General features: G+C 36.7%; 4 protein-coding genes and 2 long non-coding RNA genes across 6 annotated transcripts; 4 read left to right on the top strand and 2 right to left on the bottom strand.

The window, feature by feature from the left end:
- Positions 1-25,336: 25,336 nt before the first annotated feature.
- LOC114401422 (zinc-finger homeodomain protein 2-like) lies at positions 25,337-26,511 on the bottom strand. Its single transcript, XM_028363938.1, has one exon. The coding sequence runs from the start codon at positions 26,344-26,346 to the stop codon at positions 25,594-25,596; it is 753 nt and encodes a 250-aa protein (XP_028219739.1). The 5' UTR covers positions 26,347-26,511; the 3' UTR covers positions 25,337-25,593.
- A 2,252-nt stretch (positions 26,512-28,763) lies between these two features.
- LOC114401653 lies at positions 28,764-30,216 on the top strand. The gene is made up of 2 exons (XM_028364229.1): positions 28,764-29,837; positions 29,931-30,216. The coding sequence occupies exons 1-2, from the start codon at positions 29,634-29,636 to the stop codon at positions 30,102-30,104; spliced, it is 378 nt and encodes a 125-aa protein (XP_028220030.1). The 5' UTR covers positions 28,764-29,633; the 3' UTR covers positions 30,105-30,216.
- Positions 30,217-46,956: 16,740 nt separating this feature from the next.
- Positions 46,957-47,715, bottom strand: LOC114401969 (zinc-finger homeodomain protein 2-like; the record flags this gene model as incomplete). Its single annotated transcript, XM_028364535.1, has 1 exon — positions 46,957-47,715. A coding segment is annotated over one exon (591 nt), but the record flags the coding sequence as incomplete, so codon positions are not given.
- Positions 47,716-53,011: 5,296 nt separating this feature from the next.
- Positions 53,012-56,008, top strand: LOC114401968 (sucrose synthase 5-like). Its single transcript, XM_028364534.1, has 4 exons — positions 53,012-53,161; positions 53,255-53,298; positions 55,453-55,669; positions 55,883-56,008. Exons 1-4 carry the CDS (start codon positions 53,012-53,014, stop codon positions 56,006-56,008), a joined length of 537 nt encoding a protein of 178 aa, XP_028220335.1.
- Positions 56,009-58,035: 2,027 nt separating this feature from the next.
- LOC114401369 lies at positions 58,036-60,984 on the top strand. The gene is made up of 3 exons (XR_003664260.1): positions 58,036-58,289; positions 59,039-59,125; positions 60,955-60,984. It is a non-coding gene; the product is annotated as an uncharacterized LOC114401369 (long non-coding RNA).
- Positions 60,985-67,612: 6,628 nt separating this feature from the next.
- LOC114401444 lies at positions 67,613-68,009 on the top strand. Its single transcript, XR_003664274.1, has 2 exons — positions 67,613-67,666; positions 67,748-68,009. It is a non-coding gene; the product is annotated as an uncharacterized LOC114401444 (long non-coding RNA).
- Positions 68,010-72,089: the final 4,080 nt, after the last annotated feature.

Genomic DNA, 72,089 nt, shown 5'->3' with positions numbered 1-72,089 from the left:
TATCAAAATCGGGAGCGGCGCTGGTCCCTTCAGCCGTGGCATCCCTCCTAGATCTCTTCGCTGAAAGCTTTTTCAGAGCCATTTCTTGTTGGAGATGAATAATAGCACAAAATAGAATCAAAAACCCAAAAAACGGTGGGTCTTGCTTTTGAATGAGGGGGGAAGTTTTTGGGGTACAGAAAACTCCCCTCCCTCGTTTTTTATATTTGCAGGTGCAGGGGTGCTCGCCCAGGCGAGCTAACCTACACTTTTTTTTTAGGGGAGACGTAAGTATGGCCTTCTACGGGCAGTGTTCGCTTACTCGAACCCACTTAGGGCAGATATCCAATATTTACTTTAAAGACACAACAGTAATTACTGTAAATTTAAAGGATAGTAGGCTGCCTTGCAGCGGCGCTTTCCATTTGTCCAGAGCTAGGCAAGGGACGATGACCCATCGGTCGTGACCCAAGCCTCTACTTGCGTCCGTCCCTAAGTACCTGAAAGTAGGAAACAACATTGCATGGTAAACCGTGGCCGCGTTACCATTTTACCTTGATGGGTTTCGCCCTCCAACTTCATCTTGGCATCTGATCATGGCCAGTTGATTCTGCCCCTGTTATGCAAAATATGCATGTGTATGCGTATACATGAATGTTTTCAAACACAACAAATTTTTAGTGAAAGCTGGTTTAGGTTCAGTTTTAATTAAGCGCTTTGGGGCATCCCGTGGACTGAGCGAAAAAGGCTCAGGTCACCATAAACTGCACATGGTTTTAAAGCATGAAGTGAGGACTGAAACCTCAAACTCATGTTCTCTTCTTTTAAAAGACTATAACGAGAAACATACAGTAGACGGGAATCCCTGGGGGAAACCAAGAAGAATACACAAAAAATAAAAGAACATGCAGCGATATCCTCAATTGCCCTAGATTCTAAGCATAGTATCGCTTGACAACATTAGAATTCACGGGTAAAGGCAGCTCCTCGCCATCCATGTTGGTAAGCACCAGGGCCCCTCCAGAAAAAGCCTTTTTCACAACGAAAGGTCCTTCGTAGTTCGGGGCCCACTTCCCTCAATTATCTTTAACAGCGTGGGACATCTTTTTCAGCACAAGGTCCCCCTTATGGAACTTGCGCAAGCGCACCTTCTTGTCGAACGCATTCTTCATTCTTTGTTGATACAGGCGCCCATGGCTCATGGCCGTCAAGCGCTTACCTTCGATAAGGTTGAGTTGGTCGTAGCGTGTTTGAGTCCACTCCGATTCTTCTAAACCTGATTCTGCTAGTATCCTCTGAGAAGGGATCTCTACTTCAAATGGGAGTACCGCTTCCGTTCCATAAACCAAGGAATACGGTGTTGCCCCAGTAGAAGTTCGTATCGAAGTTTGGTATCCATGCAAGGCAAAAGGCAACATCTCATGCCAATCTTTGTATGATACTGTCATCTTCTGAATAATTTTCTTAATATTCTCGTTGGCTGCTTCCACGGCTCCATTCATCTTTGGTCGGTAGGGAATGGAATTGTGATGCTGGATTTTGAAATCCGCACATATTTCCTGCATCATCTTGTTATTCAGATAGGTACCATTGTCGGTAATGATCTTCCTAGGGAATCCGTACCGACAAATCCGCTCCCTCTTGATGAATCTGACCACTACACTCCTCCTGACATTGGTGTAGGAAGCCGCTTTGACCCATTTGGTGAAATAATCTATTGCCAGGAGAATGAAGCGATGACCATTCGAAGCCTTGGGTTCGATGGCCCCTATGACGTCTATCCCCCACATGGAAAAAGGCCAAGGGGAGGACATGACGTTCAAAGGATGTGGCGGAGCATTGACATTGTCCGCGAACGCTTGACATTTATGGAATTTCCTTACATGGATGCAGCAATCACTTTCCAGGGTGAGCCAGTAATAACCTACTCTCAGGATTTTCCTGGCCATAGCATGCCCGTTGGCGTGCATTCCGAACGAACCCTCGTGGACCTCCTTGATCATGTGGTCTGCCTTTTTGGCATCCACGCATCGCAGGAGAGTCATGTCATGGTTTCTTTTATATAGTATGCTCCCACTCATGAAGAAACTGGTCGCCAATCTCCTTAATGTCCTTTTATCGTTGTCGGAAGCCCCCTGTGGGTATCCTTTGCTTTCAACGAACCGCTTGATATCGAAATACCAAGGCTTACCGTCCCATTCTTCTTCCACCTGACAACAATGCGCAGGTCTGCCACGACACCAGAACTCAATGTATGGTAGGTCCCCGTGCGGTGTTAGCTGGAACATGGATGCCAGAGTAGCAAGCGCATCCGCCATTTGATTTTCCTCTCGGGGAACGTGATGGAAGGAGATCTCATCAAAGGAATCAGCCAACTCCTTGATATAGGCTTTGTAGGGTATCAGCTTGGGGTCTCTAGTTTCCCATTCCCCTTTCAGCTGGTGAATCACCAGTGCTGAGTCCGCGTAGACTTTGAGCATTTTGACATTAGAGTCAATTGCCGCCTGGATGGCCAGGACACACGCTTCATACTCAGCCATATTGTTGGTGCAGTGAAACCCCAGCCTGGCTGTGAAAGGTATACATTGATTGTCTGGAGAGACCAATACTGCTCCAATGCCATGGCCTAGAACGTTTGACACTCCATCAAACCATACAGTCCATTTGTCCCGATCTTCATCTAGTTTTTCCTCAAACAAGATCATGATGTCCTCATCCGGGAACTCGAGATGCATGGGCTAATAGTCGTTGAGAGGCTGCTGAGCCAAATAATCTGCTAAGGCGCTTCCTTTTATCGCCTTTTGGGTGACGTAAACTATATCAAACTCGGATAGCAAGACTTGCCACCGGGCGATCCGTCCTGTGAGAGCTGGCTTTTCAAAGATGTACTTAACCGGGTCCATCTTGGATATCAACCAGGTGGTATGGCTCAGCTTGTATTGTCTTAGACGGTGGGACACCCAGACTAAAGCACAACACGTTCTTTCGAGCAGGGAGTAATTCATTTCACAGGCCGTGAACTTCTTACTCCAGTAGTAGACAGCGCACTCTTTCTTCCCGGACTCGTCATGTTTCCCCGGCATACATCCCAACGACTTGTCCAAAATTGTCATATACAAGATGAGAGGCCTTCCGGGTACCGGTGGCATAAGCATAGGAGGATTCATGAGACACTTTTTGATCCTCCCAAATGCCTCTTGACAATCCTCATTCCAACGGACGGTTTGGTTTTTGCGTAAGAGTTTGAACAATGGCTCACAAATAGCAGTGAGCTGTGATATGAATCTGGCAATATAATTCAAATGTCCCAGGAAACCTCGGGCTTGCCTCTCGATACGGGGTTCCGGCATCTCAAGGATGGCCTTCACCTTTTCGGGGTCCACCTCTATCCCTTTCTGGCTTACGATGAAACTTAGCAATTTCCCTGATTTGACCCCAAAAGTGCACTTAGCGGGGTTCAACCTCAATTGATACTTCCTAAGCCTTTCGAACAACTTCTGCAGGTTGACAAGGTGTTCCTCCTTGGTTTTAGATTTGGCAATTATGTCGTCCACATAGACCTCGATCTCTTGGTGCATCATATCGTGGAACAAAACTACCATAGCCCGTTGATAAGTTGCCCCAGCATTCTTGAGTCCAAAGGACATCACCTTGTAGCAGAACGTCCCCCATAGGGTGACGAAGGTAGTCTTTTCCATATCCTCCGGCGCCATTTTTATCTGATTGTAACCGGAGAATCCGTCCATAAAGGAAAACAAAGCGAAATTGGCCGTATTATCCACAAGGATATCGATCTGCGGCAAAGGAAAATTGTCTTTGGGACTGGCTCGATTCAAATCCCGATAATCCACACACATTCGCACCTTCCCATCCTTCTTAGGGACTGACATAATGTTGGCAACCCATTCTGGGTACCGAGCGACAGCCAAAAAACCAGCGTCAAATTGTTTCTTCACCTCTTCTTTTATTTTCAAGGATGTCTCGGGTTTCATCCTCCTCAGTTTTTGTTTTACCGGGGGACACCCGAAATTTAGAGGTAATCGGTGTTGTACAATGTCAGAATTCAAACCAGGCATATCTTGATACGACCAAGCAAAGATGTCTTGGTAGTCTTTCAGCAGGGCTGTCAATTCTTCACTAGTTTTGTCTCTTCTTGATGAGGCCCCATTTCTTGGTCCTCATGGGCGACTATCTTCTCCAACTCCGGGGGAAGTCTCACATCCTCGTCCTCTTTATCCTCCGTTTGATTTGTTTCTTGCTCGAAATCGATGATCGGGTCCCAGGTATTAGTACCTTCAAGGGACTCGTCGTCGGATCTGGCGTTAAACGTAAAGAAATAAACATGCAAATGGATGAGAATGGGTAGAGACGTAGGAACAGATGAAGAAAGATCTTTTATTTTATAATTCTAGGAACAAAAGACATAAAGCCTTAACAAAAGAAAACTCTAAAGCCTAGGCCCAACTGTAGAGTTTAAAAGCCACAAAGGGTTACATTATGCTTGTTGCGTAAATGTCCGGGCGTTCCTCCACTCGCCAATTTCCTAGTCCGAAACCAGGAGGGCATGGTCGTACCAACTCCGACCCACTTAGCAAATCATCTTCACATATTGCAACGACTTGGCCTTCGTGTCCTAGACCCGCGCTTATAAAGCTCCTACTGATGTGGCAGGGCGGGCCTCCTTTGACTTCTTGTCCCAATCACGAGCCTTGACCTCCGCTCTTCCTTCCTGTAATGCCTTTCTTTATGTTCGCTTGTGTGGGTTTATAGCCTAGCCCAAACTTCCCACGGTTTCCTTTAGCGCTTATCAGGCTGGTTATGCCGTCGTTGTCCTTGCTTAAACCCATTCCGGGCTCGTAACCATTCCCCAACATCACTCGGGCCATCATTACTACCGCATCGGACAGGCAAGGTTGCCCAGAGAAGGAATCAATAGAGGCAATGCTAACCACCTCAAAAGACTGGAAGACCGTTTCTAATGACTCCTCCGCGGCTTCCACATATGGCATAGAGGACGGGCAACTCACCAAGATGTCTTCCTCGCCCGATACGATAACCAAATGCCATTCCACTGTGAACCTCAATTTTTGATGGAATGTAGAGGGAGCGACTCCCACCGAATGGATCCATGGGCGCCCCAAAAGGCAGCTGTAAGCGGGGTTAATGTCCATTATTTGAAAGGTAACCTGACAGGTATGGGGGCCTATTTGTACAGGGAGGTCGATCTCTCCCCTAACCTCTCGGCGGGTGCCGTCAAAGGCACAGACTACCATGAAACTTGGCCTTAGATGGGAAGCATTAAACGGTAATTTCTCCAAAGTGCTTTTAGGCATTACGTTTAAACTGGAACCATTATCGATAAGCACCTTGGCTACGACGTGGTCCATGCACTTGACTAATACATGTAAAGCCCTGTTATGCCCTCTCCCCTCGGCAGGGATTTCTTCTTCGACGAAGGCGAGATAATTGTTGGCGGTGATATTATTGACGAGTCCTCCAAAGCCCTCTACAGAGATATCTTGAGCCACATGAGCTTCGTTCAAGACCTTTACTAGCAAAGCCCAATGAGGCTCAGAACTCATGAGTAATTCCAAAAGAAAGACCCTGGGCGGGGTTTTGTTGAGCTGTTCAATGACCTTGAACTTGCTCTGCTGAATAATGCGGAGAAACTCGCTTGCTTCCTCTAGCGACACTTCCTTCTTGCTTCAGGCATCCCTTTTCTCCGGAAGACCCTTTACTGGAATATCCTCGTTCGGAGTGGGGTTCGTCTTGTCATTTTGTTCCTCTACCATCTTGGCCTTTCCCTTAATGTTTGCAGGTTGTGTTGGCAGGTCGGAAGGTGCAAACACGCGACCACTGCGGGTCACACCGCTCAGCCCCGTGATATTGGTTACCTTGGCCGACAATGAGCTGACGTCGGTGGTTTCTTCTTCCCTTTCACTTAGAGGTGTATACCTCCACGGGACTGCGTGGCTGTTTTGGTATGGGAAAGGAACAGGTTTAGTTGCCGGGGAGTATTGGGGCTTTTGTGGAGCTGCGTCCTTGGTGAAATATATCACCAAAGGTTTAGGCCTTCCAAAACTTCTCTCATCCGCGGACTGCATACATATATGCTGCTCTTCCCTCCCCTCATCATCGACTTCCAATCGGCCTTGATCTATCATTCGCTGCAACAATTCCTCTACTGCCAAACATGTTTCCATGTTATGTAGCTCGCCGGGATGCAACAAACAAGAATCCTCTTTATGCCCACCATGGGGAATCACACCTCCCTTTTGTAGGGCCTCAAAGATAAACCTCTTAGGGTTTGCCACGCCCTTTAAAGGTTTAGACCTGCGCGGCCTATCTGACTCAATGGCATTAACCGCTCCCCCTCCATGATTGGCGAGCGGGTTGGTTTTCACGTTGAGCCGATCCTCTTGAAATGTCAGCCATCTAGCATCTATCAAATGTTGGACCTTGCATTTAAGGGCCAAGCATTTTTTGATGGAATGCCCCGGGGTATTCCCATGGTACGTGCAAGTTGCGTTAGGATCATACCACTTTGGGAAAGGGGGTTGGTAGATCTTCTCGGGAGTTATTATGGCCATTTGGTTGGTGATACGGGATGGCAAGAGGTCTTCGTACATCATTAGGAGTGGGGTGAATTCTGGAATTGGCTTCGGGGGAAAGTTCCTCATTGCGTTGGAATTGCCGTCCGGGCGAGTCATGGTTGGAGCTGGAACTTGGGGGGCCTCCCTCTGGATGGGTGCCTTAGGCTGCATGGGTGCTGAATTGGAGGAGTTCCTGGCGCGAGCTGAAAAGCTCGGATGATGTTGCACATATTGATGTGTTCCATGAGAGGTCTGTGGGGGTTTGAACCATGCGGACGCCGAAGTGACGGTATGGGTATCTCCCTCCTTCCTTTTTGCCCCAGTTGCTCCGACTCTTTTAGCATGGGTACTTGTGGAGGAAACGTAATCGAACTTCCCTCTTTTCAACCCTACTTCAATTCTTTCCCCGGCGAATACCAAGTCCGCGAAGCTGGAAGGCATGTAGCCTACCAACTTCTCATAGTAAAACACTGGCAAGGTGTCTACCATCATGGTGAGCATCTCCCTTTCAACCATGGGAGGGGCCACTTGTGGCGCCAAGTCTCTCCACCACTGTGCGTATTCTTTAAAGGTCTCACTTTCCTTTTTAAACATATTCCATAGCTGAGTGTGATCGGGAGCCATATCGGAATTATACTGATATTGCCTTAGGAAAGCAGTAATCAGAACCTTCCAAGTATGGATGCGGGAAGCTTCCAGATTAGTCTACCAAACAACCGCAGCTCTAGCTAAGCTATCTTGGAAAAAATGTATTAACAACTTCTGATCCCTAGAGTGCGCCCCCATCTTGCGACAATGCATCTTGAGATGGTTTTTAGGACAAGTCGTCCCTTTATACTTGTCGAAATCGGGCACTTTGAATTTTGGGGGGATGACGACATCTGGTACCAAGCAAAGATCCGTCATGTCTGCGAATGGATAGTCACCAAAGCCTTCAACAACTCTCAATCTCTCCTCGAGGAGATCGAGTTTCCTTCTTTCCTCGGTCGCCGGGGGTGGCCCTTCTGTGGATAAGAATATTGGTTGTGCTGTGAGGTTGGGCTGAGGCAAAGTGTTGTGTGTCGGCCCCTCGACGGGGATCAGGGGGTAGAACTCGACATCCCCTTGGGCATACTCTTGATGATCTTCGTGGACCTTGTCGGGCTGTCGAGGAGGCTCCCCTTCGAGGATGGGGGAAGAGACATGACCCGCATCATCTTGCATGACTGGCGGCATGTAATTAGGTGGCAATCCATAAGGGTAAGCCACCCGGTTGTATCCCAAATGGGGGTTGCTGTTGTGCCTCAGTGTGCTCCTTCCTCGTTCTACCATATTTGGGGGAGGATGGTGCGTGGTAGCTAGGAGTGTCGGGTCTGCTTCGGCAACCGAACTAACGGCGGCAGCGGTGGCCACATTTTTCTCCATGAGTTGCCTCATTCCTAACATGGCCTCCATCATGGAAGCCATTTGTTCTTTCAGAGCCGACATGTCAGCTTTCATCTGTTCCTGTGTCTCCTCTTGATCACCCATTGTTCTAGATTTGGATCTGGTGCGATAGGGATGCCTTGGGACGCGTTTAGTTATGGTGTTTTTTCCTAAAAAAAACAAACGTGAGGAGTAGGTAAAATAATGAATGCATGTTAGAGATAAAATGCAGGAGTGATTTGATTCGCACTGACTTTTGGAGTAAAAACAAGGGATAAACTCATTTTATACAAAAAGTTATAACTAGTCAAGATCTGAGTGATAATACAAGTTCCCTAGCGGTTTCTAATTATATGGGCCATTAGATCTATCATATGCTGACAATAGCCGAGAAGTCCGTGGATCTCCTCAGGGGCGGAGTAGGTGTCTACCATTGCCTTGGCCTTGGCTAGTAGTCGGGGAAGCTCTTGACTCCCATTCAAGGTAAGGGCAAATCGGTCCATCCACATCGTTTCCTCTTGATGTAACGAGTCGATCACCCTTCCTCTAGCCTCCTTTTCTGCGTACACTTGGGCATACTCGTCCGCCACTCTATGCTCGTGGGCCACGGCTAGATTTAGTTCTTCTTGGTACTTGGTGATAATAGCTAACATGTTGGTTTCTGTCTCGCATAACCGCTGAGACAAACTTCTTTTGGACCTCGAGCAAGCCTTTAATTCATCTTTCAAGATCAAACTGTCTACTCGTGATTGGTCCCTTTCCTTTCTTCGGAGTTTAAGCTCGCTGTTGCTACCCCACAGAGCCCTCGGAATTTGTTCCGTCCGTGTTCTTCCCTACAAGCCCTCTTGGTTACTCGTTCCAAGGCTTTGGTGGTAGCCACATTTACATCTCTCAGTTCGGTATTCTCCTTTCGGATTTTCAGAGCTGCTGATTTGAACCTTTCTTTAACTGTTTGGGCTTGTTGAAGTTCCGCCCTAAGGGCCTGCACTTCTTCGTCTTCCTCCGATGCCTCAACTTCCTTTCTTTTAGCAGTTCTCAAACTTGGAAGTCAATCCAAACCTTGCACGTGGGCTTTTAACCACTTACGATAGCCACCGATGGGCCCATTGTTACCGCCCCTGAGTTCCTTGTCCTTCTTTTGCAACAACTCCCATGCCTTGCGGACCTTCTGAAGTGTCTCCACGTTGGTCTTATTGAAACCTCATGAAATGATAGGCGTGAGCTCATCCTCTAGTGGCGCCGCTCTCATAGGGTAGCCAAGTTGTCTTATAACAAGAACGGGATTGTAGCTGATGCAACCCCTCGTCCCCATCAAGGGAACATTTGGAAATCCTCCGCATGAAATAAGAACTCCAGTTCTTCCTTCCTTCCATCGAGGGAACCAGCTGACAGATGCTCCTTCTTTGCTTGCTAAGAGTCGGTCCCAATTTGCCCCTCCTTTCTCTGTGCATGAACGGTGGCTTTCTAGCGGGCAAGCATGCCTCACCTCTTGGTGAAAAAGGTGTGAAACTAACCATACATAAAGAGCTGGAGTATAGCAAACAATCCTTGTATTGCTCTTTTCACATCTTCGGTCGAAGGTGTCATATAAGTCGGCAAGCATAGCGACAACCGGGCTTTCCTTGTGGTTATGATAGGCAAGAAAAGCTTCGATCGCTACTAGGTCCACCAACCCATCCACATTCAGAAAGAGGACTCCTCCGAAGATCAACAGTGCGAGAATATCTATGAATAGGGCCCACTCGCCTTTACCTGCCAAGATTCTTGCTTTTGCCTCCAAATATTTTCTCGGTATTCCAACCACCCCATTTTCGACTTGCTTCCTGTGGTCTAATTCCTGTGCCGAGATTTGGACTATCTTGGAAATTCTAGCTAATGAGAGACAGAACCCTGAGAAGAGGTATGGTTTCCTTCCTTCTAGAGGGCATCCTAGGATCTCTTCAAATTCTTCTACCATAGGTGATAGCTGGAAGTCCCCAAAGGTGAAGCACCTCAACGGCTGATCATAATACTGGGCAAGGGAGGCAATGGCCTCTGTGGAGACTTCTACCATGGCTAAGTCCCAGATTTTACCGTAAGCTTTGCGAAAAGCTTGCCGTTGGAGCTGACCCATCAACTTCCCTAACTCCTTTAGACTGGTGGTCCCTAGGCTCTTGACCTTGACTTGATAGAACCTCCTTTTAAGTGAAGGCATTTGACTTGATCCCATGTTTTACTCAAGTGAACAAAAATCTGTGTGAATCAAAACTCCGACATCTATCGTGGGTGGAATGGATGAATGCATGAAGAAATGCATATGACACAGATGCAATTTATGAATACGGGAGCCCGGGAAATTGTCTCCGTATTTAAGAAGGTGGCATGGACCCTTCGTTGGTTTGCCAAAGAAGGGACCAAGACAGGACCCGTGCGTGATGCATATGCGAAGGGCACAACACGGGAATGTACAGTATGACAATATTCACAAAATATAAGCAAAAGGGTAAATGACACTTATGCATGGCAGTGTGAAAAAATGGCACGCAGCGTGTTCGCTTCGTGCCCCTCATCAAGGGACCTATATGGGAGAGAGCTAAAAGGGTTTTTAGTGATAATCCCCCAGGGTGGTCATATCTCTCTTGATGGTCTCTAGAGGTATCATCCTCTTCGAAGAACATATTGCAGCAGTAGGGACTACTAGCAACAATATGTTATCAAAGAGAAAAACTCTAGATGAGGGTTCACTGTAATCAAGCAAGTCGGAGACCTAGCATGATCACCGATTCACCTCCACTCCTTATATTCCCACGAACCCGGGTATAGGGCCCTTTTTCAAATCACCATGTGTGCAAATAGTGTTGGTGTTCGTGTGTATCAAATGAAAATATTTACCTCATGCATACATTTTAAAACACACTAAAAGCATCAAAGAGTTATATACACAAGAACATTAGGAAAATAAAGGGAAACCAACAAATGAGGATGTCATGATAAAACATTGCACAAGATTAAATGGCCTAACTCTCAAAAAATAGTCCCCAGTGGAGTCGCCAGCTGTCGCAACCTACCCTTCTGCGGGAGGGCGATGCGCGACTCGCAGGTGCGTGTTCCAAGAAAGGAATACGCGTGGAGTCGCCACCAACGTTTATTTCAAGAAAACGTCAGAAAAACCGGAAAAGACGTGATCTACGAACTTTAAGTGAAAGGTTCGGGAGTTGTATTTACGCACGGGGAAGGTATTAGCACCCCACGCATCCGTCACAAGAGACGGCAACCTTTAATCAAATGTGCAAATATGACTTCAATTTATATTCTTTTCCCTTTTTACGTTCTTATGTCTTTTTTATGCCTTTTTATGTTTTTATCTTTTTGTGGTCGACAAGGGCGTTTCCCTTTGCTCCTACGTATTCCTCAATTGTGATGAGAAAATCAGACCTACGTAGTTCTTTTGTGAACAAAGCGTTTTGGTTATTTTTTATCTTTTTTTGCTAGATATGTTTTTTTTGAATGAAAGGTTATTTAAGGAGTTGGACCATTAGACAATCTTTCGATTCATTTGAAAAGTGAGAAAAACATTAAGGCATTGGACCATTAATGATTTCTTTATTTTTGAAAGAGGTAACAAAGTTACATATTGATTTTAGGCTTTTTAGAAATCTACACTTAACCAATAAAAGCGGAAAAGACCATTTAAAAGCGTTGGACCTTTGAAAATGGCCTTTTTAGGCAATGACAAAAGTTTGGTTTATGAATTGATTTTAGCCTTAGTTTCACTTTGGTTATTAGTCGATTCGATTAAGAAAGAGAAATCCCAAAGAAAAACATCCGATTGATTTTTTTTATTTATTTTACTAAAAGATAATTTTGATTATTATATTATTATTTTACCTCTTTTTGGTTTCCAACGTGGTTACGGCATGATCGAACGGTCGGATTTCATTTTAACAAAAATTAATGGATGTTACAATTCAAATGATTGGTGGAAATTTATTTTATTTTTTGATTAGGGGAGAAAATGAATTAAGTAAATGACTAAAGCACGTCAACAGGGGGTACGGAAAGTAAATGAAATAAAAATAAAAGCACGTGAAAACAAATGAGGACCACTAAGGGTACATAGAATGAATTAAAAAGTTTGATTTCGGGAACTTACCGGTTGAAGACCGAAAAACGAATGAAGAACGTCGAAGAACGGTTGAAAATCTTCGCGAAATCACCCACGGAAACATTACGGAAGCGCCTCAGCTTGGATTTTCTTCACGGAAACAATTTTTCTCACTAATTTTAAGTGAATCTTAGATACCAGGAGGGTTGAACATTTTTGTTCTTCCCTCCTTCCCCTATTTATAGGAAAAGGAAGGAGATGCTTGCCACCTAGCTCGCCCAGGCGAGCTAGGTTGCTTCCTCCAGAAGCAACCGCCTTCTGGAAGAACATCCTGGAAGGCCCAAATGGGCCAGGTTGCTATTTGAACCCCTATTTTTACTAAATGCACCCCCTACCTTTTTTTGGTGATTCTTTTTTCCGTAAAGTTACGAAAACTTACGAATTTCGTAACGATACTTGTTTTCTTTCCGTAATGTTGCGGAACCTTATGGATTACGTAATCATCCCTTTTTTGCCTTCCGGAACGTTACAGAACTTTACGGATTGCGCACTAACACTTCCTTTTAATTTTCAGCATGTCACGGAACTTCACGAATTGACTCGATCCCATGTTTTACTAAAGTGAAACAAAACCCAGTGCGAATCAAAACTCCGACATCTATCATGGGTGGAATGGATGAATGCATGAAGAAATGCACATGACACAGATGCAATTTGTGAATACGGGAGCCCGGGAAATTGTCCCCTTCTTATATACAACATTTGGGCAGCATGGCACCCGATGTATGTATTTAAGAAGGCGACATAGACCCTCCATCGATTTGACAAAGTGAGGGGATCAAGACGGAATCCGTGCGTGATGCATATGCGAAAGGCACAACAGGGGATGTACATAGTACAACAATATCCACAAACAAATATAAGCAAAGGCGTACATGACATTTAGGACTACATGCATGGCAGTGTTAAAAATGGCATGCAGCGTGTTTGCTCCATGCCCCTATTTTAGGGACCTACACGGAAGGAAACTAAAAGGGCTTTTAGTGATAATTCCCAAGGTGGTCATATCTCTCTTAATGGTCTCTAGAGGTATCATCCCCTTCGAAGAACATATTGCGGCAGTAGGGACTACTAGCAACAATATGTTATCAAAGAGAAAAACTCTAGATGAGGGTTCACTGTTATCAAGCAAGTCGGAGACCTAGCATGACCACAGATTCACCTCCACTCCTTATGTTCCCACGGACCCAGGTATAGGGCCCCTTTTCAACTCACCGTGTGTGCAAAGTGTCGGTGTTTGTGTGCATCAAATGAATAAATATCTACCTCATGCACACATTTTTAAAAAAAAAACACACTAAAAGCATCAAAAGAGCTTATATATACAAGAACATAAGGAAAAAGACAAAGAAAAGAACTAAAGGGAAGTCATGGTAAGCAAAGCACACTGATTGATTGGCCTAACTCTCTAAAAAAAGTCCCCAGTGGAGTCGCCAACTGTCGCAACCTACCCTTCGGCGGGAGGGCGACGCGAGACTCATGGGTGTGTGTTCCAAGAAAGGAAAATGCGCGGAGTCGCCACCAATGTTTATTCAAGGAAAACGTCGGAAAAAAACCGGAAAAGATGTGGTCTACGAACTTTAAGTGTGAAAGGTTCGGGAGTTGTATTTACGCATGGGGAAGGTATTAGCACCCCACGCATCCGTCACAAGGGACGGCAGCCTTTAATCAAGTGTGCGAATATGACTTCAATTTGTTTTATTTTTCCTTTTTTACGTTTTCATGTCTTTTTATGTCTTTTGTATTTTTTATCTTTTTGTGGCCGACAAGGGTGTTTCCCTTGCTCCTACGTATTCCTCAATTGTGGTAAGGAAATCAAACCTACGTAGTTCTTCGAGAACTAAACGTTGGTTAAGTTTTTTTTATCTTTTTTTGCAAGATATATTTGATTTGAACAAAAGGCAATTTAAGGTGTTAGACCATTAAACGATCTTTTGACTTTTGAAAGGAGAGAAAACATTAAGGCATTAGACCATTAATGATCTCTTGGTTTCTTGAAAGAGGTGATAAAGTTATATCTACGTTTGATAAGAGCAAAGAAAACCATTTCAAGGCGTTGGACCTCAAAATGGTTTTTTTTAGGTGCAGACAAAAGCTTGATTTGTGAGTTGATTTTAGCCTTAGTTTCACTTGGGTTATTAGTCAATTCAATTAAGAAAGAAAATCCCAAAGGAAAACATCCGATTAACTTTTTTGATTATTTTATTTAAAGATATTTTTTGATTATTTTATTATTATTTTGCCTCTTTTTGGTTTTAAACGTGGTTACAGCGGGAAAGATCGGTCAGATTTTATTCTAACAGAGATTAAAAGATATTACAACTCAAATGATCAGTAGAAATTTATTTTATTTTTGATTAGGTGAGAAAATGGCTTAAATAAATTATTAAAGCATGTCAAAAGAGGGTACAAAAAGCAAATGATATAAAAACAAAAGTACGCGAAACAAGTGGGGACCACTAAGGGCACATAGAATCAATTGAAAGGTTCGATTTTGGGAACTTACCGGTTGAAGACCGAAGAATGACGAAGAACGAACGAAGAACAATGAAGAACAGTGGAAAATGTTCACGAAATCGCCCACGGAAATGTCTCAGAAGCGTTACGGAAGCGCCTCGGCTTGGATTTTCTTCACGGAAACAATTTTTCTCACTAATTTTAAGTGAATCTCAGATACCAGGAGGCTTGAACAAACTTTCTCTGCCCTCCTTCCCCTATTTATAGGGGAAAAGAAGGAGGTGGTTGCCGCCCAGCTCGCCCAGGTGAGCTGGGTTGCTTCCACCAGAAGGCACCGCCTTTTGTTGGAACATCCTAGAAGGCCCAAGTGGGCCTGATTGCTATTTGCACACCCTTGTTTACTAAATACACCCCCTTTGCCTTTTTTTGCTGGATCTTTTTCCATAACATTACTAAATACTTGTTTTCTTTCCGTAATGTCATGAAACTTTACGGACTACGCAACAATCCCTTCTTTGACTTCTGGAATGTTGTGGAACTTTATGGATTGCGCAACAATGCTTCCTTTCGACTTCCGGCATGTCGCGAAACTCCACGGATTGCCTAACGATGGGTGTTAAGTACCTCGAAGCGGTCAAGTGTGGGTCGCATGCTATCAAACAATGGTCCCCGGACGAAATTAGGGTATGACACTTGGTGACAATTCTGAGTTGTTCAGATATTGTCTAGTCCACAGACCTTTTCTGCATATTTCTTTTGTTTTCTTCCCATCTTTGATCGGGAATTTTCTTTCTTTTTTTGTTTTCTCCCAATCTTTGATTGGGAATTTTCTTCTTTTGCTTTCTTCCAATCCTTGATCGGGAACTTTCTTTTTTTGTTTTGTTTTCTTCTGAGGGCAAGGATGGGCATTCTCACCCTGGGTCAAGGTTTATGGTGAGTTGGGATTTTGGCTCAAGGCTTGTAGAATGGCTAGACATGATATATGTCAGAGTGTTGGTTTGGCCAGCGGTTCAGGGATAAAGGGGATGTCCCACATTATTTCCATGACACACATGCAACAATGATGACTAGGAAATTTTATGCAAAACTAGTCATGCATGCGCCCATGTGGACACTCAAGCATCAAGTTTTTATGGTCATGTGACACTAGCGCTTAGGATTCATTTTCCCTATTTAAGTCAACCCAGTGTTTCCAAAATATGCTCCTTTATCAATTCATGCATTCATCCGAGTCCATTTTGGGTGTTCGGGAACAAATTTTACAGCATTCACCCTTCAGGTGCATACACGTTTTTTTTCAAAAACTGGTTATGATCAGTGAATTTTTTTTTCTTACCCCGGTATGAATAGTAGCTGCGTGATAGCCTCCCTCTCTGGTTGTGCTAGCACAGTTGGTCACCCTACAATATCAGGGGGTGGCCCAAGAACTGATAAAAGGAAACTACTGGCCCCTTAACCGGGAGCGCAAGTCTCGGTTAAGCATTTAAGGGCCGAGGACCTTAAATTCTCTTAAGGTGTGGATATGGAGCCCACTGAAAGTGAGGACGCGTAGCCCTCTAAAGGCAAGGGCATGCAGCCCTCTAAAGTTGAGGACGTGTCACCCTTTGAAGGCAAGGGCGTGCAACCCTCTGAAGCTGAGGACGTGCAGTCCTCTAAAGGTGAGGACATGCAGTCCACTAAAGGTGAGAGCGTGTAGTCCTTTGAAGGTGAGGGCGTGCAACCCTCTGATGGTGAGGACGTGTAGTCCTCTGATGGTGAGGGCGTGCAGCCCTCTGATGGCGATGACGTGTAGTCCTCTAAAGGTGAGGGTGTGCAACCGTCTGATGGCAAGGACGTGTAGTCTTCTGAAGGCGAGGACGTCTAGTCCTTTGAAGGTGAGGGCGTGCAACCCTCTACGAAATTCGTAAGTTTCCGTAACTTTACGGAAAAAGAATCCCCAAAAAAAGGAAGGGGTCTATTTAGTAAAAAGGGGGTGCAAATAGCAACCAGGCCCACATGGGCCTTCCAGGATGTTCCTCCAGAAGGCGGTTGCTTCTGGAGGAAGCAACCTAGCTCGCCTGGGCGAGCTGGGTGGCAAGGTCCTCTCCTATTTTCCTATAAGTAGGGGGAGGAGCGAAGGAGAAAAATGTTCTGCCCTCCTGGTATTTTGAGATCACTTGAAATTAGTGAAAAAAATTGTTTCCGTGAAGAAAATCCAAGCCGAGGCGCTTCCGTAACGTTTCCGTGGGTGATTTTGCGAAGATTTTTGTCATTCTTCGGTCTTCAACCGGTAAGTTCCCGAAATCGAACTTTTCAATTCATTCTATGTACCCTTAGTGGTTCTAATTTGTTTCACGTGCTTTTATTTTCATTTCATTTACTTTCCGTACCCCCTTTTGACCTGCTTTAGTCATTTACTTAAGTCATTTTCTCCCCTAATCAAAAATAAAATAAATTTCCACCGATCATTTGAATTGTAATATCCATTAATTTCTGTTAAAATGAAATTCGACTGTTCGGTCATGCCGTAACCTCGTTGGAAACCAAAAAGAGGTAAAATAATAAGATAATAATCAAAAAAATATCTTTTAGTAAAATAAAACAAAAAAAAAATCAATCGGACGTTTCTCTTTGGGAATTTTCTTCCTTAATTGAATTGACTAATAACCAAAGTGAAACTAAGGCTAAAATCAATTCATAAACCAAACTTTTGTCATCGCCTAAAAAAAGCCATTTTCAAAGGTCCAACGCCTTGAAATGCTCTTTTCCGCTTTTATTGGTTAAGTGTTGATTTCTAAAAAGCCTAAAATCAATATGTAACTTTGTTACCTCTTCCAAAAATAAAGAAATCATTAATGGTCCAATGCCTTAATGTTTTCTCACTTTTCAAAAGAATCGAAAGATTGTCTAATGGTCCAACGCCTTAAATGACCTTTCATTCAATAAAAACATATTTTGCAAAAAAGATAAAAACAATTTAACCAAATACTTTGTTCACAAAAGAACTACGTAGGTTTGATTTTCTCATCACAATTGAGGAATACGTAGGAGCAAAGGGAAACGCCCTTGTCGACCACAAAAAGATAAAAATATAAAAAGGCATAAAAAAGACATAAGAACGTAAAAAGGGAAGAAAACATAAATTGAAGTCATATTTGCACATTTGATTAAAGGCTACCATCTCTTGTGACGGACGTGTGGGGTGCTAATACCTTCCCCGTGCGTAAATACAACTCTCGAACCTTTCACTTAAAGTTCGTAGATCACGTCTTTTCCGGTTTTTCCGATGTTTTCCTCAAATAAACGTTGGTGGCGACTCCGCGCGTATTCCTTTCTTGGAACACGCACCCGCGAGTCACGCGTTGCCCTCTCGCCGAAGGGTAGGTTGCGACACATATGAATATGCTGCAAAGGAAAAGCTTTAGGCAATATACATTGAGCAAAACTATTTGCACATTTTTATATAAAGCTGCTTGTGGCGTCAAAGCCTCAAATGCATTAACACTTGGCAAAGTAAGCACGACTTACCTCAATCAAAATTAGACCCTGTGAGCACGACTGAGCACCCTAAACGGACTGCAAAGTGAAACGTACCTAGATAAGGTCCTTGCAGCAGAAACAAACAAAGAGTCCTTACAGTGAGCACGAGTTCATACCTAGGTATTTAGAAGAAAGACTCATGAAACATACCTAGGTAGGGTGGCAAGTTGTCACGGTCTCGAGCGCGATGAAGAAGAAGAAGCTTAGACAGAGAAGAAGAGAGCTTAGATGGAGATCGAAGAAGAGAGCGTGAGCAAAATCGGGCTCACGCTTGATATATTTTAAAATGTAAGTCCAACATCGGTTTTCAATAAAAAAAAAAAAAAAAACCGATTTAACAAAATGATGTTAGAGTAAACCTCGGTTTTTTGGATGAAACCAATGTTAACTTATCATACGTTAACATCGGTTTTCAGCCCACCTTCTCTATAATTTTCCTCAGTTTCCCAAAATCAACAAAACCCCCCACAACATAAACAACCAAAACAACCACCCATAAACATAAAAAAAAAACCAAACAAAGAAAGAAAAACCATCAGAGGGAGAGGAAAAAAAATAGTACCTATTGGTGGTTTGGTGACCTATGATGATGCTTCACCACTGTTCAAAGGATCACCCAATAACAGGATATTTCATTTCATCAGTGCAGGTCGATGAAGGAGGGGTCGGAGGTGAGGAAGGTGTAGATGGTGTGTTGAAGGAGACGTCGTAGAGGTTGTGCTTGTCGTAGAGGAGGCAGTGGTCCACCACATTGATCGGCGCTACCACAGGGGGGGATGTAAGGTGGTGCAGTTGGGGAGGAACTTAGTGGCACGCTACTTTGGTCTTGCCATAAGGCAGAGTCGACAGCACGAGTATAGGTAGTCGGCAGTGAGGCCATGACGCAAGACCGAGTCTAGGGTTTAAAGATGGGTTTATTTCAAAACCATCTTAAATTAGCTTTCATTTAATTTCAAAAATGTCACTATTTTTTATACATTGGTTTCTATGATGGTCTTGAACGTAACCGCTGTCATAAAGTTCATTCCAAATGCGTATATTTACGATAATTCCACCACCTTATTAACTAAGACAGTTTTCTCGCGACCGTCGTAGAAGGAACATCGTAAAAAAGCTTCTTTTTAGTAGTGAAGTTTCTTTATTTTATCTAGCACTTGACAACAAAATAAAATGTATTTGCATTTAATTAATAAGGATAGATTGTTGTGGACATAAAGGCACTAATTCAATGTTGTTGGATATGTTAAGAGAAACATTTTCCAAAATCATTGCATCTAGTTTCACTATTTTTAAGCATAATGGAGAAATGATTTAAGTTAATAGCAATAGTTGATTCATTGATACGTGATTATCATCTTTGGTAGTGATGGTACTCGAATAGTAAATTGTACTTGCATGATTTTCTTGTTGTTCAGTGCAATCTAGAAATATTGTACGCATCCATTTGTAGAGCATATGCTATATTAAAAAATCATATGCTCTGAATGTGTTAGAGGATAATTTTCTGAGTCATATTGATATAAGAGCATGTGCTCTTAAATAGAATGCTCATCATTGTACCCACTGTCAATTCCTATAATTAAGGGTCAATGATTCTTGGTCATAAATACAAAATATGCAGCTAATCAAATCTCCTAATAATGGGATTTAAATCCTATCTATAACAAGAAATAAAATATATAGTGGGATTCTGACACTCCCCCTCAAGATGTTGAGTGGATGTTATCCATTCCCAACTTGCTAACAATAGATTGAAATGTAGAGCCACTTAATCCTTTTGTTAAAACATTTGCTAGCTGATTTCCTGTGGATACAAATGGTGTATAAATTCTCCCACTATCCAACTTTTCCTTTATGAAGTGTTTGTCTACTTCAACATGCTTGGTCCTATCATGTTGCACTGGATTATGTGTGTGGCGTCCCTAAATAATGACTGGTTTAATAGTAATAAATTAAATAGCAGAAACCATGGGAGATTTTTTTTTCTTTTCTGTCTCTTTTTTTTCGCACTGTTTTCATTTCACGGTAATTAAATTCAGAAGGAAAATTATCACTATAGAGTCCTGAATGGCCAGTTCACAACTCTATTCAGATTCATTTCTTTCTGATCATTCATAACCTCCAAACTATTTTTCTCTTTTAAAAATATATCAGCCATCATTTTAGGTCGTCACATGAAAGATAATAAGATGCGGTCGGTAAACTCTTTTCAAATAAAATCCGTTAACATTTCCTTTTCAAATACAAGATCAAACATAATTGTTTTTATCATCTAAAACTGTCCAAAATATGGGAGTTTGCAAAACAACATAGCGACATCCAGAGCAAAGGTAACAACTGTGGTGGCTTCAGCCACAATATATACAATCATCAAAATTTCTATACAATAGGTCTACCCACCCAAAAATCAAAAGAGTAAACCTAGCAGTATGAACTAGATACACCCACCCACAAAAAGTATGTACGCCTAGTCTAAGGAGACGTCTGCTATGATGAAGAGTCGTCACTATTCGTTGTCCCTCTAGGGCCACTCTCCTCTGTAGAGTCTGCCTCAAATGTTGACATAATATCCTCTAGAGAATCAACATCAGGGAGTGGGTCTTCATCATCCTCAGGTAAGTAAAGGGCGTCCATAGCAGGTTCAGGAGGTAACTCCTCTGGGTCCTCTTCAAGATCCTCTTCAGAGGATGACACCTCTATCACTTGAACCGGCTCAACTAGTCGATATGGAGTAGGTGTAGGTAGTATCCACTCCACAGGCTGCTGAAGTGTGCGTGCGGGTTCCTCCGGATGTACTAATGAAGTAGCAGTGAGTCGAATTGTGCCACGGAATCGACACCTCTCATTGCCTTCGAGGGTCTCCCAAACACCCTCTAGGCACTCCATCATAACGCGATCATAGATCAACTGCGCTGCCATCGCGATCTACAAGAGATGAAAGAAAGAGGGTAGACTCTTTCACAAGAAATCTAACTACACAGGTAACAATACAATGCGTCCCATAACGGCTACGCATAGTCAGAATGTCTTTTTCAAGGGATTTCCTCTCTGGTAATCGATTACCAAAGTATGTAATCGATTACCAGTGCCCAAAAACGAATTACTCAGCCTTTGCACATTGGAATCTACAAACTACACTGTGTAATCGATTACACATAAATGGTAATCGATTACCAGTGGCAGGTAGCATTATGTAATCGATTACACACAATTGGTAATCGATTACCAGAAGCTACTTAACATCCTGTCTCCATTTTTAAACCCGGTAATCGATTACCCACGAACGGTAATCGATTACCCACGAATGGTAATCGTCGACTTTGTTCTTTTATTGGTTGACTGCCAGGAGCTCGTCTGCTTAGGTGCGTCACAGGTTCTCACTGACTGACTATGCCCAGGTTGGGTCGGGATTAGTCAAGCTTGGTTTTGGGCAATAGCACCCCACCTGACGTCCCCAAGGTCTCCTGACCCCCGCGACATATCTCCAGGTACCACTTTGTGGTCAACTAACAAAAGTAGGAAGACTGACTCTTCCACGCTTTCTCACATCGAGCTTATCGGATTATGGGGCACCCGTCATATGTGGTACTAGGTGGCGATCGGGCGATGGCACAAATCAACTATCTCATTTCCACAAGTCAGGCATAAGCACACCATCCCCAGTTGCCCACCTTTAAATTGAGCTCACGCACTCCTACGTAGCCCTTATCCTCGTTCCTCTCAGCACTGGGTCCCCATCAACCCCTCCAAGCTTTCACAATATCCAAACAATTCAATTACATTTGTCATGAAACTACCCTAAACCAAGAAAAACAAAGTGGAGGTAGAGAACTCTGCACAAAACTCATTCAAATTCCACAGTTTTTCCCACTCTCATGCCCCAGTAACATTCTCTTTGTTCCAATTCGTTAACCATTGGATCACCTTGAAAATTTTACTGGAGGTTCCTAATATAGAAATCTAAATTTTTACCGTTGGGATCTGCTAGAAAGTGTCTAGAACACGAGATGTACTACCTCTCCCGTGACTAGCGCTGCAAAACCATTTTCCTGCATATTTGGTAAAATATGCTGCACAACTTGACAGCTTTTGCTGCATAATTTGGCAGATTTTGAATCCTAGCTTTCTTGTATCCAATTTCACTCAAATTGGATCCTACAAGTCCTAAACCATGTCTAAATCATGTTTGAACCAAAAACAAACTTCAAACCAAGGTAAATCAAAATATAGGTATCCAAAACCCACCAATTTAGTAAATTCTCAAGGTTTGAAAGGTGAAAATGAGAATTGGGTAATTTTGGGGTAAACTCTCATCTTCATCAAGTCTATAACATTGATTTAGACTTGCTCAAACTGGTTTTAAGGTGAAAACTCCACCTATTCAAAATTTGACATCTCAACACCCAATTTACCCTAGAAATGGCTCTTTCCTTTCACATTTGTCACTCATTTTTCTCATTTGCTCTGCCCAAACTTTCCTACAAATTCTAATTGACATTCTAAACTAGAATCAACTCACCTTAGACTCCAATTTCACTTAACCCCAAATTTGACTTTTCTAACCCTCAAAATCTCATACTTTTCCACTCACAACACTACCATTCTCACATTTAACCCTAAGTTAACTCTCCCCATCATCTCTACCAGTTTTCTATCAACAATTTAAGCATACATATATCATAAAGCATCATTATAAAACCCTAAATCAGCATGGGTAGTTTTGCTCACATCAAACATGTCAAGTTTAGCATGATTTCAACAAATTGCTTCACAAATAACTACCCTAAGGCAATAACCTAGTAGAACTACCCATTATAGCTCCCAAAAACCCAACACCCACAAATTTCAAGTGAGAAGAAGTCCACCCTTACCTGAAATTTAAAGCCCCACGAAGTAGAGGTATGCTCCAAGACTCCGAAAATGGCTTTTCCTTGCAATTTGGGGTAGAAAGGAAGAGGAATTTGGAGCTTCAATGGTGGAGAAGAAGAAGAGAAAAAGCAACGTGGAAGGAGGGAAGAAGCTGCTGAAATTTCTGAAGAATGAGAGAGAAGATTTGGCTTTTTTATACAAAAGGATTTTTTTTTTCAAAAAGCAATGCCACATCTCCTATTTTAAATGGAACAAAAGGGCCCACCTTTTTCCTTTGATTTGACATCATACTCAACCATAAGGAAGAAAAAATTGAACCTTTTTGGATGCTGAAATCCTGCCTCGGTTTGCATGTCGCCTCTCTGGTTCCAGTTTCTCGCGTTTCTCTGCACCTGTCGGGGCCCGTTTTCGAAAGTAGGCAATATATATATCAAAACGCTCAGAATGAGACCCTGAGCGTGGTTCAGAGGTTGGTTTTGTTAAATTTTAAGTTGCACGTAAAACGATAATTTTTAGACTAATTAATTGCGAATTAATCTATAACCGTTCGGTTATGGGTTACTCTTCGTTAATTAGTCTAACCCGCGTATCTTTTCCCCAATGCACATACTTCTACCAAGAATATATATATATACACTGAATAATATATATATATATATATATATATATATATATAATTATTTAAGTGTAACACTTACAAAATTTCGGGTAGAAATTCTAGGATGTCACAATGTGAAATGTTTATTGCTGACTTGTTATCACATTATAGCTTCATAGGTTCATTGCACTCAATCTTTAGGTTTTAGATGTAATATCATCTTATAAATTTTAATTTATAAAAAAATATTATTTCATGAAAATATAAAATTATATTCATACAAATTTTTGTTCCATACATCACACGGGTCTAAATCTAATTTTAACTAATAATGCCATATAATTAAATAGCTTAAGTAATAATCTTTTCATTATATAAAGTAATGTACACCAAATCAAATGATAGTATTTTATTATTTTTTTAAATATTTATATATGTGATTTAATCACGATATTTTTTATCTATATTACAATAAATAACATGAATATCTTAATATAAATAAAAAAATATTCTCACTAAATCACAAACATCATTTTAAAAGATAAATATAATATATAATAAAAATAAAAATTATATAAATATACATATTCTAATTTATGTCAAAATAGAATTTAATCTTATATATTATATTTTAAAAGATAATATATGAGATTATAAAAATATTATAAATTAAAAAATAGAAAAAATTTGAATTTTGAACTATTTTCACATAAAACCTATATTAATAATATATTTTGCACCAAATATTTAAATGAACACTTAGGCGTAGCGATAAAGGAGTGTTTTTCTCACTCCAGGAACCATGATTTTAGTCCTTCCTCAAGCATTAAAATCAGTTTTGGGGACTTGGATAGTAAATTAAAAAATAAGAAAATTTTGGTGAAATAGACAAAATAGGAGGACAAATTTTACAATTAAACCTATAATCTAACATAACATTTTTAATCAATTAACATAACAATGGCTCTAATACTCCTATGAACTTTTGTTTTTGTTTAAAATCATCTTATATTCTCTAGAATGTATTCTAAAAAGTATTTTTTTTGCATATTACTGATTTTAGAAAATGTTATAATTTCCTTTTTTTTTACCATGTTTTCCTACATTTCTATTCCCATGGGGATCATATATTTATTATTTGGTTCAAAACAATCAATCACAAATATTTTCTTATTGACTTCCATAGTTAATCTTTACAAGGATTTAATAACCGAATGAGAGTCTTTTATTATTATTAATATATAACATAGTGTGTTGTGTCTTACATAGGTATTAAATTCATATTTTATAATTATAGGATTAATTATTTTATATTATTTTGAATTTTAACATATTATTAATTATTTAATTTAATTTCACTAAATATATGTTAATAAATGTGTCAAGAAATATTTAAATATATTTTTATACACATTTATTTTTTTTATTTGTCTACAATCTTAGTATTTTTTTCTTGCATGATATGAACAAACAATTGTACGTGTTGGCTCTTTCCTATGTCTTTCTCTTCTCATTAAGGTGTGACATAAAAAAAAGGTATTTTTTCAATTTATCTTTCGGATTTAATTGTGATATTTTTTATGCATATTTGACGTAATTAGTTCTCTTTTTTTTTCTTGCAAATTATACATTTGAAAAGATTCTAACATTTTTTTTAATCTTTTGGCATCTACAGTTGCAACAGAAGGTTAATCTTTAATGATGTGTCTAGAACATCCTATTGAAATGCCAAAATATCCAAACACTGAATGTTCGTTGGAGGAAAATGTTAAATGACATGAAAATAAACCATGTTATAAAAGTGCAGAGATTGGAAACAAAAGTACAAATTACGATTAGTGCATAAGTACTTATATTCTTAAAGCACAAATTTATCTCAACCTTGAACAGTTGTGTTGATTTTGGATTGTAAAGAGAGCATGACAATGAAACAATTAGAGGCGAATGGTGGTTGCTATTATGGTAACTTAAAACAGAGAAACATATATATAGAGAGAGAGAGGTAATGGGGCTGGATTTTTTTTTTCTGTCTAGAGCTTCTTACCTAAGGTGTTCTTGTTGTTGTTCACCCACACCTTAAGCACATGAGGTTGGATGCTAGTTTGGGCACAAAACTCCTGCACGGCACTCTCATCATGCTTCAAAATCCTCCAGCCAAGCTTTTCTGCAAAGGCCAACATCTTCTCCTTTTGCTCTTGGGTGAACCTAGTCCTGAAACGCTTCTTGCTGGACCCACCATGAGGAGTGGCACCACTCGTTGGGTCTGACACTGCTTCAATGTCCTCCCTCGAGGACTGGGCCCCACCACTGCCCCTTGACCTGGAGGGGAGTGCCAGTGTGGTGCATTGTTGCCCTTGCACATGGGGGTAGCCCACCTGCTCCCCATAGTACGCTGCCAACGGCAACGGTGAGCGGCGGTAGTAAGGCACCAGGTAGGTGTAATTGGGGGTCTCCTTACGATGGAAGTTTCGGTGGCAGTTGCACATGAGGCATTTTAGCGCATCCATGGTTCCCTCCTCGCCTAGAGGCAAGAACTTGATGCATCCATCAAGTGTGTGGACGCCAGTTTTGACGGTGTGGTTCTTAAGGCACTCATGATACTTCTCATTGTCGTTGTTTTGAGCCAGGGTGGGTGGTGTTGGGGTCATTGGAATCGCCACTGGTATTGCCGCCGCCACTGGCTCCTCTTCGCCTTGACTTGAGGGCGGTATTCCGAAGTCGTCGTAACTCGTTGTTGCTGCGGGCATCCTCAACTTAGTTTCCTCATGTTGCTTAAACTCCATTTTGGAAATATGAGAAGAATTTTGGCTTCAAAGTTGTGATAGCTAAGGGTGGTGGATGATTGAGCATATAAGGAAGCGCTGAAGAGGAAACAAACAAGAAGTGTTGAATGAACTCTCTTTCTCTCTCTCAAATAATAGTTTCAGTTTCATACACTTTTTTTCTGCTTCTCTATTTTCTCCCTGATCCCCTGACCCTCACGACTCTTAATTCTTTATCCTTGTACTAAATCCAATTACCTCGATAATTTTTTATTAGTTTTTGAATTTTTATAGAAACATTAATGTTTGTTTGAGGAGACATAAATTTCTTATCGGTGGAAAACATTAATCTGGGATCATTATTGCTTATATTACTAATTGATAATAGCATAAAAAACTAATCCAGTCGTTTAAAATCATATCTTACAAGATTGTAAATTTAAATCTGACTGTCCATGAAGACTTTATTAATAAATATTTTTCAAGTAATTTTGTAATTATAATACAATTGAAATATATGTCATTATGATTGATGCCGACACATCTTATAACACATTTCTTGTAACATGCTTCCTCCATTTTCAAAATAATTGACACTTGAAGTTTTTTCATACAAATTAAGAAAAAAAATTATATATTAATGAGAAAATCCATAATTGGTATTATATTTATATGCTCAACAAACAATGAATATGCTAGAATATTAATAATTAATTTTCCCCTATGATTGAAATGACTTATTTTACTTTATATTCACTTTCAAATCTTTTTTTCTTTTTATTATTATGTAGTACATATAAATTAATTTAAACAAGCAAATTATTCTAACTAAGCAATGTATTTTTTTATAACCATCGTAGTTAGATCTTTGGTTCTTTCATGATTAATGGCACTTAAATTTTATCATCGCTTCCTAAATACACATTCAGCTAAACAAATGCATTTTAGTTTGAGTAAATTAGAGCAAAACCTCCTAAATACACATTCTTTCATGATTAATTCTCTTACTTTGTTTACTATTACAACAACCCCTACTAGGGGTACACATTGTCAGGTTTTGTAAACATTTAATAGGAGATAATGTAATTTGTAAGGAGTCTCAATGCAATGCTGTTCATAAAAGGGGGTTTAGTGTTGGTGTAAAAAAGGAGGAGTATTATATGTAATTTCAAGAAACCACAAGGGGTGTTATTGTAATCTTACTCTTTTAGGGTAAAGTCAAACAATACGTTAAAGACGCATTAATTTATTTGAATAATAAAAGCGAGTCTTTAATAGGTATTATTAATTTATTTGAATAATAAAAGCGAGTCTTTAATACAAGGTGTGATTCATTGTTTTGAATAATAAATTTATGGATTCTTCGAGGATAAGTTAAAGATGTGGTTTTCGGTGGACCAACCATTATTTTTAACCATTTATAACAACAATAATTATTGCATTTGCTTCTTCCTTGAGATCCTAAGACACTTCCATAAGTTTTAGTTCTTTAGATCAACTTTGAAACTAAGACTTAATACTAGAGCTTAATTACTTTTAAGGTTCACCACCCCTTTCCAAATATGTGTTCAACTAAGCAATGCATTTGTGTTTGACAAAGTCAAACTATGCGTTAAAAACATTTTAATTTATTGAATAATAAATGTGGTTCTTTAATATGAGGTCCAGTTAATTCATCTGAATAATAAATGGACGGATTCTTTGAGGACCGATTGAAGATGTGGTTTAAGGGACCATTACTTTTGATTGTTTGTAGCGAGTCACTACCAATTGCATTAATATTTGCATACGTCATCATAATTTTTTTAGAATACTAAACATGCACAGTTGTTAGCCTTACTTTTGTTGTCATCACCTTCCATGATAGTTGTCTTCTCTATCTCTCTTGTTCTAATCCTTGTTCTCTTCTCTCTTTTCCTTGGTCCCTCTCCTTCTCTTCTTGTACTTGCTTTCTCCTTTTTTTTTTCTATACTCTAGTCTTCACTTTCTCATTTGTTCTCTTCTTTTTCATCCTCACTCTCTTCACAACTAGGATGTCTATTGTGGCAACACTGCTCTTGCATATTCAAATGTTGTCCGTGATGCTTCGGTATATGAAGAGGCTTTAGGGTTTATTTTATCTCTAATGTTATTTCATTTCCTTTTATTCATTTGTTGTTTGTTATCTGCAAAAGTTGCAAGCTGAGGGGAAATGGGTCAACCCAGCTTTCACCTTTTTTTTCTTTCTATTTTATAGATCTTGTTGTTTCAACACAAAATATATCAAATGCAACTCAAGCTTCAACTCTTAAAGTACCACCCTAACATCCCTTACAAGGACCACTCCCTAACTCTAAACCCCATGTGTCTCTCTTGACCTTTTTAAACACCCCATTTTTTTTTCTTAAAAGAAATTAAAAAGGATTATATTTAAAAATAAATAGAGTTTTAGAAAAATAATGAAGATTTTGAAATTAAATAAATAAATAGGCAAATAAAATAAATATATATTCTTAAAAAATGTTTTAATTATTCATTTGATAGGTAGTAAAATAGAGCTTATTTTTATAAAATGATAAAATCACTACCACAAACATGGTCTTCAACGATGCAAGTTTTATTATGGTTGTACAAAAACTGATGTCATAAGTAAAGTGGTCACATTTTTGTAAAAAACTGGAAATTTTCAAAAAGGTTTTTATCATAATCTTCTTTGAAAATGAATTACGACATCGGTTCTACAATGCAAAAATACAATGTCTTTAGGGAATGTGAACGGGCTCTCTCTCACTCCTTATTTTCATCTTCTTTTTAATCTCTTTCTCCCTCAGTTTTAGAGAATCCTAAATTCTCCTCCTTGCTCTCTCTCTCTCTCTCTGTCCGTGCCGCCATCACCGTGGAGATCCCCACGAAGCCGGTGAAGATACAGAGGCACAGGTGTTCATTGCTCACGAGATTGACTTGGATTCTTCATCACTGGAAGCTATCCTCTTTCTCGTTCAAACATGGCATCTACATCCTCCTTATCAAGTATGTCTACGAAACCTTCGTTTAAACCCCAATCTTCATGCACATGCATTCGTTGCCTTAAAAAACTACAAACCAACGCTTAACTTATCATGAGAGTCTCACTATTCTAACTAAGATGTTGGGCCTTGTTCAACTGCAAAACCCTTGTGGTGCTCAAACGTATTGGGGGCTTCAATAAGAACCCTATTTTGTTCGATTTTTCATCCATTGATCTGCCGTTACTAACAACCTTGCATTTGGAATCATTTATACTAGAGTGTAGGGATACGCCAGAGCTTCCTGGTGGGAGTTTGAATCTCATGTTCTTGTGCGTGAGCCATCTTTATTTTAGTGGTCCTGAAGCAAGGTTTGAAAGATTGCCTAAGTTGGTTAGAGCCACGATTGCGATAGGCCATGTTCCATTGGAGGTTGTTAATAATGTTAAGTTTCTGCACATAGATTGGGTTGAGGGGTTAGAAGTGATCAAGCATTGCCCCAATCTTCAAATTCTTGACATTGATATGGTTTGATTAGTTGAACATTTAAAAGTGATTTCTATTTTTACCTTATTCTTTACATAAATTGTATTAATTTTATTCTATAATTGTTGTTGACAGGGGAGTATTGACATGAATGCTAGAGGCGATGAAGGAGCAGATTGGCCATTCCCTCGATCTGTCCCTTCATGCATTTCATTACATCTTAAAACATGCGAAGAAGAAGAAACAAAGAAACAAAGAAAGGTGGTGCTAGGTGTGGCTGTTACTCTATTCTATGGCGACACCCAATGAGTCACTAGTTGACTCACATGACCCGTCTATATTAAAAAATTATAAATAATTTATAACTTGTAAAATTTTATACTTAAAAATATAAATGAAAATACAATCAAACTTCTATCAATTTGACTACTGCAATTTGACAATTCAATTATATAAATTAAATTTTCTAACAGCTACTATCCAAATATAATTACATTCCAATTAATTTGATATTCATTGAAGTTTCCAAAGACAAATTATGTTTCAAAAATATTTGTCTCATCATATTTTATGTTTTTTAAAATTTATTCCATTCTGAATTATTTATTAATTAATTTTTTTCTTTATTATCATTTGTTATCTTAACTAAAATTACTAAATTACCCATATTAAAAGTAAATATAAAGGATATTGAGAAAAGTCAGACAACAAATGGTAGAAACAGTAAAGTATTAGCTTTAGTGGGGTAAGGTAAGCACATCTCACGTAGAAGGTTGACGGCTCTCAATTTCTAGCAATGCCACGTAGGAGTATTTGGTAGCTTTTAGTATATGAATTGTGTAGCATTTGACTGATTAGAGAAAAAAGTGTGAAAGCTACAACTAGGCTGCAAGCTTGCAACATCGGAGAACATGAAAAACTGTCTTTGTAGAGACAGAGAGGGAAAGATGTGAAAACCCAGTTACCTAGGGGAATTTTGCTATCCGCTCCGAGTCAACTACACTAGTTTGGCACAAGGTTTGATGACATGTCAATGAGTTACTTACAGAAATGATCCAACAATTGAATCAGCTCGGCTAAGGGTCTGGTTTCCGATTCAACCAGCCGGGCCGAGCCGAGTTTAATAACACTGATTGGGAGGGTTCCTTACTTAGTATTGAAAATCTTTCTTTCAATTTGATAGTTAGTAGTAAAGTTCTTATTCATGGAGTATGTCTCATTAAGATTCTCCCGCATTTCAGAAATGGAGGTAGAAAACATACAATTATAGCTTATTTTTTGAATCATAGTGCCATAACCAGGTTTATGATAAGAGCATCCTCATTATCCCAGGCCTCAAACTTTGGACCACCACTTTCAATATGGCTTAACATCATATGCCTTTTGCAAGTTGTAAGAATGTATTGTGCCCATTGTAGATAGTTGTGACCATCTAGTTGATAAAAACCACCAAATTTGGAAGGTCGTCAGGACCCAAGGTGATAACTTATTCCTCTGCCATGATTAAAAGCCCGTTAGCATAAGAAAAATGTTGTAAAAAATAGGAAATAGTGGCGTTGTAGATCTAGAGTGCACAACACTAGATTTCGTAAAATTGACCCCTGGGATAGTCGGAGGGCATGCTGACGAGCTGTTCTGTGCAGTCGCCAAAGAGTGGCCTACATATGCTAGGTATTAGGGTGACATGTAGGGTGGTGATCCGCCCCAATTCTTATGGTATCAAACCAATAGAGGAAAGACACTCCTCCTATTCTGATCATTGGTCCTGAAGGCTGCAACAATAAAGAGAGCAAATAAAGGCATGCTGATATCGAGCACTGGAAATAGAGCTCCCAAGACTTGAAGCTCTGATACCATTTTGAGAAATGGACATGTGTGTGAATAGTAAAATCTCTAATTTCCCTTTTTATAGTTAAGCAACTAAGACTAAACAAGGAAATAAGAAATTATATCAAGAAATATAAACATCAGTATACAATGTCAAATATTAAAGTGAAGAAGTAACCTTCTCAACCAAACAACTTTACTAGTAACATAAGACAAAGCACGATATTCAACCTCAGTGGACGATTTAGAAATAGTTGGTTGTTTCTTAGAACGCCAAGAGAGAAGGTTATTCCCTAAAAACACACAAAAGCTAGAAGTGGACCATCTGGTATCAACATAGCTGGCCCAATCAACATCAGCAAAGACAGTGAATTTGAGAGAGTTATGAGCAGGGAAAATAAGCCTTGTCCTGTCCTGGAGTAGATTTGAGATACAACAGAAGATGATGGACACCATTTAGGTGACGAACTCTATGTTCTTTCATATATTGACTCAAGTGATTTACAACAAATGTTATATCAGGACGTGATATGGTTAGATAAATTAATCTACCAATTAACCTTTTATACACTGAGGGATCAAGGAGTAAGTCTCCATCATGAAGATTGAGCTTCAAGTTGGGATCCATTGGAAGATTGGAAGGTTTGCATGCCAAGAAACTTGTATCTTCTAAAAGAGATAGAGTGTATTTTCTTTGGGAGAGTGAGATACCTCTGCTGGATTTAGCTATTTCTAAGCCAAGAAAATATTTCGAAGGGCCAAGGATCTTCAATTGAAACATAGATTGCAATTGGCACTGCTGCAAAAGTGAGATTTTATGACACTAAAACAAGGACGATTTTATAAAACCACCTTAGTAAAAGATGCGACAAGCTTTCAATGCCGGTTTTCTAAAAATCACCCTTGAAAGCAACATTTCAAAAACGGTTTTTAAGAACCGTCTTTGTCTTTAGATATTTTCCCATTTTATATTAAGCTGAAAACAAACGCAAAACCTCATCCATGTTTTCTCTCCTCAACCCACACACAACCCCATCCTTCCCAAACTCCTTCTCTCCCAATCCCCAAATACTAAATCGTCACACCTCGTAACAGTGTGCGCGGAGGTGAAACAGATCTCCACCGTCGCCACCACCACCACTTCCTCCGGCAACAAGATCCGCGAAATCCTCGGCAACCACAACTACAACAAGCTCGGCCTCCCTTTTAATGAGCAGAAGTACCTTGCCAACGTCAAAGTCGACACCATCCTTGACAATGTCTCCATCGCCACAACGCACTGCAAAACCTTAGAAAAGTCAGCGTCATTTTCTAAGTTAGGATGATAAGTGCCTTCTAGAAGAGCAAGTTTAAGCAATTCCAGAGTAATTGGTATTTCCTCTTAAACATGTTTGCTCTATTTTTAATAGCATTTAGATGAGGAGATATGAAAATAAATCTTTGCAGGTTTGGTTTACTCCCTTCTATCTGTTTGATGAAATGTCTCAGTGTGTTTCACTTTTATCTCGCTGTTATGTTTTTACTACAATAATAACTATTCATTGGACCAACAACAGAGGACTAGTTTTCAGTAGTTCCATCACTGTTTTAAGGCTTTGGCTCTGGTTCTTCATCTTATTCAAGTTCTAGGTCTTCTTCATGAAGGTAAGGCTCTGGAGCAGGTTGTGAAGTTGGTTCCTATGCAGGATCTCATGCTGGATGGCTCTAGTTCTTCATCTTATTCAAGTTCTTGCTTAAGAGGTAGATATTCTATTTTTTTTAGCAATTGTTAATGTCATTTTGATTCCTTATTTCTTCTATTCCTTTCTTTTCCCCCTTCCTCCTACCCACCCTATAGGGAACCGGGTTCTCATTTTCCATTTCTCCCATAGTTCTACTTTAGCCTATGCTTATGAAAGTAGTATAGTTGTTGGATGCTTGAGTTGTGGCACATTCTATTCATAATTATACAAAAAGGGATTCTCAAGTTTATTATTTTGGGGGGCTATTTCTTGGGGAAAGTTTATTCCAGAAATTCCCAAGTTCAAAGAAAAAAGAGACGACCATGCAAAGATATAAGAAACTAAGTTATTTTATGAAAATTGTATAAGCCTGATTCCTAAACTAGAGGAAACCCCAAGGAGTGCATAGTGACACATTCTATGCTTAAGAAAATTTTACTTGTATTATTGGCCCACCCATACTGGTTATATTCTCCGTCATTAAATGTTTATTATTGTCTTATAATTTTGTAATTTCTTTATTTTAGAGCATCCTCCATATCAAGAACCCCTGGATTGGCCAACTCGGAAAAGAGTAGGTTTGGGATCTGCAAGGGGTCTTTCATATTTGCATGATCATTGTGACCCAAAGATTATTCATTGTGATGTGAAGGCTGCGAACATATTGTTGGGTGAAGAGTTTGAGGCTGTTGTTGGGAGCTTTGGATTGGCCAAACTTATGGATTACAAGAAAAGGAAATATGAAGACCTAATTAGTAACTTTTCTTTCACTAATGTGGTAATGGTGTGGAATTGAAGTTGAAGTTAGTTAGCTACAAACACGAAGGAAAAGGAAATATGAAGACCTGCTTAATAAATAATATAACATTATGCAGTAATATCTATTTATTTGGGCTGGATTTGGGTATAAAAAAATTTCATACTTTGGTTTGTCTGAACAAGGAAGGGTTTTTCGTGCTGGTGTTTTGTCCTGGGATTATTTTCAATCTAAAGTGTTTTGGACTGATTTGTTTTACTTTCCTGATTTTACTACAATTTCATCATTTGTTTTGCTGCAAGAAGACTTGAATCAAGGGTCTGCTTAGTTTTTTGACCCAATTGTTTTAGTTTGAGGTTGGTATGCAGTGCTCACTGATGTTTCTGCACAGTTGTTCCTCTATATGTTGGTGTGTTTGTTTGGACATCTCTTTCAGAATGTGCAATGCAAGGTCATAGGTTTGTTGTGGCTACCCCTGTTTCCTTCATGCTTGATTTCTTCCTACTCCTTGCACCTTGTTTTTCTTTAAATAGTTTAGAATTTTAGATTCCACGTGTTTATGGTTGTTGCTTGCATGATTGCATGATTGCACTCTCAATACATTAGTTACACAAAATTTTATAAGATGTTTTCTTGATATTTTAAGAATCAATAGAAGTCACATTCAATTTGCTCTATCTTTTGTATCCATTTTCTTCTGCTTCCATTTTGGTTACAGTTTACAAACAACTTACAAGTTTACTATTGGGTAGGCTTAGCAACAGGTTCCTTAGAACTGGGTCTGGTTTAAGTTCTCACCAAATGAAGATTTTAACTGTTATGAATGTAGCATTGGCATTCCTCATCTTCATATATTATGATTTGCATCTTTCTAGTAGCTATTTATGTTGCTATTTTTATGCATCATTGCCTGATATGTTACTTCCTTGATATATTATGCTTTAAACTTTTTATTTCCTTTTTTTCATAGTGCATAAGAATTGATGGCGCCAATCCTGCAGAGCTCTCAGCCATGGGTCGAGAAATAGTAACATATTTTTGCTTTCCATTTTCATTTTTTTCTTCTATATCTTATATTGTGCCGCTTATCTCTTGTATTTATCATAAGAAATAAAATTACATGGAAGCACTCTGTCCTCACAATTTTTATCTATTTTGAATTTAATTTACTTCAATTTTTATTTTATATTAGTTTAAGTGGATACTATCAATATATTACCAATTGGTTTTAATAGGATTTGTTTATTTATATTTTACTTTCGGTAGTTTTTACTCAAGATATTTATCCTTATGCTATATTAAAGAAAGTGTCTATAGTAGTTTTAATTAAAATAATAAAGAATGTAGTGACTATGCCGAAAAAAAATATATGGGCAAAAGTATGATATATAAAAGTAAAGTCAAACATCCTTCAACCTTTAGCAATAAAAGGTTAACTATTTAATTATGGGGATTTGATAAAGCTAGGATCATAATTGACAATCTCTATTACTGTCTGCAGGTTCAAGGAATGGGGATTTGATAAAGGTTGGGGCAACATTGCAAGAAGGGTTAAAGAGACAATGAAATTGCTCTATGAGGTACTAGAATCAGCAGATCCACTGAAATTGGAATCAATTTTCAGCAGGCTTCCAAATATGTTCAACATAGTTATCCTCTCTATTCATGGATAATTTGGCCAAGCAGATGTCCTAGGATTGCTAGACACTGGAGGCCAGGTGGGAATTTCTCCTTATCAATGATTTCATTTAGGAAAAAGTTATGCAGTCAAAAACTTTGTTCCTAAATCTTTTAATGACGCTATTTTGTCTAACAACCGCCCTTGAATATAGCTGAACATAGTCAAAAGTATGAGATTTTTTTTCTGGTTTTGTAACACTACTCTTTATTGAATAACTTCAATGATGTTGGGGCTTCTTCTTTTATATTTTTTTAACAGGTGGTATATATTCTTGATCAAGTAAGGGCCTTAGAGGAAGAGCTACTCCATAAGATTGAGCTGCAAGTCCTTGATGTGAAGCCTCAGATTCTTATGGTAAGCTACTAAGTACTAACTACTAATACAAAAAATATAAACCTGGATGATAGATTTTAATTGTTTTAATTTTTTGTTAGTGTCGTGCAAGATTATAGGCTTACACTCTTTTATTTATTGTTATTGTTGTGCAAGATTGATGCATGTTTGATAATGACATGTTGACTGGTAATAAATGACAATTTTTTAGTGAAGAAAAGACATTTTGAGGAGGAGTGTAAGGTGGTAAGTGTCTCCTCCAAGAGGTTAGCTAAGAAGGAAAGACATTTTGAAATAAAGACAAATATTAAAGAAATTTCCCTTCTTAGACAGCCTCCACATTTTCTCCTTTGTAAAAAGACACTTGTTAGCATTGCCACACCTCTTAGGCTTGAGTTTATTCCTCAAGTAAAGGAGTTGTTGGATGAGGGTTTGGTTTGCAAGAGCTTAAATCCTTGTGCTTTGTTGGTGCCCAAAATAGGTGTTATTAGGCACCAAATCCCTAAAATAGGTGGTATGATGAATGCTTTGGATGGTGCAACACTCTTTTGTAAAATCACTCGTGCACCCAACATCTTCATGATTTGAGTACATAGGGACTCATTAGGAAGGTTTGTTCTTATTTTTAGTTTCAATACAAACTTAGGTACTCATATGGGACACCTTAGGTTTGTCATACTTTTTGGTAGGAATAATCAACATGAAAATACAGAAAAAGGTATGTTCTATTGCTTTACTTTTCTTAATTTTTTAAATTGTGATCAAGGGGTTCCCATGAACCCTAAGAGAATAAAGGTCATTCCCAAGTGGCCCGCTCCACCAAGTGTAAGAAAAATTTGGGGCTTCCATGACTTAACAAACTATTACAAAAGGTTTGCCCCATATTATTCTATACTTGAAGCACCACTAATACATATGTTTTTGTTCTTTTTACAGGTGTTGAGGAAAAAAGCCCAGAGTTTAAAGAACCTCGGGATTTGAGGTCAAATCCTTTTCAAGGGGGAGGGAATGATGCAATCCTACCCCGCAAGGGCATTCGATAGAAAACTTCAAATAGATTGGGCTAGAGATGCAAGAGAAGGCCCTAGGGATCTTGTGAGCCTTAGGGTAGATTTCGGGCCCATGGGCTAAGTACGAGCCCACTTATCTTTGTAAATATTAGATTAAGGTTTCATTATTTTTTACCCTTTTATTTAGGGCTCCATAATGTAGGTAGGGTACCCTAGAAATATAGGATTTTCCAGCCCTTGTATTTTAGGGTACCTAGACTAGTTTTTGTATTAGGGGTAGTTTTGTAATTTCACATGCACTAAGTGAATATTTGATGTGTGTTGGGAAATAATTTTAATTGAATTGGTAGAAGCCCAATCCAATTAAATTTTAGAGGGGGAGGTGAGCATTTGCTTATTACACCCCATTGCCACATCATATAGTCACACTTTGTGCATGTCCTTCATGCTTTACATGCCTCATGACACCTAAGCACACTTAGTGGAGAATCTTGGAATTGAACTTGGATTAGTGGGCTGAACCATAACTAAAATTCACTAATCATAATTAGTGAAATTTTGGCTCCAAAGTTTGGCTCCACAAATTCAATTTAAAATTCAAGTGAAATTTGAATTGAAATTCAAATTTCCCTCCAATTTTGTGTGACACTTAGGTTATAAATAGAGGTCATGTGTGTGCATTTTTTTTTAAATTTGATCATTTGAATATTAAACTTCAGATTTTAAAGCTCATTTAGAGCACAAAATTTCGTGCTCTTCCCTCCCTCTCCCTTCATTCATCTCCTTCTTCCTCCAAGCTCTTATCCATGGCCTCCTATGGTGGTGAGCTTCTTCTAGACTCATCTTCTCCTTGAAGTGGCGTCTCCTCTCTCTCTTCCTTCTCCATTCCACTGCCATTCATCTTCCAAGAAGAAACGGAATCCATTGATGAAGAAGATCCTAGGCCTACAAGCTCCAACAGAGCTTACATCAAGACTCCAAGTAGATTGGGCCAGAGATGCAAGAGAAAGCCCTAGGGTTCTTATGAGTCTTAGGGTATATTTTGGACCCATGGGCTAAGTACAAGCCCACTTATGTATGTAAATATTAGATTAAGGTTTCATTGTTTTTGGGCCTTGTATTTAGGGCTCCATAATGTAGGTAGGGTACCTTAGAAATATAGGATTTTTCAGCCCTTGTATTTTAGGGCACCTAGACTAGGTTTTGTATTAGGGGTAGTTTTGTAATTTCACATGCACTAAGTGAATATTTGATGTGTGTGGTTGGAAATAAATTTAATTGAATTGGTAGAAGCCCAATCCAATTAAATTTTAGACGGGGAGGTGAGCATTTGCTTACTACACCCCATTGCCACATCATATAGTCGCACTTTGTGCATGTCCTTCATGCTTTACATGCCTCATGACACCTAAGCACACTTAGTAGAGAATCTTGGAATTGATCTTGGATTAGTGGAATGAACCATAACTAAAATTCACTAATCATAATTAGTGAAATTTTGGCTCCAAAGTTTGGCTCCACAAATTCAATTTCAAATTCAAGTGAAATTTGAATTGAAATTCAAATTTCCCTCCAATTTTTGTGACACTTACTTAGGCTATAAATAGAGGTCATGTGTGTGCATTTTTTTCAACTTTGATCATTTGAATATTAATCTTCAGATTTCAAAGCTCATTTAGAGCACAAAATTTCGTGCTCTTCTCTTCCTCTCCCTTCATTCATCTCCTTCTTCCTCCAAGCTCTTATCCATGGCCTCCTATGGTGGTGAGCTTCTTCTAGACTCATCTTCTCCTTGAAGTGGCGTCTCCTCTCTCTCTTCCTTTCTTCATTCTGCTGCCATTCATATTCCAAGAAGCAAAGGAATCCATTGATGAAGAAGATCCTAGGCCTACAAGCTCTAATGGAGCTTACATCATGTGGTATCAAGAGCATCTTCATCTAGGTGATGTTCTTTTGCTTCCTCTATCTTTTTGTTCGGTGAATTCTCTTTAATTCCTTGTTCTTCATCTTATTCTCCTTGTATATCCTCCATTGTCTTGTGGTTTGGTGTTGTTTAGAGTAGATTCAAAATAATAAACCGATTAAATCTTAGATCTACACTTGTTCTTGCATTTCTATGTTTCAAATTATGTAGATCTACTCTTGAGTCATGTTTTTTGTGTTGATTTTAGGTTCTATCATTTTTCATTCATAATATTCTTGTGCTGAACCTTTAGATCTAAATTTTCTTCCAAAATATTGATTAGAAAATAAAAACACAAAAATCTAAGTGTAAATCACTTAATCCATGTTGTCTTAGACTCATGTTTAGTCATAGTAATTGTCACATTATGTTCTAAGTTTGTGTTGAATTTTTATTTTGTTGATTGAATTATAGATACATTTGTTCATGCATTCTTGTCATTCTTAGCCTATCTTTTGAATTTTGAGTCTAATTCATGCATGTTATTTAGTTCATAACATGTTCTAAATCAATTCCTAGAAGTAGTCTTGTTCTTGAACATTTTTTTGTTTTCTAAGTTTCCTACATGATGACTATGATGAAGTTGAGTTGTGGTGCTGAGTTGTGGTTGGATTTGTGAATCAAAATAAGTCTTAAGATCTCTTGAATTGTGTTATTCAAGATAATTGAGCATAAGCAAACACAAATTGTAATTATCCAAGCCTTAAGCAACATAAACACTACTCTTGATTTCTAGGTTGAAATCGTTGGTGCTGGCAGCTTGAACATACGAACTTGTATAAATTACTGGGAGTTGGTCACTAGGTTTTTTGAGCTGAAAGTTTTACTGAATTTTCTAAACATAAAAATTATAAAGAAAGAACCAAGCGATTTTGATTAAAGGAAAAAATAAGAAAAATCACACAAGTTGGAAGAAAAATCAGTGTCCAGGAAAAAAAAAAGTGAAAGGGAAGTGTGCTTGTTGCTTTGGCTCAAAATTTGTTCTATAATTGGTGCCTATTTTATACCAATCCTAGTTCTGAAATTTCAATTGAAAATTATTATGAAAACAAGTGCCAAAACTAGAGGTTTCTTGAGTCTTTCTTTTTTTAGTTTTTATACTCTACTCTAGAGCCATTCTAGGTTTCTCTTGGAGTCCTAGCTTGCTTTTTTGTGTTTTTCATTGCTTTAATTGTTGAATAATCCTTGGAAATTTGTCTTGTTAAAACTCTATTGGTTTATCTTGCATTTCATTTTTTTTTTGGTCTTTGGTTATTGCTTGTCTCTTTGTTTCCTTGCTTGTGAGTTGCCATATAGGGAAATGGAAAGGAGGATTGGTGCCATATCTTGAAGAATTTGAGTCAAGAAGCAAGCGGCCAACCACCTTAAGAGCTATTGGACTAAGAAGCACTCCAAATTGAGTGAAACACCAAAGAGAGAATAGCCCCCACTATTGAGGACTTTTTTTTTGTAATTTTGTAATTGGCAATTTGCTTTGCTTTTAAATTTTGTAACAAAAAGGCCTTTAATTGGAAGTAAGTTGGGAGCCTCCAATAGGCCACACTACTTCCATTTGTGTGTAATAATTTTAGGCAATTTTCCCCTTAGGATAGTGAGTGTTTTGTTGGGAACCTTAAATGAGGTCATCCAAACACTCTTAGGATCCGCCTAGTTTGCATTTCTTGCACTTTAATTTCTTGCTTGCTTTCATAGCTTATTTCATTTACCCTCCATTGTCAAACCGCCTAGATAGCTTGTCTTTTACCAATTAGTTTTTACCTTATCTTTCACATCTCTTTTAGTGTTTATTTTGGCTAGTTTCAACCATATTCTCTTTTACCTTTTGTTTTCAAATTCAAACCCTGAACAAGAAAGAACCATAACTTAGGAACCAACATGAATCTTCATTCTTCATCTAGTGTTAATGGTGAGGGTTCTACTCCTAAGGACCCCTTGTATAAGATATTAGATGAGTTGAGATCCCTTAAGTTGTGGAAAGAAAAACAAGAGAGAAAAGAAAAAGGTAAAAAAAGAGTGGAAGAAATAAGTCAAGATGAAAGAGAGAAAATAAGAGACGAAGAAAGAAGAAAAATAATGAAGGAAATGAAAAGAGAAAAACATGCCTCCTTTAGTAGTCATTACTCTTGCAAGAGTTTAAGTGAAGAACTTAGTGACTATTGTAGAGGGCGCCATAGTTCACATACTAAACATCACACCCAAAGAAGAGAAAATGATAGAAAGCCTCAAGAGGCTAACATTAACCTCCCATACTTCCATGGGAAGGACAATGTGGAGGCTTACTTAGATTGGGAAATAAGGGTAGAGCCAAAACTTAAAAGAAAGTTTACTTTAAAATCTTATGGCTCTCATTCTTATCCAAAGAAAGACCAAGGTCTAGGCATCTTAGGGGCAGCACCTTCTAAGCCCAACGATGATAAGGGGAAGAAAATACAAAATCAACCCCCTAAGGCTAGTATGCAAGAAAAAACTAGCTCTATAAAGTGTTTTAAATGTCTTGGAAGAGGACACATTACTTCTCGATGCCCCACCAAGAAAACCATGATTATGAGGAGCCAAGACATTTATAGTAGCCAATATGAGGCTACTACTTCACCTTCCTCTAGTGAAAGTGAAGAAGCAAAAGGGGAAGAATCTAGTGAAGAAATCTACCCCCAAGAAGAAGGAAAACCTTTAATTGTTAAGGAGGATTGTAAGCAGGTAAGTGTCTACTCCAAGAGGTTAGTTAAGAAGGAAAGACATTTTGAAATAAAGACAAATATTAAAGAAATTTCCCTTCTTAGACAACCTCCACATTTTCTCCTTTGTAAAAAGACACTTGTTAGCATTGTCACACCTCTTGGGCTTGAGTTTATTCCTCTAGTAAAGGAGTTGTTGGATGAGGGTTTGGTTCGCAAGAGCTTAAATCCTTGTGCTTTTGTTGGTGCCCAAAATAGGTATTATTAGGCACCAAATCCCTAAAATAGGTGGTATGATGAATGTTTTGAGTGGTGCAACCCTCTTTTGTGAAATCACTCGTCCACCCCACATCTTCATGATTTGTGTACATAGAGACTCATTAGGTAGGTTTGTTCTTATTTTTAGTTTCAATACAAACTTAGGTACTCATATGGGACACCTTAGGTTTGTTGTAATTTTTTGTAGGAATAATCAACATGAAAATAAAGAAAAAGGTATGTTTTATTCCATTACTTTCCTTAACTTTTTAAATAGTGATCAAGGGCTTCCCATGGACCCTAAGAGAATAAAGGTCATTCCTGAGTGGCCTACTCCACCAAGTAATAAGGGAAATTTGGGGCTTCAATATCTTAACAAACTTTTACAAAAGGTTTGTCCCATATTTTTCTATACTTGTAGCACCACTCACTGAGTTGGTGAGGAACTATATTCTCTTATGGGAAGATGGCCAGGAAAGGGGTTTTCAGTCCTTACCGTACTCTAACATACCCAACATAACTAATACATATGTTTTTATTCTTTTTACAGGTGTTGAAGAAAGAATTAATGAGTTTCAAGAACCTCGGGATTTGAGGTCAAATCCTTTTCAAGGGGGAGGGAATGGTGCAATCCTATCCCGCAAGGGTATTGGATAGAAGAATCCAAGTAGATTGGGCCAGAGATGCAAGAGAAGGCCCTAGGGTTCTTATGAGTTTTAGGGTAGATTTTGGGCCCATGGGCTAAGTACGAGCCCACTTATCTTTGTAAATTTTAGATTAAGGTTTCATTATTTTTGGGCCTTGTATTTCGGGCTCCATAATGTAGGTAGGGTACCTTAGAAATATAGGATATTTCAACCCTTGTATTTTATGGCACCTAGACTAGGTTTTGTATTAGGGGTAGTTTTGTAATTTCACATGCACTAAGTGAATATTTGATGTGTGTGGTTGGAAATAAATTTAATTGAATTGGTAGAAGCCCAATCCAATTAAAATTTGGAGGGGGAGGTGAGCATTTGCTTACTACACCCCATTGCCACATCATATAGTCACACTTTGTGCATGTCCTTCATGCTTTACATGCCTCATGACACCTAAGCACACTTAGTGGAGAATCTTGGAATTGATCTTGGATTAGTGGACTGAACCATAACTAAAATTCACTAATCATAATTAGTGAAATTTTGGCTCCACAAATTCAAGTGAAATTTGAATTGAAATTCAAATTTCCCTCCAATTTTTGTGACACTTACTTAGGCTATAAATAGAGGTCATGTGTGTGCATTTTTTTCAACTTTGATCATTTGAATATTAATCTTCAGATTTCAAAGCTCATTTAGAGCACAAAATTTCGTGCTCTTCTCTTCCTCTCCCTTCATTCATCTTCTTCTTCCTCCAAGCTCTTATCCATTGCCTCCTATGGTGGTGAGCTTCTTCTAGACTCATCTTCTCCTTGAAGTGGCATCTCCTCTCTCTCTTCCTTTATTCATTCCGCTGTCATTCATCTTCCAAGAAACAAAGGAATCCATTGATGAAGAAGATCCTAGGCCTACAAGCTCCAATGGAGCTTAGATCAATATTCACTTACAAAAAACAAGTCTAGGCGCCGTAAAATACAAGGGCTGAAAAATCTTACATTTCTAGGGTACCCTACCTAGATTATGGAGCCCTAAATACATGGCCCAAAAATAAGGAAACCTTGATCTAATATGTATAAAGATAAGTGGGCTCATACTTAGCCCATGGGCCCGAAATCTATCTTAAGACTCATGAGAACCCTAGGGCCTTCTCTTGCATCTCTAGCCCAATCTTTTTGAAGTCTTCTATCCAATACCCTTGGGGCGTAGGATTGCATCACTTGTCAATGAGTTAACACTTTGTCTATTTTAATTTTATTTATCTGTATTATCTTAATATCGAGATCAAAGAGGATAACCTAGCATGGGTGTATATGTTGATTTTTTTTTATCTTGTCCTTTGCTTCTGTGTGTAAGTTGAATGACTCGATTTGGTTCATTTTTTATTATGCATGTTTGGTTTTGTTTGCTTGTTTTTTACATTACACAACCATAACATGAATGCATTGTTGGAAATGATGTTAGAGATATGAATAAGCACTACAAGAAAAAAAATGAATTTAATGGGGTTAATTTTGGTGTTACCAGGGGTTCAAACCTTTGTTAAATATATTACCTGCGGTTGACCATTCTGTAGGAAAAATCTTCGTGACATATGATTTACCTATGGTTTTGAGAAACCCTGGGAAATTAGGGCTTACCCGTGATATATAAACCCTCCGTAATTTCCGATAGTTTCTAAACCTTGTATAAACCATAGTCATTGTTTAAGGTTATATTCCCTTTTTACCAGGTTTTATAACCCCTGTTAATGCAAGCAATTTTTTTTAAGAAAATCAACCATTAATGGTTAATCTAGTTAAAATTATTTGTGACCAATTCGAGCTAAAGAATAATACATAAGCAATTTAAGTTTTTTTAATATAAAAAAGAAAAAATTAAACAAATAAAAACTCATTTTATAAAAAGTAATTCATATCATTCATAAGTTTGATGTAAAAAAAAAAAAAGTAATTCTTTAGTTAACATTCCCATCCACACCAAGTCTGAGTCTCAAAATTGAAGTCATAAATTTGCAGCCTATGCTATTGGTTCACTTTATCCAAATAGAATTGCCTCAACTGCTCTGCACTACACCCTGTCTTCAACATCCTGACTCTGCTAGTATCCCACACCAAGTAGTTCAAATTGGGAAGGAAGGAAATCAAAGTCACTTGAAAAAAAAAAACTACTCAAAGTTAGGAATCCAAAGTTACTATTCCATACCAAGTAGTTCAAATGTGTAAGTCTAATAGACAAACGACGTGCAAGCAAAATAACAATTAATATTATAGCTTATGACATATAAACAAGGCACCATGTTTGTTAGTAAAAACATATTTAACTTTAATTTAAAATACATTGAAATTTCACTAACCAAAGGATAAAACTCTTGCATTTGTATATTTTCATATAAACTCAATTTATAGGTTTACAAACACAATATATATATGTGTGTGTGTGTATATATATATATATATATATATATATATATATATATATATATATATATATATATATGAATAAATATGCATATGTTACTACTCTAATCTCAGTATTTTAAAATTCTAATATTTTTTAAAAAATTAAACATTTAAAATGTTATAAATGCTTTCTTGAAACTAATAGTTACGGTGAAATTAGTAATTTTAAGTTTATTGATTTTAATTATTAAAAAAATTATAAGTATTTTTTTTTTAAATTACACTTTTGAAATATTATAAATGTTTTCCTAAAAGTGGGTGTAGTTGGTGCTGATTAATTAAATTCAATATTAAATTAGTTAATATTAAATTAGTAGTTTGTGACATAAATGCTTTGTTGAAATTTAAAAAAAAATGATAAAAATTGTCAAATTCTTTATGAAAATTCCAAACTCTTAAAAAATGTTATAAGTGTTTTGTTGAAACTAGTAATTATTGGGCATTAAATTAATAATTTCAAATGAAAATGCATCATTATCTTACCAAAAATGAAATTGATGGTCTTATGGTAGTTATTTTGCAGCTTAATTAAGCATTTGATTATAATTGTATTTTGATTAGAAAAATAACATTTTTTTATTACTTCCATATGGTGAATTCACCCAAAAAAAATGCCATGTTAGGTGATGTGATCAATGCTTGGGCCAATTGGAGTAAGGTTGCGAATGTAGTATAGGGTTTGACGTTGTTGTTAGATGTAAAATTAAAAGAGTTTTGCAATTCTAAAGATATAGTATTAGTGTCATATTGTTACTTTTTAATAAGATAAAAGATTGAACAATACAAACTTTTGGTTTTAGATGTAATATCATCTTATAAATTTTAATTTATAAAAAAAATATTATTTCATGAAAATTATAAAATTATAAGATAAGGTATTTTTTCAATTTAATTCTTGTGATATTTTTTCATGCATATTTGACGTAATTAGTTCTCTTTTTTCTTGCAAATTATACAGTAAAAAAGATTCTATCATTTTTTTTAATCTTTTGGCATCTACAGTTGCAACAGACTCTTTAATGATGTGTCTAGAACATCCTATTAAAATGCCAAAATATCCAAACACTGAATGTTCATTGGAGGAAAATGTTAAATGACATGAAAATAAACCATGTTATAAAAGTGTGTCGATTGGAAAAAAAATACAAATTAGGATTAGTGCATAAGTACTTATATTCTTAAAGCACAAATTTATCTCAACCTTAAACAGTTGTGTTGATTTTGGATTGTAAAGAGAGCATGACAATGAAACAATTAGAGGCATATTTATGCTTCACAAAAAATAAAATAATATTATTTTATGGTGTAACATTTTCTATAATCATACCATATAAAATAAATTAACATGTATTAATATATTAATGGAAGAGTACAAATTTCAAATCAAGACTAACACTATAATCTAAAAAATGGCAATCCAGCGTATTAATTACTAAGATTGCAAAAATCATATAAAATGAATTAAAGGTATGTTAATTAGAGAAAAATCAAAATAATTTAAATCGACTCTAAAGATATATTATTTTTTCTCACCAAATGTTAATTCTTGTTACTAGGTTGAATCAAATTCGTGATTTTTTTCCTTTCTTTTTTCTTTAACTATCCAACTTACTTTATATCTCCTAAACATATATATTAATTTTTAAAATTCAATTATTTCAAATAGCATAATGTTAATTTTGGAAAATTATAAAAAATAATTAGTTTAAAATAAAATTACATGCAAATAGAATTCAGAATAATATATATTGGTCTTGAATACATTGCGATGACAAATGGAGGTTATAATATATTATCTATTAATAACCAAATTAAGAATTCTAAATTGCACTTTGGAAGCAATATATTTATTTCTAGCATGCTTTGTCAGAACTTCAAGAACATGATCTCTCTGGCTTCAAGGTTGAGCTTCCAGCTGGGAATGGTGGTTGTTATTATGGTAACTTAAAACAAAGAAACATATATATAGAGAGAGAGGTAACGGGGCTGGATTTTTTTTTCTGTCTAGGGCTTCTTACCCAAGGTGTGCCTGTTGTTGTGCACCCACACCTTAAGCACATGAGGCTGGACGCTAGTTTGGGCACAAAACTCCTGCACAACACTCTCATTGTGCTTAAGAATCCTCTGACCAAGCTTTTTTGCAAAGGCCAACATCTTCTCCGTTTGCTCTTGGGTGAACCTAGTCCTGAAACGCTTCTTGCTGGACCCGCCATGAGGAGTGGCACCACTCGTTGGGTCTGACACTGCCTCCATGTCCTCCCTTGAGGACTGGGCCCTACCATTGCCCCTTGACCTGGTGGGGAGTGCCAGTGTGGTGCATTGTTGCCCTTCCAGACGGGGGTAGCCCACTTGCTCCCCATAGTACGCTGCCAACAGCAACGGCGAGTGGTGGTAGTAAGGCACCGGGTGGGTGTCATTGGGGGTCTCCTTACGATGGAAGTTTCGGTGGCAGTTGCACACGAGGCATTTTAGCACGTCCAGGGTTCCCTCCTTGCCCAGAGGCAAGAACTTGATGCATTCATCAAGTGTGTGGCCGCCAATTTTGACGGTGTGGTTCTTAAGGCACTCATGATACTTCTCATTGTCGTTGTTTTTGAAACAGGGTGGGTGGTGTTGGGGTCACTAGAATCGCCACTAGTATCGTCGCCGCCACTGGCTCCTCTTCTCCTTAACATGAGGGCAGTATTCCGAAGTCGTTGTGACTCGCTGTTGCTGTAGGCATCCTCAACTCAGTTTCCTCATGTTGCTTAAATTCCATTTTTGAAATATGAGAAGAATTCTTGCTTCAAAGTTGTGATAGCTATGGGTGGTGGATGATTAAGCATAAAAGGAAGCGCTGAAGAGGAAACAAACAAGAAGTGTTGAATGAACTCTCTTTCTCTCTCTCAAATAATAGTTTCAGTTTCATACACTTTTTTTCTGCTTCTCTATTTTCTCCCTGATCCCCCGACCCTCGTGACTCTTAATTCTTTATCCTTGTACTAAATCCAATTACCTCGGTAATTTTTTATTAGTTTTTATTTTTATTTTTATAGAAACATTAATGTTTGTTTGAGGAGACATAAATTTCTTATCGGTGGAAAACATTAATCTGGGATCATTATTGCTTATAATACTGATTGTTAATAGCAAACAAAAACTAATCCAGTCGATTAAAATCATATCTTACAAGATTGTAAATTTAAATCTGACTGTCAATGAAGACTTTATTAATAAATATTTTTCAAGTAATTTTGTAATTATAATACAATTGAAATATATGTCATTATGATTGATGTCGGCACATCTTATAACACATTTCTTGTAACATGCTTCCTCCATTTTCAAAATAATTGACACTTGAAGTTTTTTCATACAAATTAAGAAAAACAATTTTATATTTTAATGAGAAAATCCATAATTGATATTATATTTATATGATCAACAAACAATGAATATGCTAGAATATTAATAATTAATTTTCTCCAATGATTGAAATGAATTATTTTACTTTATATTCACTTTCAAATCTTTTTTCTTTTTATGTTTATGTAGTACGTATAACTTTATTTAAACAAACAAATTATTCTGATTAAGCAATGTATTTTTTTATAACCATCGTAGTTAGATTTTTGGTTCTTTTATGATTAATGGCACTTAAATTTTATCATTGCTTCCTAAATACATATTCAGCTAAACAAATGCATTTTAGTTTGGGTAAATTAGAGCAAAACCTCCTCTTGATAACTTTTTAAAAATTACACCTAATTCTCTTACTTTGTTTACTATTACAACAACCCCTACTAGGGGTACACAGTGTCAGGTTTTGTAAACATTTAATAGGAGATAATGTAATTTCTAAGGAGTCTCAATGCAATGTTGTTCATACAAGGGGGTTTAGTGTTGGTGTAAAAAATGAGGAGTATTATATGTAATTTCAAGAAACCACAAGGGGTGTTATTGTAATCTTACTCTTTTAGGGTAAAGTCAAACAATACGTTAAAGACGCGTTAATTTATTTGAATAATAAAAGCGAGTCTTTAATACAAGGTGTGATTCATTGTTTTGAATAATAAATTTATGGATTCTTCAAGGACCAGTTTAAGATGTGGTTTTCGGTGGACCAACCATTATTTTTAACCATTTATAACCACAATAATTAGGGCATTTGCTTCTTCCTTGAGATCCTAAGACACTTCCATAAGTTTTAGTTCTTTAGATAAACGTTGAAACTAAGACTTAATACTCGAGCTTAATTACTTTTAAGGTTCACCACCCCTTTCCAAATATGTGTTCAACTAAACAATGCATTTATGTTTGACAAAGTCAAACAATGTGTTAAAAACATTTTAATTTATTGAATAATGTTGGATCAAGAGGCCTCAGAATAATTAAGAATGGGGGGGTTGAATTAATTATTACTAGACCTTTACTAATTAAAAATTTACTCTTCTAAGGCTTTTACTATGTTGTTAAGTAAATGAAGAACAGAAAAGAAACTTAACCAAAAGTAAAAGCAGAAATTATAGTGCACAACGGAAATTAAAAGAGTTGGGAAGAAGGAGACAAACACACAAGAGTTTTTATACTGGTTCGGCAACAACCCGTGCCTACATCCAGTCCCCAAGCGACCTGCGATCCTTGAGATTTATTTTCAACCTTGTAAAATTCCTTTACAAGCAAAGATCCACAAGGGATGTACCCTCCCTTGTTCTCTTTGAACAACCTAGTGGATGTACCCTCCACTAGAACTGATCCACAAGAGATGTTCCTTCTCTTGTTCTCAGTCAAACCCAAGTAGATGTACCCTCTACTTGTACCACAAAGGATGTACCCTCCAATGTGTTAAGACAAAGATCTCAGGTGGTTAAACCTTTGAAACTTTGTGAATGGGGATACAAAAGAATTCTCAGGCGGTTAGTCCTTTGAAATATTTTGTATATGGGAAAGGGAAGAATCAAAAGAATTCTCAAACTGTGTCGTTTTGTATTCTTTGACAAGGGAGAAGAGAGACACAAAAGAATTCAGGTGGTTAGTCCTTTGTTCTTTTGGAAAAGGGAGAAGAGAGACACAAAAAGAATTCAGGCGATTAGTCCTTGGCAAATTCTTTTTTGCAAAGGGAGAAGGGAATGAAAAGGATGAATAGCACAAGTTTTCAAGGTTTGGAAAACCAAAAAACATTGAAAAGCTTTTGACAAAAGGAAGAATAAGAAGAAGTTCAAAGAGACTCAGAAATCAATGTGGAAAAATTGCTTGCGTAAAGAATGAATTGGAAAATATAGATGTATAGATTGATAGATTGGATTGATGTGAAATGCAAAACAAAGCCTTGCTTTTATAGACTCTTCATGTCAGGTCAAGAGAACCATTAGAAGAGTTATGACCTTTAGAAAAACTTAAAACCAATTTGAAAAATTCAAAAACTATTTGAAGAGTTACATCTTTTGATTTGTTCAGAAACTTTCACTGGTAATCGATTACCAAATCAGTGTAATTGATTACACAAAGCTTTTTTTGTGAAAGAATGTGACTCTTCACATTTGAATTTGAATTTCAACGTTCAAGCACACTGGTAATTGATTACCAAAACATTGTAATCGATTACAACTTTTTGAAATCAATTGGAATTCAGTTGAAAGCTTTTTGAAAATCATTTTGCTACTGGTAATCGATTACAATAATCTAGTAATCGATTACCAGAGAGTGAAAACTCTTTGGTAAAAGGTTTTGAGAAAAATTCATGTGCTACTCAGTTTTTGAAAAAACTTTTTAATACTTATCTTGATTGAGTCTTCACTTGATTCTTGAATCTTGAGTCTTGAATCTTGATCTTGATTCTTGGAACTTGAATCTTGAAACTTGATTCTTGAAATCAAATTTCCTCTTTGAACCTTGAAGTGTTCTTGATTCAATCTTGAACTCATTCTTTGATTCCTGAGATCATCATCTTTGTTATCATGAAGTCTTCTTGACTTTTGAGCTTTTTGTCATCACCTTTGTTATCATCAAAACTTCTTTGAATCAATCTTGATTCATCATGAAGCTTGCTTCTACATATAATAAATATGGTTCTTTAATATGAGGTCCAGTTAATTCATCTAAATATTAAATGGACGGATTCTTTGAGGACCGATTGAAGATGTAGTTTAAGGGACCATTACTTTTGATTGTTTGTAGCGAGTAACTACCAATTGCATTAATATTTGCATACGTCATCATAATTTTTTTAGAATACTAAACATGCACAGTTGTCAGCCTTACTTTTGTTGTCATCATCTTCCATGATAGTTGTCTTCTCTATCTCTCTCGTTCTAATCCTTGTTCTCTTCTCTTTTATCCTTGGTCTCTCTCCTTCTCTTCTTGTACTTGCTCTCTCCTTTTTTTTTCTATACTCTAGTCTTCACTTTCTCATTTGTTCTCTTCTCTTTCATCCTCACTCTCTTCACAACTAGGATATCTATTTTGGCAACATTGCTCTTGCATATTCAAATGCTCCCAATGATGCTTCGGTATATGAAGAGGCTTTAGTGTTTATTTTATCTCCAATGTTATCTCATGTCCTTTTATTCATTTGTTGTTTATTATTTGCAAAAGTTGCAAGTTGAGGGGAAATGGGTCAACCCAACTTTCACCTTTTTTTTTCTTTCTATTTTATAGATCTTGTTGTTTCAACACAAAATATATCAAATGCAACTCAAGCTTCAACTCTTAAAGTACCACCCTAACACCTCTTCCAAGGACCACTCCCTAACTCCAAACCCCATGTGTCTCTCTCGACCTTTTTAAACACCCCATTTTTTTCGTAAAATAAATTAAAAAGGATTATATTTAAAATAAATAGAGTTTTAGAAAAATAATGAAGATTTTGGAATTAAATAAATAAAGAGACAAATAAAATAAATATATGTTCTTAAAAATGTTTTATTTATTCATTTGATAGGTAGTAAAATAGAGTTTATTTTTATAAAATGATAAAATCACTACCACAAAAATGGTCTTCTACGACGAAATTTTTATTATAGTTGTACAAAAAATGATGTCATAAGTGGTGACATTTTTGTAAATAACTAGAAATTTTCAAAGAGGATTATATCAAAATTGTCTTTGAAAATGAATTACGACATCGATTCTTATAGAACCGACGTAGAATGCGAGAATACAATGTCTTCAGGGAATGTGAACGGGTTCTCTCTCACTCCTTATTTTCATCTTCTTTTCAATCTCTTTCTCCTCCTTGCTCTCTCTCTCTCTCTCTCTCTGTCCGTGCCTCCATCACCATGGAGATCCCCACGAAGCCGGTGAAGATACAGAGGCACAGATGTTCATTGCTCATGAGATTAACTTGGATTCTTCACCGCCAGAAGCTATCCTCTTTCTGGTTCGAACATGGCATCTACATCCTCCTTATTAGGTATTTCTACTAAACCTTTGTTTCAACCCCAATCTCCACGCACATGCATTCGTTGCCTTAAAAAACTACAATCCAACACTCAACTTATCATGAAAGTCTCACTATTCTAACTAAGATGCTTGGCCTTGTTCAATTGCAAAACCCTTGTGGTGCTTAAACTTATTAGGGGCTTAAATAGGAACCATTTTTCATTCGGTTTTTCATCTGTTGATCTGCCCTTACTAACAACCCTGCATTTGCAATCATTTATATTGGAGCGTAGGGATATGACAGAGCTTCCTGGTGGGAGTTTGAATCTCAAGTTCTCGTGTGTGAGCTATCTTTGAAAGATTGCCCAAGTTGGTTAGAGCCACGATTGTGATAGGCCATGTTCTATTGGAGGTGTTAATAATGTTAATATTCTACGCATAGATTGGGTACTATTGAGTGTGATATTTTTTTGTTACTTTCCATATTTGTAAGGAAGAAGGGGTTTCTAATGTTTTGTTGTTGTGATACCAGATGAAGGACAAAGAGGAAGCGGACTTGATTCTTGAGTTTCAAAATTTAACCCACCTAGAATTGGGCTATTCGGATTATACTAGGGATTGGGTTAAGGGCTTAGAAGTGATCAAGCGTTGCCCCAATCTTCAAATTCTTGACATTGATATGGTTTGATGAGTTGAACATTTAAAAGTGATTTCTATTTTTACCTTTTTCTTTACATAAACTGTATTAATTTTATTCTATAATTGTTGTTAACAGGGGAGTATTGACATGAATGCTAGAGGCGATGAAGGAGCAGATTGGTCATTCCCTCGATCTGTCCCTTCATGCATTTCATTACATCTTAAAACATGCGAAGAAGAAGAAACAAAGAAACAAAGAAAGGTGGTGCTAGGTGTGGCTGTTACTCTATTCTATGGCGACACCCAATGAGTCACTAGTTGACTCACATGACCCGTCTATATTAAAAAATTATAAATAATTTATAACTTGTAAACTTTTATACTTAAAAATATAAATGAAAAATATAATCAAACTTCTATCAATTTGACTACTACAATTTGAAATTTCAATTATATAAATTAAAGTTTCTAACAGCTACTATCCAAATATAATTACATTCCAATTAATTTGACATTCATTGAAGTTTCCAAAGACAAATTATGTTTGAAAAATATTTGTCTCATCATATTTTATGTTTTTTTAAAATTTATTGCATTCTAAATTATTTATTAATTAATTTTTTTCTTTATTATCATTTGTTATCTTAACTAAAATTACTAAATTACCCATATTAAAAGTAAATATAAAGGATATTGAGAAAAGTCAGACAACAAATGGTAGAAACAGTAAAGTATTAGTTTTAGTGTGGTAAGGTAAGCACATCTCACAAAGAAGGTTGACGGCTCTTGATTTCTAAAAGTGCCACATAGGACTATTTGGTAGCTTTTAGTATATGAACTGTGTAGCATTTGATTGATTAGAGAAAAAAGCGTGAAAGCTACAACTAGGTTGCAAGCTGCAACATCGGAGAACATGAAAAACTGTCTTTGTAGAGACAGAGAGGGAAAGATGTGAAAACCCAGTTACCTAGGGGAATTTTGCGGTCCGCTCTGAGTCAACTACACTAGTTTGGCACTCGGTTTGATGACATGTGAACTAGTTACTTACAGAAATGATCCAACAATTGAATCAGCTCGGCTAAAGGTCTAGTTTCCGATTCAACCAGTCGGGCCAAGTCGAGTTTAATAACACTGATTGGGAGGGTTCCTTGCTTAGTATTGAAAATCTTGCTTTCAATTTGATAGTAGGTAGTAAAGTTCTTCTTCATGGAGTATGTCTCATTAAGATTCTCCCACATTTCACAAATGGAGGGAGAAAACATACAATTACAGCTGGTTTTTTGAATCAGAGTGCCATAACTAGGTTTATGATAAGAGCATCCTCATTATCCTAGGCCTCAAACTTTGGACCACCACTTTCAATATGGCTTAACATCATATGCCTTTTGCAAGTTGTAAGAATGTACTGTGCCCATTGTAGATAGTTGTGACCATCAAGTTGATAAAAACCACCAAATTTGGAAGGTCGTTAGGACCCAAGGTGATAACTTATTCCTTTGCCATGAATACAAGCCCGTTAGCATAAAAAAAATGCTGTAAAAAATTTGAAAGAGTGGCGTTGTAGATCTAGAGTGCACAACACTAGGCTTAGCAACAGGTTCCTTAGAAGTGGGTCTAGTTTAAGTTCTCACCAAATGAAGATTTTAACTGTTATGCATGTAGCATTAGCATTCCTCATCTTCATATATTATGATATGCATCTTTCTAGTAGCTATTTATGTTGCTATTTTTATGCATCATTGCCTGATATGTTACTGCCTTGATATATTCTGCTTTAAACTTTTGATTTCCTTTTTTTTCATAGTGCATAAGAATTGATGGCGCCAATCCTACAGAGCTCTTGGCCATGGGTTGAGAAATAGTAACATATTTTTGCTTTCCATTTTCACTTTTTTCTTCTATATCTTATATTGTGCTGCTTATCTCTTGTCTTTATCATAAGAAATAAAATTACATGGAAGCCCTCTGTCCTCACAATTTTTATCTATTTTGAATTTAATTTACTTCAATTTTTATTTTATATTAGTTTAAGTGGATACTATCAATATATTAACAATTGGTTTTAATATGATTTGTTTATTTAGATTTTACTTTTGGTAGTTTTTACTCAAGATATTTATCCATATGCTATATTAAAGAAAGTGTCTATATTAGTTTTAATTAAAATAATAAAGAATATAGTGAATATGCCAAAAAAAATATATGGGCAAAAGTATAATTTATAAAAGTAAAGTCAAACATCCTTAAACCTTTAGTAATAAAATGTTAACTATTTAATTATGGGGATTTGATAAAGCTAGGACCATAATTGACAATCTCTATTACTGTCTGCAGGCTCAAGGAATGGGGATTTGATAAAGGTTGGGGCAACACTGCAGGAAGGGTTAAAGAGACAATGAAATTGCTTTATGAGGTACTAGAATCAGCAGATCCACTGAAATTGGAATCACTTTTTAGCAGGCTTCCAAACATGTTCAACATAGTTATCCTCTCTATTCATGGATACTTTGGCCAAGCAGATGTCCTAGGATTGCTAGACACTAGAGGCCAGGTGGGAATTTCTCCTTATCATTGATTTCATTTAAGAAAAAGTTATGCAGTAAAAAACTTTGTTCCTAAATCTTTTAATGATGCTATCTTGTCTAACAACCACTCATGAATATAGCTAAACATAGTCAAAAGTATGACATTTTTTTTCTGGTTTTGTAACACTACTTTTTATTGAATAACTTTGATGAGTTTGGGGCTTTTTTTTTTTTAACAGGTGGTATATATTCTTGATCAAGTAAGGGCCTTAGAGGAAGAACCACTCCATAAGATTGAGCTGCACATCCTTGACGTGAAGCCTCAAATTCTTGTGGTAAGCTACTATCACTACTACAAAAAGTAGTTTTAACATCGGCTTATTAACATCGGTTTTATACAAAATCGATGTTAAGTTAAACGCAGTGGCATATTTGTAAATAAAGTATCCTTCTTAACATCGGTTTTCCAAAAAACCGATGTTAATGCATACACGTTAACATCGGTTTTTCAAAAACCGATGTTAACTAATGATGTTAACATCGGTTTTTCAAAAACCGATGTTAACGTATAATATGTTAACATCGGTTTTTTGGAAAACCGATGTTAATGCATACACGTTAACATCGGTTTTTAAAAAACCGATGTTAACTAATGATGTTAACATCGGTTTTTCACAAACCGATGTTAACGTGTATGCATTAACATCGGTTTTTTGGAAAACCGATGTTAATGCATACACGTTAACATCGGTTTTTAAAAAACCGATGTTAACTAATGATGTTAACATCGGTTTTTCAAAAACCGATGTTAACGTGTATGCATTAACATCGGTTTTTTAAAAAACCGATGTTAATGCATATACGTTAATATCGGTTTTTAAAAAACCGATGTTAACGTATCATACGTTAACATCGGTTTTCCAAAAACCGATGTTAATATAAACTTTTTTTTTAATTATTTATATATTTTTAAAAAAATCATATATTGTGTTATTAATTATATTTTAATTAAAAAAATATAATAATTAAGAAACAATTATAAATTCAAAAGGTAAACATTTAAAAATTAAACTACATTTTTAAAATGAATTTCGTAATTTTAATCTTATTATTATTTAATCAACAAAATTTGACCAGACTTCGTCATATTTTTTATCATTTGACTAAGCAAAGTTATTTATAAAAAATTCTAAAAATTAATTTAAGATATGATTCTTGCATAATACTAAATACATGCCGTTAAGAAGATGCATATTTTAAAAAATGTGATTATATCCCATGAAAATTAATCAACATTATAATGATTTGCTCAAAAAGATCCAAATTTTTAAAATTATATTGAGCTTTATAGAGTCAAAAACTTTAATTATGATGATTATTTAAAATAGAAAAAATTTACAATTTATTATATAAAAAATAATTGTTAATAATTAAAATGCACTATGCCTTGTATTTAAGGATTTTTTTAAAAATAATCTTATATTTTTAAGAACAGAGGAGGAAGTATATCATATTAGTATTTTTTTTTTGGAATTATTATTTTGCATTTTTTTCTATGAAAATTAATTTAATTAAAAAAATGTGTATATTGTGTTATTTATATAGAAATAATTTTCAATTAATTTGTAAAGAAATATTTTTTTCATCATAAATTGATTAATTTAATATTTCTTTTAAAAATTAATTTTTAGTTTCTATAAAAATTAGTTTTACTAAATTCTAAATTAAATGGGACCGACAGGAAGTCTTATCAAGATTTTTTTTCTATACTATAGTCTAGTTTTATCATTTTATTGGTAAGAAGTGTAAATGATAATTGACGTATGAAAATGTTTTTTTTTTTAAATTGTATCTTGTTCTATTGTAATTGAATAATTCATATTATATACATATTCAATAATTGTATAATTTATTTCATGCACGCATTTTATATAATCGGTACCGGCCAGTATGTTTTTCTTATTTTCTTAATTAGAAAATGCAAAAGACATTGATATTATTTTCTTAATTTTATATAATTCATAAGTTATAATTTTTTATTATTGGATTATTTTCAAATTGATATAGAGGTAGTCAAATTCACCACCAACCTCTCATTGCTTGAATAATTGCGTTGGTCTTTGACATTGGGATATTTGTTTTGATTTTAATTTAAATGAAAGGCAAAAATAAATAATTAGACCTTTCGATGACGACAAAATATCTACAATGTTTCGTACTTTTGGCTGGGTCATATTTACTATTTATTATTTTCTTTTATATGTTTCGTACTTTTGGCTGGGTCATATTTACTATATTATAAAAAAGTAAGCAGACTTGAGAAAAAACGTAATCGCGATATGGTGGTGGTGTATCTAATTCTAAACAGAAATAGAAAGAGAGCAAAGTGTCCTTTTGTGTCCGGAATCCTTTCCAAACCCAAGACCCACTGGCCCACCTTCTTCTGCACGCAAAGCAAAAACCTAGCCAGCCACTTTCATCACTCTCAAACCATAAATTCCAAGTAGACGCTGCGAATCACGTTTTGTTCGAGCTTCCTCCATTCTCAATTTTCAAAATCGATTTCGAAGAGCTGCTTCGTCTTTGCTCCACCAAAATTCTTCACCGTTGTAGTTGTACTCAGCCACTCGGAGACACCGCTAATCGGTAATAATCCTTATTTTGTTTTTAATTTTAATTTTTTGTAATTTTCTCTGTCATTTTGCATCGAACACTTTTTTCTTAATATGTTTATCTTGTGTATTGGTATTTGAGTCAAGATGAGTGCTCTAAGAGTATTGTTCTACTGTTAGGGCAAAGTATGCCTCCGATTTGGGGTTTAGAATCTCTATGAAGAAGCGTTGGTGACGTCGATATTATTGATTATGCAATATGTCTTTAATATTGTAGGTTTATAACCCAAAGATAAGAAAAATCCTTGATAATGCAATTATAATCCCAATCTAATATAAAACTTTAGATAAATATAAAGTCCCTGTAGCATTCTTTTCCATTTTGCGCTACCTACATTGACAGTGGTAGAATTTGCTCTATGCATTTCGTTACTATATCAACGATTGCCGCTTTTTATAATTTAATTTTACAATCTAGAACCTTGTTATATTTTTCTTGTGAACAAGAGAAAATGCTCTAACTTGAACTGCAAATGTTTTGTTGATTCACTCTCTTCGATGCTAGGTTGGCTTGTAAGCTATTTTTGTGTTAAATTTGGTATACGATCACTGCTTATATTTATACCAAATCCTTTGCAGATTGTATTTGTAGGACATATAGTCTAAACTGAAAAATATGCCAAAGTTTTATTTTGAATCACCAATGGTCATGCCAAGTAGAGCAATGCTAATTCATTTGACAGTCTTCTAATTATGCATTTATTTTAATCTTGATCCTTCCAGGCATGGGTCACACTTGGCAGAGCACAACTTAATTTTGGTGAGCCTGATAATGCTATTGAAAGCTTTGACCGTGCTTTAGCTCTCAAGGTTAGTCTATGTTAAAATAATGAATGTTTTAATAAGTTGACTAACTTACAGCAGAACAATGTGTTAAAACTCTCAAGGTCATCTCATAATGTACTGTCCCCTTGAAAGGAAACAATGTTCCTGGATACTTTGTTCAACTCAGAATTCTTAGGCGGCTTAGAATTAGAGCATTGTAATCCAGAAATTTGAGTGGCAAAGCTAAAGAGCTTTTATCACGGATAGGTTAATTACCTGTTAGCCATTAACTTTGGAAAAGACATCTTTAGAGTCAACTAATTATTTTTAATGTAAACAAGATTCATTTATTTTATTTAGATGTATCTAATTTAATTGAAATTGTATTGTCATCTCAACCAACTAAAATTTAAAAATAAATTCGACAATATTTTAGAATAGATCATGTATTTTTTATTAGAATCAATTTTGCTAGAGTCAAATAGGATATTATAAGCTGAAAAACTCTTTATATGAGATATTTAATATAATCGCATATTTAGTACTCAAATTCGAAACCTATAATTAAGGTTAAATAGTTTTGTGTCAATTTACCATGCATAATCTATTTAGTCTTTCTTCTAATTAGTATCAAAAAAATTCTGTGGCCTGAGTTTTAGCATTTTTTAGGCTTCAAATCATCACTGATACAATTTCTTCTTTCATATATAACTTAACTTACACGTGAACAATAAACATGTCAAAAACCTGAATGTTATTGTGATTTGTGAATGTTATTATTGTCTAGGAACAATGAATTACTCCATTTTACTTATACCTACAAGCCAATGGAGCCATGGAGGCTTTTTTCTTTAATTTGAAAATTTCCTGATTATGATAATAACTATTCAAGTGAAAAACGAAAGAGATGGGAGTGAGCGAGCGTTACAAATCAATGTCAACAGTGAAAAGCTAAAATTGCAGACAAGGAAAAAGATAAAGATAAAGAGAGGAGGGGAAAAAAAGGAAAATATATAATTCTGATATGATAGAGAGTTCTTTATTCAAGGGTCGCTAACTTTATTTTGTTTTCTAGCAAACAAAGGATATTTGGAGAGCAGTGTTGGTGCATGAATCTATTATAGTTTATTATTTATATATCCTCTCTGTAACACAACTTTCAATTTTCTTTGAAAATAACGACCTTGGATTGTTTTGTACGCGTTCTCTCTTAAACTTCATGTCATGTGTTTATAATGATCAGTTTCTCTTGTAAATATGAGCTAAGCAACACGCAAGGGGTGGCTTCATGTATAGTGTTTTCAACGGAAAACTTATATATGCATATATATATATATATATAATTGGATGGATTTGTTCCATAATTTTTGTTTGTTTTTTCTAAGAACGAACTTAAAATATCACAAAAAGATATCTAATTTTTTTTATTTTCTTCTTTCTCACAATGAGAGTTTCACTTACCAACTAAGTCTTGCATAATTAATAGAAAATTTAGTTCTTTAGACATTTTAACTACAGTTTCATTCTTGACCATATACATTAAAAAATAAAAATATATAAAAGATAAACTTTATTTTGCATAACTTTCACACTTTAGATCCTCTATTTTCATTCATATTTTCATAGCTTCCCAGTAATGTTGAAAATTTAAACTATTGAGTTAGGTTCCCCATAAGTAAGTATTGCCATGTGTTCGAATTTGAGTGTTACATTTCTACTTTGTAAGAATTGATTAATTTAGTATACTCCCAACCAAAGATTATAAGTTGTGTGTGTATATATAATTTAGAATAAATTGTTTTCATATCTTCTGAGCGCTTGTTATACTTAATCTTACTCTTTTTTTTTATCATACACAAAATTGTCTTATGTAGGTGTTCATTCAGTTATTTCTTTGATTCTTGTTTTCATTTTGGACCGTGCTGCTCATCATCACAGGTACAAATGTTTGTTACCAATGAATATTTTTATTACGTGTTCACTGCCATTAATGACAATTGATATATGCTATACAAATTGTGTTCATGATGAGTGAACCTTAGATTCCCGTTTGAGATTGGATGCAATGATTCTTGCGGACAGTTTGCATTAATCATTGTATTCAATCTTGAATTGTCCGTTTGGACAGTTTGGGGAGACTGATATTTTTATGGTAGATTCATGTGTTAAGGTTAAAATTATTTTGTTTAATTTGATGAAATTTTGGTAATGCATTTCTAGTTGTTCTCTGAGTGCATACTTGATTATCGGGAAATTAATTTCACCGATTTCATGTCGTGTACTTAGAGACCAATGCGAAATGCTGCCAAAATTTTGTCAAATTTAACAAAATAGAATTAACCCTGATGTATGAAGCTACCATAAAAGACGGTCTTGCCGAATGGGATAGGGCCACACCTTTAATAAAAAAGTGAGATTTTCATGCATCGAATAACTTTGAGAGTATGACCGAGTTATTACTTAGATGGATCGAAGTTGGATGAATGAAAGTCGCATCAGCCCAGAATATGAGGAAGGCGTCGAGCAATTCTTACAATTTGCTTCACAAAGAGGTCAACCGGATGAAGATGGAAAATATTATTGTCCTTGCATCAATTGTTTGAACGGAAGACGACAAATACTGGATGACATACGAGAGCATCTGTTGTGTGATGGAATTAAGAGAAATTATACGACGTGGATATGGCATGGTGAAATGACAGACATGCAGAGTGGGCAACAATCCGAACCGTTTGATGTAGAAATGGGAGATCACTTGGAGGATATGATTCGTGACCTTGGACAAGAGTCTTTCCAACAAGCGCATGCCCCTGTGTATGAAAGATTGCAGGGTGACTCAAAGAAGCCTTTGTATCCGGGGTGTAACAATTCCTTGACGCTATTGTCGGCGGTGTTAAGTCTGGTTAATGTCAAGGCCAGATATGGATGGAGTGACAAAAGCTTTACTTCATTGCTTCAAATAGTGCACGATCTGCTTCCACAGGGTAACACATTGCCTAAAAGCTACTATCAGGCAAAGAAGATATTGTGTCCGATGGGTATGGAGTACCAGAAGATTCATGCTTGCCCTAATGATTGCATACTGTACAGACATGAATTTGAAGAAATGTCGAAATGCCCTAGGTGTGGGGCGTCACGGTACAAGGTGAAGGATGATGAGGACTGCAGTTCTGATGAAAACTCAAAGAAGGGCCCTCCAGCGAAAGTGTTGTGGTATCTTCCCATCATTCCAAGGTTTAAGCGTTTATTTGCTAATGAAGACGACGCAAAAGATCTTACCTGGCATGCAAATGGGAGAAAATCTGATGGAATGATCCGTCATCCAGCTGATTGCTCCCAATGGAGGAAGATTGATAGTTTGTATCCGAATTTCGGCAAAGAGGCAAGAAATCTTAGACATGGACTAGCCAGTGATGGAATGAATCCATATGGCAATTTAAGCACTCAACACAGTTCATGGCCAGTTCTACTAGTAATTTACAATTTTCCGCCTTGGTTGTGCATGAAGCGAAAATACATGATGTTGTCTATGATGATATCAGGCCCAAGACAACCAGGAAATGACATTGATGTTTATCTAAGTCCGTTGATTGAAGACCTGAGAAAGTTGTGGGATGAGGGGGTTTTAGTGTTTGATGGGTTTCGCAAGGAGACTTTTCAAATGCGTGCAATGCTATTTTGTACCATTAATGACTTTCCAGCATATGGGAATCTCAGCGGTTATAGTGTTAAGGGTCATCTTGCATGTCCCATCTGTGAAGAAGACACAAGCTACATACAACTGAAACATGGTAGAAAAACAGTGTACACTAGACATCGCCGTTTTCTAAAAGCTCATCACCCTTACAGAAGATTGAAAAAAGCTTTTAATGGAAGTCAAGAGCACGAAACTGCGCGGACACCGTTAACTGGTGAGCAGGTCTTCCAGCGGGTTGAACACCTTAATACTGTATTTGGAAAGACCCAAAAGAAGGATAAAAGTAAGAGTTGCATATGGAAGAAAAGGTCCATTTTCTTTGATCTTCCGTACTGGTCTGATCTAGATGTTAGACATTGTATTGATGTTATGCATGTAGAGAAAAATGTATGTGACAGTGTCATTGGGACACTCCTTAACATTCAGGGCAAGACGAAAGATGGTCTAAATACCCGTCAAGATCTAGCTGACATGGGCATACGATCGCAGTTGCATCCAAGGTCTGATGGTAAAAAAATATACTTGCCTCCAGCTTGTCATACTTTATCCAGAAAGGAGAAGATCAGTTTGTGCCAGTGTCTGCGCCAGGTTAAAGTACCACAAGGATACTCTTCAAATATTAAGAGCCTTGTGCAGTTCAAGGAGCTTAAACTGGTGGGGTTAAAGTCTCATGATTGTCACGTGTTGATGCAACAATTGTTAGCCGTGGCCATACGAGACATTTTGCCTAACAAAGTCAGGTTAGCCATAACTCGCCTGTGCTTTTTCTTCAATGCCATATGTAGCAAAGTCCTTGATCCGGTCAAGTTTGATGACTTGGAAAACGAGGCTGTAATTATACTGTGCCAGTTGGAGATGTATTTTCCTCCTGCTTTCTTTGACATCATGGTCCACTTAATTGTTCACTTGGTCAGAGAAATCAAATGTTGTGGTCCTGTTTATCTGCGCTGGATGTATCCGGTTGAGCGCTACATGAAGATCTTAAAAGGGTATACCAAGAATCTACATCGTCCAGAAGTATCTATTGTTGAAAGGTACATCGCAGAAGAAGCCGTTGAATTTTGTTCAGAATACATTGAAAAGGCTAAACCTGTTGGCCTTCCTGAGTCTCGCCATGATGACAGAGTGGGCGGTAAAGGTTCAAGAGGATTGCATGTTATCACTCCAAGTGTAGAAGATTTGTTACAAGCTCACTTGTATGTATTGAATAACAGTAATGAAGTTTTGCCATACATAGTTCAGCATCAACATTTAGTCAAACAAAGTAATCCAAAAATGTCAAAGAACTGGGTCTTGAAAAATCATAACAAGACTTTCTCTGATTGGTTTAAAGATACAATCTTTGCTGACGAAAATGCTTCTGAAACATTAAGAAAGCTAGCTCATGGGCCTAAAAGAAATGTTATAACTTGGCAAGGATACGACATAAACAAGTATTCCTTTTACACAAAAGCACAAGATGACAAAAGTACAATGCAAAACAGCGGGGTCACCCTAAGGGCTGAATCTCAACACTTTGCAACTGTACATGATGACAATCCCTTTGTAGCTTCAATCCCTTACTTTGGCTTCATTGATGAAATATGGGAGCTTAACTATGTCAAATTTACTGTTTGTGTTTTCAAATGTAAGTGGGTTGACAGCAACACCGGTGTGCGGACTGATGATATAGGATTTACGTTGGTAGACTTAAAGAAACTAGCTTACCAGAATGACCCTTTCATCATGGCAGAACAAGCTAAGCAAGTATTTTATGTGCAAGACCCTTGTGATGAAAGGTGGTCTGTGGTTCTAAACGGGAAAACAATTGGTGTTAATGTAGAAGATGATGATTCATACATGGACACTTATGTTAGTCCTTTGTCTACACAAATGACTTCTAACAACGTTGGAGAAGAAGAAGCTGACGATGTTCATGCTAATCGTAATGATCATGATGAAGGAGAATTAATTAACATCGTCTAACGTAATTTTCTAATATAATATTTCATTTCGGTACATTCATTTACATAACTCATACAGTGTTTTTTGATAATATTAACTAACTCAACTTTTTTTCTTTAAAGGACCATGGATACTCCACCTGCCTCGCCTCCTCCTCCTCTTCCTCCTCCTCCTGCAAACGCTGATGCGTCTCCATCTACGTTGAAGCGGACACGCAAGGCGACACGGCTACGATCATTGGCCACTAGACCACCTGGGGCAGAAAGACCTGTGGTCAACGTCGATCCTGCTACCGGCAAGGCCGACGGTCCCTACAAGAAGAAATTAAGAACATATTTGGGGATTGTCGCTCGTGATAAGGTCGACGTGACATATGACACCTGGAAGGAAGTCCCTACTGCTCAGAAGGATTTGATATGGGAGGATATTCAGGTATTTGAGTTTTCTTCGTTGATTTTCTTTAATAGTCTAAATTTGTTATTTACTTACAACAAAACCTAATTTATTGTTTGTCAGGCGGAATTTCAAATCCCTGAAGCTTCTGACAATAGGACAAAGAAGAAAATTCTTCAGATTGTCGGCGAGCGCTGGAGGCAATTTAAATCTGACTTGACTAGGAAATGGGCACTTGCAGTCAACAAGGACGGTGCGGACGACATTGTCTGTGAAAAATATGGCATTAGCAAGGAGAAATGGACTCAGTTTTGTCAGACCCGTAGAGACCCCTCATGGGAGGTATGTACATTGTCATTTTAGTTGTTTTCCACAACAAAATCATTTCTTATAATTTATTGTAATAATCATTTTCATTAATGTTAAACTTTTGCAGGATGTACGAAAAAAGGCACAGGCCTCCCAGAAGCAAAACACTGCCCCCCACGTATTGTCTCGTGGGGGTTATGAATATTTAGAAGAAAAGCTCATGGCTGAGAAGGCAAAGAAAAGACTGGAAGAAGCTGCCCAGTCTGGAAGCACTGAGGGCATCATTGACCCTCCATCTCCCATCAGACGCCACGTGAAATGGAAGATGGCCTGCACGAAGAAAATTGGACAGATGACGTCTGAGGCAGCAAAAGAAATAGCTGACAGGATTGTAAGTCATTTTTAATTAATAATTGTAATTATCTTTGTGTATTTTGTGAATTCCTTGGACAAATATGTGTTCGGTACAGGATTCTTTGGACGAGCAGGCGTCACAGGGATCGTTTGTCCCCCATGGACGTCAGGATATCCTGACTGCTGCCATTGGGCGACCAGAGCACCCTGGCCGTGTTCGTGCTGTTGGAGCCGGTGTCACCATAAAGCAATACTTTGGATCAGCTTCACGAACATCCCGCAGTTCTTCCTCCATGCCTCTTGAAGACCTAGAACAGCTGACCCAACAAATCAGAGACCAACTGGAGGAGTCAATCACAGAAAAAGTGACTCGAAAGATGATGGAATCCTTCAGCCAGATGCAGTCGCAGTTTCAGTCTCGGATGCAATCACAGGGAATTGCACTACCTCCAGAGCCAGAGGTTGGTCCCTCAGGTCCTCGTGTCAGTACAAAGGAGAGTTGTGTTGCTCCCTCAGGGAACAATCCAGGGATGGGTGACTCAGACAAATGCGGCCTATATATTGAAGAAAATCCTTCCCACTTGGTTGCCCTAGGAAGACTTTACGAGGGATCCACAATAGTTCACAACATCCCGTTGTTGCATGGCCAAGTCAAGGTTGGTGTTGAGGAGGTTAAAGATACAGAGGCTCTCGTTCCTGTACCCACTGCCGAGGTTACCTTAGTGGGGCAGGCACTTAACACTTTCCTTGCTTGGCCAACACATCTTGTGAAGCGTTTATCAGAACAGGTATTTTACTCTGATTATATGTTTATTTTTTTCAATTAATTTGTTCACTGTAATCAAAACTTGCTAATTAACTATGTTTTATCAATAGGCAGCTGTGTCTCCAGCAAAACCTCCAGAAAGCCCGGATGAAGAGGTCGATGATCCCCTGTACCTGATGACATTGACCATCCCACAACTGTTTTTGAAGCCGCTCCAGGTTATGTGGGATGCTACCATATTCAGGGTGTTTAATCAAAACTTCCCGTTGTATATAAAGCACGAAGATCTCTCTGAAATTGCACATGGTGGTCAATGTCTCAGCATATCAGTTATACAGTTGTGGATTCTGTAAGTCATTTTAGATTACTATTAATTACCAAAGTAATTGTTTTAAATTCATACATAATTAACTTTGACTTAACAACACAGCCATCTGACTGAGACAAGTGTGCGAGCGGGGAATTCTGATGTGTATGGATTCCTCGAGCCACAGTCCATTCAGAGATCTGGACAATCACAATTTGAATCCGAAAGTTACATCAAGAGTTGGATACAGAGTTCAAAACGAGATGTTTACCTTGGAGCCTATCTGAATAGGTAAGTCAAACACAATAATTGAATTTAAATAATCTATACTACTACAATAAACTATATTCGTCTCTACTGCAGTGGACACTGGCAAATGGTCGTCATTCTACCTAAGGAAAACCTAGTTGTCTGGTTTTGTTCTTTGCATAACAGGCCAGACAACTACCTTAAGGGAATAATTAACAGGTCAGTATTGTTTTCAATACATTTTCATTGGCATAACTCAACAACATCAATATTTTAATGTTCCTTATATTCAACACTAGTGCTTTGAAAGGACTTGATGATACTCCACAACCGAAATCCAAGGCTGCTGCTAGGTGGATTGTTGTTAAGGTACGTGATTTAAATAAAAGTTCTACTTATATATATTTTATGTGTGTGTACACTAATTGTAGTTAACGTTTAATTAATATCCAAATTTCATTATGTATTTAGTGTAATAGACAAAAAGGAATCACTGAATGTGGCTACTACGTGATGCACTGGATGTCCACCATAATCTTAGGATCTTTCAGGAATAATTGGGAGACGGTAATTGTTTATTACAAACAAATTTGGTTTTTTTATAATTGTTATTACATTATTAATTTATTTTTTTATTTCATCATGCAGTATTTTAATGAAGTTAGACCATTGGAAGCAGAGAGATTTAAGGCACTTCGCATACAGTGGGCACAATATTATCTAAAAGTTAGAAATCAAACATAGGATGTTAGGCAACTATGTAACTTTAGGTTAATAAATTAGTTTACGTACTTTGCATTATATTTTTTACAATTGTTGTTTCATCTTAACATTGAACAACCTTTGTTGATAGCTAGTTTTTTGCTAAAATCTATTTGAAAACTGAATGCAAATGATATATGTTGTGTGCTGTGTGGTCTGATTTTAAATTTACAGGTTAAATTTTGGTTTTTTGTAAAAACAAAGACATTATATAAAAAAAATTCCTGAAAACAACATCGGTTTTTTATAAAAACCGATGTTAACGTGGGTTAACATCGGTTTTCTGTAAAAAACCGATGTTAAAATTCAATAATAACACATTCGTTAACATCGGTTTTTTAAAAAAACCGATGTTAACTGTCAACAATAACACATTCGTTAACATCGGTTTTCTGTAAAAAACCGATGTTAAAATTCAATAATAACACATTCGTTAACATCGGTTTTTATAAAAAACCGATGTTAACGTGGGTTAACATCGGTTTTTTGAAAAAACCGATGTTAACTATCAATAGTAACACATCCGTTAACATCAGTTTTTTGAAAAAACCGATGTTAACCCACGTTAACATCGGTTTTCATAAAAACCGATGTTAACTGTGAATAGTAACATATTCGTTAACATCGGTTTGTTATAAAAACCGATGTTAATTGTCAATAATAACACATTCGTTAACATCGGTTTTTTATAAAAACCGATGTTAACTGTCAACAGTAACACATTCGTTAACATCGGTTTTTATAAAAAACCGATGTTAACGAACGTTAACAACGTTAACATCGGTTTTCTGTAAAAAACCGATGTTAACTGTCAACAGTAACACATTCGTTAACATCGGTTTTTTGTAAAAACCGATGTTAACTTTCAATATTAATATACATTTTCTGGGTGTAATTCATATTAGCAACATCGGTTATTTATATAACCGATGTTGGTAATTTTACTTTAACATCGGTTTTTGAAAAACCGATGTTAACGATAATATTATCAACGTCGGTACTTTCAACATCGGTTGAAAAACCGATGTTGAAAGTCATAAATAACCGATGTAGAAAGCATATTTTCTAATAGTGTATGTACTAACTACTAATACAAAAAATATAAACATGGATGATAGTTTTTAATTATTTTAATTTTTTGTTAGTGTCGTGCAAGATTATAGGCTTACACTCTTTTATTTATTGTTATTGTTGTGCAAGATTGATGCATGTTTGATAATGACAGGTTGACTGGTAATAAATTACAATTTTTTAGTGAGGAAATTTAGCAGTAAGGAAAGTAGGATCATTATACATTCTCAAATAAAATGTTTGCCATGTTATGCCTTCAACGATAGTAGTCTCATTGCTAAATTGCCAAACTAGGAACCATATATAGAAAGTAGACATTTCTTTTTGTATAGTTTGTGATAATTGTGACCTGTGATGCTTTTGAAAGACTTTCACAATGATAGTAATCTTCTGCCCTATAAGTGCTCCCACAAATTTTTTTGAATATGTTTGCATGTATTATACTTGTCATTTTTTGCTTCTTTTTTTTTATACTATGCTCATGGCTTGCATCTGCTGCCTAAAATTTGTTACTAATTCAAGTTTTTGTTTTCCTCTGGATACAGAGGTAACATGTGCTCAGGGTTTACGTTTATGGCGTAATAGTTCTTCTGAGGTGAACAATGAGCTATATAAAGGTTATCAGAGAAGTAACACAGAGAGACAGATCAATGAGATAGTTGTAGATAGGTATATAATTATAATTAGTATATGGCATTAAGGTTGGGGAAATACTTATTTTCATATTACTTTTGACAGGTTATGATTTTTTAAATTCAAATGGAAGTATATTTAATGTCAGCATATGGTACAACTCGTACTTAAGTCATTTAGATGGAAGCGATTTGAAGTAGGCATATAATTTTTTCAAAGAAACTTAATCATTAGTGTTCATATAATTTTTACTTGTATTTATAAATACTTGAAAAATATATGAGATACTTGTTAGTATCAAATTAATTGTGTGAATTCATTCTTACATAAGAAATTAAAATTGTTGTTCTTGTGGGAAAGAAAATCTCTATTTATACTTTTCTTCTCACATAATCACACATCTTTTTAATTTTATATTATAGCACATGTTTTTTGAACTTTCACATTTAACCAGATCCATGTTTTTTCTTCTTCTTTTGTTGTGTTAGGTAATCAAAATAAATTATGTTTTCTTCAATTTTCAGCTAATGTTAATTTCTTAATTAACTTTAGGGGTATAATGAGATATTTATTAAATAATCATTTCAACAATATTTTATTAATTAAATTAATTGTTATACTTTTAAAACTGAAAGCTTCAAAGTTCAAAATGTTTTTTTTATACAATTTATTTATAATTGTAATTACTAGTTTATAAAAATACATGAATTAGATTAAATTAAATTATTTTTTAATTTTTATTTTATATTTTTAGTATTAATTGTATTTATAATAATCATATAGTATATGAGATACTTATTAGTGTACATAAAATGTTCTTTGTGCGTTTGATAATGAAAAACCAACATAAACAAATTTATTAGTATTTTGTTAAAAAAATCTACTTTTTATTTTATACTACATATTAGGTATCTGAAATTTGTAACAAATAAAATTTCAAATTTATTTAGAATTTAATATGCATAATGGTTAAAAATAAAATTTATATTTCACAAAAAGAGTTATTAAATAATATATATATATATATATATATATATATATATATATATATATATATATATATATATATAAGCATCTAAAGTTTAATCTTAGAACAAAGTAAATCTTCACCTATACGTACACTCACACACATACATATGTGATATTACACTTTTGTGATATTTTTTTGTAATCTTAAAAAAGTAAATAAATCTAAAATGCTAATTTTTATTGTACTTGTGTATATATATCCATGTGGGATGTGGCGAAATGGTAAAGAAGATGAATTAAGGCAAAAAACTTACTACTTTGGAAACAAGAAAAACGTAACCACATGCTTTCTCTAGTCCATAGGGATAATGTATTGTGACATATTTAATGGGCCAGGGAAGCATTATCATTGATGCGAGAATAACTTATTGGCCTTGGAGACGGGCCATATTGGAAACTTACTACTTTGATGTTAGTATATGCATGACAAGCAACAAAATTTAAGAATCATGATGAAAATGCATGGCGTTGGAGACGGGCCATATTAGATGATTTTGTATGGTTATTTTCTTGCCATATCCATTGTCTACATGTTGTAGTGTTTTGTGATATTTGGCTCTGTCATTGGTATGAATGCAACCAGTGTACTGTGTAACTGTTTTCTTGCCACATCCAATTTGTGTTTTATTTCATCTATATAGATTTACAAATTTCATTGGCTTTTTATTGGCTTCCCTGTTTTCAAATGTTAAAACTGCTACAAGTTTGATGATTGTTATTAAGTTGTTGTATTAGTATTTTCTTCTATCTGATCTGATTACCTTTTTTTTCTCTCGTTTTCTTTTTTTATATAATTGCAGTACTTGCATACATAGGTCTGTTTGGAACTGGGCTATTTGCTATCTTTCTTTCCCAATTTTTTGTTCAAGACACATCATTTCCATGTAAGTCAAAAAATGACTGAGAAATGATACTGTCGCAACCTACCCTTCGGCGGGAGGGCGACGCGGGGCTCACAAAAGCGCCTTCCATGGGAGGAAAATGCGTGGAGTCGCCACCAATGTTTATTCGAGAAAAACGTCGGAAAAACCGAAAAAAGGTGTGGTCTACGAACTTTAAGTGTGAAAGGTTCGGGAGTTGTATTTACGCACGGGGAAGGTATTAGCACCCACGCGTCCATCACAAGGGAAAACAGCCTTTAATCGAGTGTGCAAATATGACTTCAATTTGTTTTATTTCCCTTTCACGTTTTTATATCTTTTTATGCCTTTTTTTGTATTTTTTATCTTTTTGTGGTCGACAAGGGTGTTTCCCTTGCTCCTACGTATTCCTTAATGGTGATAAGGAAATCAGACCTACATAGTTCTTTGAGAACTAAGCATTGGTTAAGTTGTTTTTATCTTTTTTTGCAAGATATATTTTGACTGAACAAAAGGTCATTTAAGGTGTTGGACCATTAAACGATCTTTTGATTTTGAAAGGAGAGAAACGTTAAGGCGTTGGACCATCAACGATCTCTTGTTTTTTTGAAAGGAGAGAAACGTTAAGGTATTGG

The sequence above is a fragment of the Glycine soja genome, chromosome 20, assembly GCF_004193775.1.
Source record: "Glycine soja cultivar W05 chromosome 20, ASM419377v2, whole genome shotgun sequence".
Taxonomy (NCBI): domain Eukaryota; kingdom Viridiplantae; phylum Streptophyta; class Magnoliopsida; order Fabales; family Fabaceae; genus Glycine; species Glycine soja.
The sequence above is the reverse complement of the archived record's forward strand: the minus strand, read 5'-3'. Positions and strand labels throughout refer to the sequence as shown.

Excerpts from the sequence above, each read along its gene's own strand:
- LOC114401653 (XM_028364229.1), top strand. The coding sequence starts at position 29,634 with ATGTTCTTGTGCGTGAGCCATCTTTATTTTAGTGGTCCTGAAGCAAGG. Across the intron at positions 29,838-29,930 it reads AAATTCTTGACATTGATATG|GGGAGTATTGACATGAATGC; the intron begins GTTTGATTAGTT and ends TGTTGTTGACAG.
- LOC114401422 (XM_028363938.1), bottom strand. The coding sequence starts at position 26,346 with ATGGAGTTTAAGCAACATGAGGAAACTAAGTTGAGGATGCCCGCAGCA.
- LOC114401968 (XM_028364534.1), top strand. The coding sequence starts at position 53,012 with ATGAAGGACAAAGAGGAAGCGGACTTGATTCTTGAGTTTCAAAATTTA. Across the intron at positions 53,162-53,254 it reads AAATTCTTGACATTGATATG|GGGAGTATTGACATGAATGC; the intron begins GTTTGATGAGTT and ends TGTTGTTAACAG. Across the intron at positions 53,299-55,452 it reads GGCGATGAAGGAGCAGATTG|GCTCAAGGAATGGGGATTTG; the intron begins GTCATTCCCTCG and ends TACTGTCTGCAG.